The sequence below is a fragment of the Anopheles maculipalpis genome, chromosome 2RL (genome assembly GCF_943734695.1).
Source record: "Anopheles maculipalpis chromosome 2RL, idAnoMacuDA_375_x, whole genome shotgun sequence".
Taxonomy (NCBI): Eukaryota; Metazoa; Arthropoda; class Insecta; order Diptera; family Culicidae; genus Anopheles; species Anopheles maculipalpis.
Genome location: NC_064871.1, coordinates 91,609,497 through 91,674,855, shown reverse-complemented (window position 1 = coordinate 91,674,855; position 65,359 = coordinate 91,609,497). Strand labels below are relative to the sequence as shown.

Sequence of the window (65,359 nt, the reverse complement as noted above, 5' to 3'; positions counted from 1 at the left end):
TTGCACATTGTTTTAGCATTACGATTCATTGTTTTGATTGTGTGAATGTCTAGCGATAACAGAGGGTTCGCTTGAGCGTTCGATTGCGTGCTCGAGATCACGAAGTACATTGCTAAGATTGTTCGGGATTAAGATATCAACAAGCTAAATGGCGTTCGCTGCGTTTGCATGTTGCTTTTCGACACAAATTTCAATGTTCGTCAAGCAAGATATTTTAAAAATTACTTTGTTATGTTTGGAATTATTTATGGGAAGATATGCGGTGTTAGCCCTTCATTGTTTGGGGTGTCGGATAGAGCTATGTTAATATTGTTGGCGATCAAACTTCTAGAAAAAAACGAAAGAGACCAAAGTTAATAGTAATTGTGACTTCGTGCCGTGCGTAACCATCCGCACTAAAAAAACCCATAGGGCAAGAATTTGGCGTGCCACGTAGCTTGGTTGATAATAATTCTCATAAATTGTAGCGACTAATGGCGACGTAGTCGACGATGATGTTTTCTAACGGTTGTACAGCGCCCGGTCGGCATCTCAAAGCCAATCACCTGGCAGCGACTGTCTGGTGGATCGTTAGTGGTTCGCGCTAGTGTGACGCTGTTGACAAGCAGCGTGTACGTTTTTGAATCTCCCTGAGTAAAGCAGCAGCGAGGGAGTAGATAAAGGACTTTTATCCAATGACTAAGAAAATATGTACTACACACATGACACAGTAAGGCAAAGGGAGGTTTTTCGGAGTAATCGGCACGTCCTCGGACGGTACGATAAAGGCAAATGGATAAACTTTAATCTCTAATGACTTATTTAGCTTTAGAACAGAGCAGAAAACCGCAACAATTCGTAAACGGTTGTGGGGAATGCTTTGAGCAGCGAATTTTTAGAATTTCGTTGGGCTTAATCCGTAACTGCCATAACTGTGTGGTTTACTGTGGTCACGCATGTAAATCACGCGTAATGGAATGTCACTGGGGTGACAATAGGTTTTCTCTCAAGAGTTCTATTTTAAAAATGCCCCTTTTCCTTCCGCATGAACATGAGTTAAGCAAAGAGAAGACAAATTTTCGTTTTTGAAGTTCTACTTGATTAAAGTAATTCAAATAAGATAAAATTGTTAAAAAGTATATCTAGATCAGTGTGCACCGAGAGAAGCAAGTTTAATGTAGTTTTCTCTCTTCGTTATTTGAATGCATTTCGGAACACAGCTTAAAGATTAGTGTTTGCTGAAGAAGGGGACACAAATTGTAATTTTATGACCGTACCGAAAAGATTTATGTTTATTGTCTTGTTGTTAGAAAAATGTCTTTTGGGATGATGCTCCTTCTCCTTCGAATAGTTTTGTGGGTTTGGTAGAGTTCAATCCATGACCTAGCCAATGTGAAAGCACGACTTAATTTTTGTTTTAATGGCTGTTTGATAAGTTCAATAAAACTATTAAGATGGTTTGGCGTGTTAGGGCGTTGAAGATGGATTGTTGTGTTTTTAAAAGAGGTGGATTAGAGGGTAGTCTAAACAAATACAAGCCAACACTTTGTAAGCAGTGTGGTGCTCTATTTGATCAGTTTAATCCTATTTTCAACGCTATTTGATTCATTATTGAGTAGATAAATTGAGAAGTTGCCACTTTTCTGAGTGGATTCAAACAAAAGTGAGACAAATTGATGCAAAAAACCGATTGTTTTAATTGATCATAGTTGCTTTTATAAGGGTTTTTTTTTGCCACACATTCATCCTACGCAATCGACAACGCTTGTGCGTGATTTATTACGATCAAACTCCCGACGGTGGTTGATTGATGGCGCGAGTGCGTAAAACAATCGTCAAGCAACCAAACAATGAATAATAAATGAAATCAACGCGCCGTAATTCGATCCGTTAGGTCAATGATGATTCAAAAAAATTTAAACTGCTGATTGACATAGCTGTACCAAACGAGACAGAGAGAGCGTGCGTTGATCGTGCGTATGGGGCACGCATCAAATCAGTTTCCGAATCTAACGGAAAGGAGTTAAATTTATGATTCGCTATAATCTGCTTGAATTTCCTTCCCAATCATTGCAATTAGCAAATTTGCATACCGCATGGAATGTGGAAAAAAAAGCTTATCCCAAAAAGTGATCGCGAAATGGATGAGGCTCAATCCAAGGGTAAACAGTAAAGGTAATGAAATATGGTTGATGTCGACTGTTCGCAACTCACAACTCCGGAACAGATTTCTCACCCACGCTAGCGGTGGAAGTTCTCACGAAACGAATTGCTGATGAAGAGATTGGACAAACTTGATCGTTCGTCCCCGAAGATCGTAAATCGGTCTTAAAATGTTTATTATAATTTTGTGTTTTATTGAGTTATTAAAGCGTTGCTGGAGATGATGGGGATCGGTTGGAATGATTTAAACTCGCAGAAAAAAAAGATAATATTTAAGAAGATTACCCTGTTTTTTTTGTTCTCGCCTATTTTGCTTGGATAAAGCGTGGAGCTGGACGACATTATACAGCAGTTGGTAAATAAATAATGTAAGTAGTACAAATTATGGCTATTATAGCACAGTGACATGACCTCATCCTTGTACCAGATGACATCAATACTTACACTGTTTAGCGTATGACGTTTGGAACTTGAAGCGACATTTATTTAAGCGACAGACGAAAGGAAATGGCGATCTATCGTTGCGTCACAAACAGTGATCCTCAGTAGATCACAGCCAGGGTAGCAATTTCATTGGTCCTCGATCCAGTTAAATCATTTTATGTACGTTCTGTTTGGTGTTTTTGTTTATTTTTCTGGGAGTGATCACGCGTCTACGCAACCTAAATTGTGCGTAACAGACGCTTGAAGTTCAAGAATTTTGGAGCCATTTTAATGGCGACTGTCCAACTTTTTTTTTTCATTCCATCACACTTTAGTCGTAAAATGCAATTGAATGTCCGAATTTGCTGGAGGCAAAAGAGAGGGGAAGAGCAAGCGAAATAGTTACAGATATGACTAGTCTTTCAGATGGAGATGGCATTTTCTATCTAGCTAGATGAAGCCATTGACCGTCCATAACGGGCCGTGGTTTTAATGTGATCTTTTATGTGTTTTACGCCACGCGACGACCAAAATTAGTGCTCTAGGGTTCCGGTGCTTGGACACTTCTTTCTCGTTTTCGATGTTGATAAGATAATAAAAAACTATTAACGCAAAGTTTTGCGTTCGCATTGGAATCGGGGAACCAGAAAAGGGCCGCGATAGTGTTTGTTGTTTTTGCAGTTTGGTCACGTACGATCAATTTTGTGTTAGCACTATGGACTAGCGGTGCTAAAACACTTGTTTCTTACTGTGATGAGTGTGGTTTATTTTCGCTAGCTCATTACAGACTCGGAATAGTATGGTTTTACTACAAAGATCCGTCTGGTGGGTAAGTAAATTCACTTGTGTCAGTGGATGAGAAAGCAAAAGGAATAAGGAAACGCTGTTTACAACTCCTCATTGTGTGTTCGAATCTTGTTAAAATCATTTCTACCTTCTGCCCCAAACCTTAACACCCTTTTAGAAACCGGCCGTGACAATAACGGGCCCTCTGTGTCTCGCCGTTTTGGCCGAAAATTTACACCATCGATAAAATGCTTGGTCTCGTAAATTTGGGTGACAAACGGCGCCAATGCCACCACGCCAGTTCACGACAGGTTGTGTGTGCGGGGTGTGAGGACTATGTGGTAGAAGAAGAGGCAGAATAAAAGCTGTCCCTAGAGCATCAGTGAGTAAAGATAAGATTTACGCGCTTCCTAATTGGTTTAGTTTTCTTCACTACCGCAAGTCTAGGTCGGGTTTACCCGCGTTACACACGCTCGCGCGGCAGTCTAGTTTAAGGGCTGCCGTTGGATGTTGTTTTGGATGATTTGTCGATGTTCGTTAGTTTGAATTAAGTCATATCGCCTAAGCGTAAAGTGTCCCTTAAACATGTAGGTGGTTTTAAATTTATAATTTCCAAAAAAAAAAAAAAAATAACACAAACCGTAACCAAGAGTTGCTTTATGCTTTCCACGCTTGAAACGTAAATAAAGATTCAAACTATTCTGTAAGGTCCCCTTTTTTTGTCTCTCGTTCCACGCTTGGAATGTCACTTTAAAGATGGCAACCATTTTATACACCCTTCTGGAAGGCTTTTCTCTCGCCATCTTACCAGGGGAAAAACAAAGAAAAAAATGCAAAAATGCTAATAAAAATGTTCATATGTGATCCTATCGATCGTATCTCGAGGACTGTGTACTGTGGACAAAGTTTATCAGCAACACCGAATCTGTGTCGCGCGCGTTCGATCTTCTGGTGGATGTTTTGCCTTGTTGCGGCCCGTCGAACAAGCGACCGTAATTTATGATCTTCGCGGTTGTAGAACCATTTGTCAAACGATTATTAAATATTGCCAACCGAGGTGTTTTCTTCTTTCTCTCTGGTGTATTCTTCCTGTGGCTTAGATTTGTAGATTTGGAGGATATATGATTGGTGATGGTGCGAACATTATAGCGTAAGCATGTGAGAATTATGTGGTTTTTGAAATTGACAGTTTTATGTACCACCTTTTTTACATGCCTGGATGGGTTAAAATTTATGCAACGGACTGTGTAGTGCAGGGCTCCCCAAATATTTCTACCGCCATTGTTTGCCCGAGGGCGAGGATCGCTCTTTCTCTGTTAATAATTCGCATATTTTAATTCGACAAACATTTTCAAAACTCATCCATTTTTCATGCACATTTTTCGCCGAGGTTTTATTTGTTTGTGTTCTTTCTCTCATTCACCCCCAAGCGATCATTAAGATAACATTAATCATCGCAACAAGAACGCGAACCATGTCGCTGCACTCGTGCGCGCAAATTGATCGCATTGTGCTTCAAGTCTCGGCAACCACGATGGGACACGTGGTTGCAATTTGTGTCTCATTGCGCTTTGAATTAGCTCCAACAAGCATCAGGGGATACAAAAGAAACAAAAAAAAAATCGCCATGGTCACACTAGTCACCAAACGATTTTTTTATGACCACCGTTTACGATCCATTGTTGTTTTGCTGGGATGGAGAGATTCGAGAGCGCTTCCGACAACAGATCGATCGCCCCTAGCGACATCAAACAACGATGACTCTAGGCATCCTAAACCGCTTTGTCGGTATCTATTTGCAGCCCCGTTGGGTGCGTCCCAGCGTGTGTCCATGTGCTGCAGAATTGCACTCTAAATCGTGGTAATTGTTAACGGCGTCATCCGGTTCCGGGGACAAGTAAAGCAGTGAATAGAGAGAGGGAGAGAGAAAGGGCGGATTACGGCGATGAGTCGTTCCCCGTATTTTAAATGGGTGTTTAGGGGTCGGTTTTTATGGCGCACGGTGGGTGTCATTTTTATGGCCAGTAGCAGTTGCGTGATAGTTTTTCCTGCTGGATTAATTTTAAAGCTTGACCCTGGATGGTAAGGGTGAAGCAGAAGAATACGCTTTATCCTGACAAAGGTTTGGTGAAGGTATTTTTCGCACGAATTCATTCAATATTCATTACATTAATGACTGAGAGAATGGTCAATATGTGGTTACAGGGCGTAGCTTGTACTTTGCCCGATACAATACTCAGTGAATAATTATTTATTATTTATTTTATTTATATTTCAGTATTAGGGCTTACCGTCGTGTTGTCACCACTGCTTGTGAAGATTATGTTAAACATACAAAATATTAACAAGGCATTTAATCTCTGTTGTTTGCCTTATCACGGGCACTCAGTGAATTATTGTTTTTAGAAAAAATTGTATACATTTCACAGATTTTAAATTTAGTATCCAAATGTCACGTACCTACTCAAAAATATACTTTAAAACATATAACAAAACACACACAATTGAGACGGAAGATAACATACATGCCGTGTTGAAAGGACATTTGATAGTAAAGATAATCAATTGGGTTGACGCCTTCCTTCATGCCACCCAGTTGTTAGACATGCATGTTCAACTGAAGACTCATATTTAGGCCATGGTCAATCAGGAGCACCTGTCAGTGTTGAAGTGGTTCCTAATGCGAGAGCAACGGTGGACAATTCTGAAGCATCTAGCACGCGAGTACATCGCGTCTAGCTCGTGCCATGGCATGTCATACATCGTCCATCCCAAAGTTTCTATTGCGGAAAGGTAAGATCACCCATGTGTGCTAACAAGTTCTATTTGCTTTATTTCGTCGTCTTATCCTTTCCTTCCAGGGTCTGCTGGTCCTTTGTGGTGGTGCTCTCGCTAAGCGTCTGCATATCGGCGATCGTTATCGGCCATCAGAAATGGGTTGAAAAGCCGATGATCGTCAGCTTCTCGGCGAAACCGATCCCTGTGTGGAAGTTGCCGTTCCCAGCCATTACCATCTGCCCGCAGACAAGAATCGATGTGGAAAAGTTCAACATTACCAAGGTGTTTCTAGGGGCCCGGGCAAACAAAACACTCACGCCCGACGAGTGGCACAAGCTGCGCGTCCTAACACACGTCTGTTCGTCGGTAATGCGGTCGAAGAATGATTTTTATGGCACGAGCGGTGCGACCAGCGACGGAACATTGGTAGCCGATAATGAGCAGGTGGTGGAACAGCTGGTAAACATGTCCATACCGTACGATGAGCTGTTTGTGACGTGCATGTGGAGCTTCAACTTTCGACCGTGCGAAGCATTGTGGGCTAGGAAGGTGACGGAAAATGGAATTTGCTACAGCTTCAACATGCTGTCCAGTGCGGAACTGTACACGGCTGATCAAGAGTTTCGCGAGAGGGAAGTAAATCCGGATGTTAAGAAGCGAGGGCTTAGATCCTTCCATGCGTCCAGGATGCAAAGTACTGGGTGGACGATGGAGAATGGTTACACGTTTGGTGAGGATCTGCTGGCTTATCCGAGGCGCACGGCAAGCGGTGGGTTTAAGGGTGGTGCGATTGTGCTGATGAAAGCTCACCAGAAAAATCGTGAATACATCTGTTCGGTGGGTAGAGATTTGGCTAAGAATAGTCCTAAGTAGAGGAGGTAACGTTGAGTTCATGTTGTACATTTGTCAAGGGTGCTTTACAAGGGTATAAAATTACAATTCACCCACCGGACGAGTTCCCGCGGCTTAGCGAGTATCACATCCGTGTGCCGCCGATGCAAGCCGTCTCGATAATCGTGAAGCCCCGATTGCTAACCACTCAGAAGAATCTTCACCGATATCCGCACACGAAGTAAGTACCAGCCAAAGGAAGAAAAAATCTTTCCTTCTTCGTATAATTCTCTGCTTCCGTCCAACCTAGAAGACAATGCTTTTTCGCGGACGAACGCAAGCTGCGCTTTTTCCGGGTGTACAACGAACAGAACTGTGAGTTCGAGTGTCTCACCAACTATACGCTGGCAACGTGTGGTTGTGTCACGTTCGCTATGCCGCGGGAAAATACCACCCGCGTGTGTAGTGCGCATGAAAAGCGTTGCTACAAATCGGCCGTTACTCGGTTGATGGAGCTGGATGAGATGAGCCTGGATACGGGGCAGGAGATGTGTGATTGTTTACCAGCGTGCACAACGATTAAGTACGATGTGGAGCTATCTAACGATTGGCTAAATTTGGACGCAATGCTGGCGTCCATGATAAAGCGAGAGAATGGAATGAAGGGGTAAGTCTGTTGCTTGCGATTTATTTATTTCCCTTAAGGAGTTTCGATGCAAAAATCAGAAGAAATGAAACAAAAACTCAAGAAACTAGCTCTAAAGAGCATAGGGAATGAGTTGATGGTCATAATTTAGGGATGAAATGCTTGCAAGGATCCTTTAAGGAGGCTCAGGCAGTAGACGTTCCGCTACTTCAATGTCTAAAGGATCTTTTAAGAATCATCCTTGACTAAATCGGTCTTTAAAGCAGGCGTAGATCATATTGATTAGGCCCCCAAAAGAAGAGAAAACTGTGTGAGGATGAAAAAAAAGTTGATCATTTACTTGGCTACTTGCTGCTAGTAACCTATCCCCCTTTGTGCTCCTGTTTTTCAGAATGGAACCAATGCTACTGTACGTGTACTTCAAGGACAACAAGTACCTGTACATCGAGCGTGTAGAGTATATGAACTTTAACGGTGAACTGGCGAATTTCGGCGGAATACTAGCACTCCTGTCCGGGATGAGTCTCACAAGTCTGGCAGAAATACTGTACTACATCTTCGTTCGTCCGCTTGGACTATGGATTAAGGCACAGTACGTTAAGAGTAAAGTTAAAACCTCCGTGCCAGAGATGCAAGAAGCTACGAGAAGCGTATCGGTGCATTTGGTGCGTCCTTGGATCCCGTAAACAGGGACATCACAGTGGTTGTAGCACAGTGTTAACGATCGGCACGTGAGGTAAGACAAACAGTATGCGGCTGGCAGTTCTGTTCGATAACCAATCTTCGATTGAGTGCGCGTTTGTGTTAATGAATTTTAATGCACAATTTGTGGTGAATCCCATTCCCATTCAGGTGACTGAGTTGACGAATGACATTGGGCAGCGAACGGCGATTAAGCCCGCGATGCAGTTTCATTTCGCGTATGCTAATGCACGATCTGTGGTAACTGTAGTTCATGGTTGATCGCGAGTAAAAGTGCACGGCGTGTGTAGAATAGAAACGATTTCCTAGTCCGGAGAAAAGAGTTGGATCATGTGACGAAGAAAGGATGTTTTGTTATCTTTGTGTTGTTGTATAAACGATTCGCACGCCAAAACTTTCGTGCCTTTTACGGTTTTTGGCACGCGAAACACAAACAGACCGGGCGTGTGCGTCAAAGCGACCGCCTGCAAACGAACGTACACACCTGGATCGGATTACAAAAACACATTCTCGCCGGGCGGGGAAGTACCAGGACTTTTTACTACCGTCCGGTACTGCTTCAACTATCCCGGAAAAGCGCAGTGTTTGGAAATTGGTAAATTATGAAAACAACCCGCACGTGCCGAGCTGTTTGGTGTGAAGGAGGGTTTACCTTTTAAACCTATTTTGGAAACAACCCCTGGTTTGACGGTTCTTGTTGGTTGTTAACACACTATTCCGGCATACGGCACCGCGAGAATAGAATGGTGCCGGTGGTCAGTAATGTGGTCGTAAAAGCGGTTGCACAGCTTATTTCGTTTTGATGAAAACAGTCATGTGGGAATTTATTTTCCAGCCATAAATTAGCATCGCTGGATGGGAAGGAAGTAGATACTACGTAGCTGGTTATTTATTTGTTCGAGCAATGATGATGAATTATACACAGATCCGAAAATCACCCCGTGGTCGTGGTTTATTGTTGGCTATTATTTTATTTTGGCAAACTACAAGCCAAAGGGCTGGAAAGGTAAACAACAAAAAGAGCGAGAGACCTTTTGGTAGGGTGGTTTGGCACTAGAGTTAAGATATTCAGGTGATTAATTTAAAAGCCGTGGTAGTTAATGAGCGCTGCATATTATTTTCCAATCCATTAAAACTCATCAGCTTGCTTCACTTTTCATAGCTTTGGAATAGCGAAGTTTTGCTTAGAAAGAAAAACAAGCAGCGGCAGAAAAACAAATCATAAGAAGCTAAAAGTGTTTTAGAGTTTTTGGGCGCCTTTGAATGAATTCAAATTATACTACAATAATTGAAAATTCATATGAAATAAATAGAATAAACTACATAACTAACAAAACACGAACTATCAGATGAAAATACAGACCAAAAATAGAATATTAAGCTACCGAGTTTCGGTAATGTTTTTTAATTTAATTTTTAATTATTGGGTTTCTTCTTTTAACTACATTTTATATTTTTTGTAATTAATTATATTTTATTAATTTTATTAGTTTTTTAACAAGAAAGATTTACAATTATTTTATGTTATTTGTCTTTTCTTATTTTGTTTTTGAACATTCTTTTTAACGACGTTTTTTTGGTTAATGTGTTACTCTATTTCAAAATAGCTTCCTTTGTTTCATATAATTATTGCACTGAATGTTGGTTTAAAATTCGTTTATTTCTTACTTTATTTTACTTTTTTGCTATTTTTCCAAACTACTAGTAATTGTAATGTTTGCCAAATTATATTGTTAGGATATTTGTTTTACCAACCCATTGCAGCGTTGCCGATTAATTTCTTTATCGATTTTTTTCAATTTTTCTCTATTTTATTTATGTAAAGTATAACAAAGTATTCCTTTCTGATGTTCATGTTTTACTATTTAGTTGAGTAATTATTTCTCGAACGAATTCTTTTGTTGTTGTTTATCACTTAACATTGTTAGGTTATTTATTTTTATCTGTTTTTTCACCTTCTTATTGGTAGTTTTCAATTCTTACTTTCCTACCTATGTTTGCATGCTCTTTTTTCTCTCTCCGCCTGTATGCTATGCAAATTTATGCGCATTTGCAAACCTGGTGGCGATTTGTTTTCCCTTCTATGCTTCTGTTACTCGTCCGTAGGCAAACTATTTTCTGTTGCAAAAAGGATAGGAAATCGAAAACATATCAGTATGTGGAGCTAAACAAAAAAAAAAAAAAAACGCACACACACGCGCGCGCACTAGATAAGCTAATAATTTTACGGATTAACGCGCAACAACAAAAATTTGGTTCGGTTTTTATGTTTAGCAAAATAGATGGATTTTTTTTCTCAATGCAAAGATTGCAAAGATTAATGAATGCCGTTTATTTAAATGGTAATTTTAACGATAGTTTTTTTTCTGTGCAAACCAGATTTTGCATGCACGCTTTCTGTCACAAATGGATTGGCGGAGTTAGTGATTAAGATAGCCAAACGGTAGTGGAGTGTGTAGAGCCTATTTGGCGCATTAGGATACGAAGATTAGGCAGTGGGTGTGAGTGGGTGATTTTTGGGTGTTTTTTTTAAACAATCAATGATAAATATCGGATGCGATAAGCATCTTGACGACATTGATTAACGAGCCGCTGCGCGACGGTATGTTTTCGCGAATCTTTAACATTTTTGTCGATAAGATATCGGGGTCTAAGGCGCATAAGTCAATACGTCGGTAGTGTTAAACGAAAGTTTTGTCTGTCCGTGCGTTTGCCGTGCGCCGACCGGCGAATAATTATGTCACATTATTCAAATTTCCTCCAAGTCCAACCACCGGTGCGAAGCGTTCTACGGAACGCCGTAATCATCGTACGATCGTAAAATGGAGGTGGAGCTTAGGAGATCGTTTTTTCGTTAAAATTCTTGTGAAGAATATCGCTCGAAGTGGCTGCTGTTTGTGGTTTCCTTCCCTGATAAGCTTCTCGTACGGCGGCTAATGAAGGAACAGGGAAATGGTATAAAAATATGGATCTAAGATAAAACACCTCGCGAACGAGCTGCTCGATATCGATCGGTTCCATTCTATTGGACATTAGGCTTTTCTATGTCTTGCCTCCTGTACCCGATAAAGCTAGAATTAGTCAGTGGAGATGGTGGTTTATGGGTAGCTTTATTTTTTTTATCTTCTGTTGGTTCCTAATTTGCAACTTCCTTCTTGCGAGGGAGGACATAAGGTTTCGCTAAGGTAACAGCAGGATTGCTAGGAAGAACGTAAATTTTATTTTATGTTCAAACCCCACGTTTCGGACGGACGGCAAACAAGTGATCCACATCGTATCGTTTAACGACTGATTTAATCTTTGGCCCAGTTGGGAGGAGATTTGTATCGCATTAAACAGGGAAGTACGCAAAAGAGTCTCATCTCACTGACTGTGTGGGAAATCAAAAGGATTTTCGTTTGCCGAATATGCCGCCAGTATGTGTAGTACGTGTGTACGGTTGATAAATAGGCAAAACCCTGGTGCTGAGATCTAAGCAGCAGGGCTTTGGTGAACACGGGCGGAGCATAATATTTCCGTCACGTTTAATGAGTGTGGCGCTCCGGGTTGGGCGTGTTGATAATTTAAACGATTTTAACCCAACGTCCAAAAGATACGCGGACTTACGGGCTCCGCGGGGTAAGTTAGTCGGGCTAAATAGTAGGGGCATAAATTTAAATACAATTTAATGCGTTCCAACCTTAAAAGGGGCGACCGGTCGTCAAGGGTCCTCTTCGATTGCTAGACACCTTCGATCGATTAAACTAATAGCTGATTGTTTTAGCCATTTCCTTCGCGTCCATCGATGCGCTTTGCAGCGTTAGATAAAAGTTAAGTTATTGCACATTCTTTTCCAGAACAGACATTGCGTGAGAGCGACATTGTGCCGTTGCGTGCAGTGACATGCAGTGTTCCGGTGACAATCCCGCTGCGCCCCATCGCGTGGACAGATCGCAGAAATTACGATACAAATCCCTCTGTTTATTGGCGACACTAGGCGACACCCTTGATGGTGAGACCTCCGCCATGATAAGTGTCTAGTTTCAAGAACCGGCCCGCAAGATCACTTGACAAGTGTGTTTTACACGCGCAGTTCGGTTGCACTTGCTAGCTTCTGTGAGGGGATAAAAATTAATAAAAACCTAATAACTTCATCAACTTCATGGGCGACAAACTACCTACGAGGATTACACTGAATGTCTCGGTTTTTATTTATCTCAGTTCGATTTGTTCTAGTTGCTCTGCCCTATTACGCTTCACAAACAAAACTCTGCGATGAAGCTGTTAAAACTATTCGTGTCGAGACACAAGTTTCAGGGCCATGTCATATTGGAACTGAAGCGCCGTGGGTGGGTGGTGGACCTGTACGCTTTTGTGTGTACCATCATCATAATTCATCCGCTAAACGTATGATCGGATGCAGCCGCACCGTACCGGATTATTAAATCATTATACCCATGGGCCATGCGGCGCACCAAATCTGGTTACATTGTTACCCCCCAAAAACCCGAAAACGGTTCCAGCATTCTAGCGACGAAGGGTCATTGTCAACAAACTGTCGCACGTATAATGCCGCATTCTGCATTCTTTACAAGGCTTTGTGTTTTGTCTTTATTCTTTCCTCCTTTCCCGTGGGCATCCAAGAAGACACCCCCGACCAGCCGGCTGACATAATTTATGATTTGGCTTCACCGATCTGGGTTAGAAGGGATCATACATGCATCTAAGAGTGTGTGTGTATGTGTGGAATGCGGGAAACGATAACAGGTTCGGTTCGGGTTTGTTTGTAGAATTTCGTTGACCCATGCCGACCCGACGAAAGTCTGGGTTCCGGGAGTGGGTGAAGAATTATAGGCGAAGGATTAGGACGTCATGATGTTGTTGTCGGAGAGAAGGGCAGTTTGTTTACCGTATTGCTGATGCACTGCAAATCGTGTGCTTGCGGGGACAAAGCGATGAGGGATGCATTAAAAAACACGAACCCGGTTTGTTTGCTGAATTTGGCTTGGGTGCGTTTTTTGTAGGCAGGAGAAAAATAAATTTACAACATGTGTACTCGTGAGAGTATAAAACTTTGTTAGTTCAGGGAGCTATCTTGTGTTGTACAAATGTAAATGTTATAAACTTGCAAGCTACTAGCTACTGTTGCTGTTGGTAGCGAGGCAATGTGGATCACCAAGCATTTTAAGATCAGAACTGTACTGATCTTTCTGAGTGTAGAAGTCCGTTGCGAACTTTATTTTAAAGACACAAAATACGCTTACTTATAATTACTAGCAGATAAAATCAAAATAACAATAAAATGAAACATTTAACCATTAAAGTAAATGCAAATTTATTTGATTACGAGCATTCTTCCATAACCCTGTAAACGTCCCAATAACTACTAGTGCCACCTAGCTGTCAAAGCTTCGAACGATAGTGATACTACTCTCCGACAGGTGGCGCGCTTGAACGAGACAGTTCGTTAAAATCTTGTTTGAAGTTTATTTTAATTTTTAATTATTTTGCTATTTTTGAGTTCAATTTAAATAAAAACAATCAATCAAAGCAAGCAGTTTTAAAATCTTCGCTCTCATGGCATCGATACTTAAAATTACTCGCTCATGGCGATATTTTAATCGTAAATTTCACTGTAAAATTGAAGTAATTGTTTGCAGTAAACTAGCTTTCTGTAAAAGTAGAAGGAAAAATATTAATTTTCTTCCGATTTTTAGGACACCTATCCTTTGGATGCACCCTTACGTAACAAGCCGAAGGTAAGCCAACCGGCAGACTACGAAATGATGCCCGGAATGTCGCCCAAAGTATTTCGCGAGACGGAGTACGACCATGTAAGTCGAAAAAGCAATGGAGTGGACGAGTAAAATAGATTTTTAAAAAACCATTCAACCCCCTCAGGCCCTTGGACCCATACCGACAACGGGAAATGCGACCAAGAACTACCACTACAAGAATCCGGAATACTTTTCCTACCATAACTATTCGTATTACGACATTGGACGTGCGATAGGGTGTGCCTATCGGCAACAACCGAGCGCAGTGCCGAAACGCGGCAAATTGTTCCGTCTTCCGTGGCAAAAGGAGGAAGACATTCTGTACAATGCAGCGATTCCGGTGTCGTTTAGTTGCTTTCGCTTTCGTGAAGAGGAAAAGTTGGAACAGGGCGATGAGAAATCTCAGGAACAAACTGCAAAGAGTTAGAAAGGAAGGTAGGTAAGATTTGAGCATACAATTTGGTGTTTCTTAATCAATCAAATTAATACGTCTTTACAGCAAAAAAGGAAGGATAAATGCGCCAACCGGTGGTCAGCAGAAGGGAATTATTGTTGTGGTCTATTGTTTTTGCTATCGAAATTCTAAAACGACATGTGACACCGTTTTTTCTTGTTTTCCCCGCGTGTAAAAACGTGCAAGGTTGTGGGAATGGTTGACCACAAACGGCCAGGCGGACGTGAAAACGGCGGGCTGTCTCCATGCGAACAAGATTGAACGTGTATGTCGAAATGTTCAAAAATTTGCATGCTCTGTAGAAAACTGTTAGTGTTTCGGGCTAAGATAAATATCATTTGTGGTGCTAAAATTCCACCTGCTTCCTTCTGTTGCATCCGTCCTGGGATGCAATTAGCTACTCTGTTTACAGAGCGAGCGGTGGGTGAAACACGGTAGGTTATTTTAGGGTTCGGTTTGGGCTTATTGAAACAAAACGGTCGATTCATGACACATACGGCCAGATGGTGGTTTTGTGCCAGATACAATGAGCCATGACTCAATTGTCATATTTTGTATGAAGCTGGAAGCCCTCAGGTGGTGATAACTCATTTTGCGTTAAGTAGGTATGTTGTAGGTGGAACAACCGCAACGACAATTGAATCGGAATTAACATACCTTGAGTGTATAGGAATTGTTGTAATTACTGTCTGACCTAAATGTCATGTTTTTATTTAGATTTTTTTATCAAGCAAAGAGCAAAGAGATTCTTTATTGTTTTAGGTTTGATTTACGCTCAAACGATCGCTATCAACTGTCTGAAGATGGTCAACGATTAGAATTGTCTCGAATAGACAATAGTCTCGTGCAAAAATTATGTGTAGTCAAATAATTGTAAAGAAAATCCAATAGCTTGCTATGCATGTGTGAAATACTGAATGTAGCAAAAGCAAAAACGAAAAGCTGGTAAAATTCTTCCATGAAGACTTAAGGAAGAAAGTTATTTTGAAGAAATATGTAAGAGTTTTAGAGGAAAAATAAAGACAATCTTATAGGAGTGCGCCGGCCTCCAAGTATCAACGTCATACTCGAACTGAAAATAGGTAAAAATGAAAATAGAAATAAATAGCCAGTAAGTAAGAGAGAGTGCTGTCACTGGACTATCAAACTTACGGAAATTCTTCAATAGACTCCAATCCCGGTTTTCCCGTGTGAAGAATGGTTCTACAGTATATGTAAGCAGTACAAAATACAGTGTCGTATTGGTAAAAATTTAAAGAATTTCATATAGGTAAATGTATTGCATACACTCCAGTTTTTAAGTCTAATAAGTTACACAAAAGTCAAGAGGTTCATGTGCATTTGTCCTCACATTTCACTATCGTCGGTAGCAGCATATCTGAAAAGCGAGTTCCACCACCACCCACGGCAACAACCATCACCTTCACTCTCCGCACAGCTGATAAGAACCACCACCGTTGTTGTACATTTCCCACCAGCGAAAGAAAGCAAAAGACGTGTCTCAAACCGTCCGTCGCTGTGTGGACTATTGCATGCACCATCGAAAGTTGTGACAATAAATAAGTAAATATAATAAAAAAGCACACAGGAGCACGCTCTTTAGGTCTCTCGGAGGAAACGCATCGTCACCTGGCGTTTGTGTGTGCATTCCTCGGGGGGTTCATTCATCGTTTTTCCCGCTGCACCTCCGGTTACGGATGAATGCTCCAACCCACCCGCCCGATTGGAACCAACGCCCTTTTCTTGACGTTCGACGTGAAGGGTGAGATAAAAGTGTATATGCATACGTTTTCGGAACTATTTTAATAGCGTACTGGTGCTCTACCCGTCTTAGAGGAGAGCATTGTCTCGTGGAAGTCGTGCAAAACGCACACTTATCAAGCAAGACGTACACACTTAGAGACATACACATGCATTGTCTATCGTTTAGTCGGCACACACACACACACACTTAACTGCAGTCTCAGCTCGAGGTGGGGGTGGTATGTTTTGGGTGGGAAAAAAGCATCACCCATTCGCATCGGAAAAGCCATTCCTCGGTAGACATTCGAACGGGTTAGTGTTGGCGTTGCTGCTGCATTAGTGAAGCAACGTTTTGACGAGTGTGAAATCGATTCATCTTTCCGGTCGGTTGCCGTTTTTGGATGCAGAAGTACAGATTAAATGTGTTATCAGCGCTACAGCAACTTGGCGCTCCGTGTTCCGTTCAATCATTCAACCGCCCCAATCTGACAGCTTTAGGCGAGTAATTTGAACGGTGCGTGAGACGAGGAACATGTTCGCGAGCCGCAAACAAGAAATTTGATTAAAACGCACACAGCCCAAGTGATTGCAGTGCCGGTGGTGGATAAGGGTGTTTGGTGGAGTAATTCGGAATTCCATCGCAGAGGGAAAGGAGAAAGAAAATTCGTTCGCCCAACAACGAAAAAAAACATAATGTTGAGTGAAAAGTGTTGTAGCTGGTCGTGCGATGAATTGGGATGAATTGAGGGCAGTGCAATGCATGTATGGGCGCAATTTAGTTAACAGAAGTTGTCCAACGGTGTGCTAGAAAGCTAAACAACGCAACAGATTTCTTCAAGTGACATAATTTAAACTATTAATATGGTGAAACCGGCGGCACGGATAGTGATCAAGTTTTTAGAATTAGTAAGTTCTTAGTGGGGTTTCGCAGTGAGTAAGCGCTGATCGTTTCGTTTCGTTTTCCGTTGCTTCCAATTGCAGTTAGGTTGTGTGGCGTGCGTTATTACGAAGATTATCACCGACCATGAGTCACGGCGTGTGTTTGTGCGAAACCAGAAGCTATCGCGGTAAGTAAGTCCCATGCGCCGCAAGCACATCCTCTCTATTTTGTCACCGTCACAAGTATGGGGTGTACTTTAGGGTAATTTGCATAATTTAAATGGTGGAAAAACGAGAAGAGTACTAATGTAACGGTGGCTAATAGTGAACAGACGAGAGCTCCGGCGTACGCTTGTTAATTTCCTCAAGGACACTTTGAAGAGACTGCTCAGAGTTTCCTTTCCATCACTTTCATGATTGATGTAGTTAACGCATTGAACATTCTGAAATATAGAGTAAAGAGAAAAATAAAAACTGTCAATGATAATGCTTTGTAGATCCCATTAATACTGGATGAAATAAAAGCATTCTACTAAGGTTAAGAACTAAGATTTTGTAGCTTGCTATAGGTGCTCGGACATATAATTGGAAAGAAAATTTGGATATCAAAATACACTTGACAAAGCTCCTTATAGATTTAGACTTCACTCAAATTTTTCTTTTACTTACTTCCAGCGAATGGAGCCTGATACACAACATAACCTGGAGCAGTGGAGGAAATGCATTTACCAACATCGTCTACGGCGGATACACGATAGTCATCGCATTAATGCTAGTTACAAGGTCAGGCAGGAGCCAGCTCGATACACCTACGGAGAGGGCTTACAGAGAAGGGGAAGCTTTGGGGAAAACTGATGTTTAAAAGCATATTGGCCTTTTTGTTGCCATGGTTTGTTTTCTTTTTTCGTGTGTCTGTGGTTGTGTTGTTATTGTCCCCAAGGGTTTGTCTGTCCCCCACCCACTCGCGACAACGCACCGTCGAAAACAATTGCCGAATAAGACGGAACTCATGCAGAACATGTGGGAAATTGTGCCCCGTTGAGAGGAATGGTGGTCGGTTGTAGCTAAACATATATGCAGTTTGATAGGAAGTAATGTTGTACCCGATCTCAGTCCAAAACCTCGGTGAGATCACAGAATTCTCACAACAGGCTGTGTTGGGTGAGAAACCTCACGTAGCCGCTGCACATAAGCTCTTTCCCCCCATTACTTGTTCGTTCATTTTTTTTAGAGCTACACAACGGGTAGGCTTTGTCTTGATGTGTTGTTTGATAGTTCTAAGCATCTGGGATGACCTTCAGCATTTGCGCATGCGTGGCGTTAGGGTTTATCCCCACAGTTTTTGCTTCGCACGAACCATTATTCTTCACCAATGCCGTAACAGTTCAGCGAGAGCATGGTTGACTTTTCATTACCATGTAGCGCACAGAGACACACACTGTGGTGACATTTTTACCGCCGTTAAACAGCGCTAGGTCAGAGATCTGACGAGTTGTCCCTTTGAAGTCCCAACGTCTGGCGCAAGAAATCTCGGCAGATGGCGGTGCTAGAGGTTGCAGTAATTTTAGCATAATTCACATGTTCCTGCACCGAACAATGGTCTATCTGTTGCGGACGAATGTGATACATGCACCCCACGTACACACTCTTTACGTTCAAAAAGTGTTTGCATTTTACTGTGCGTCATCTAACCAAATCAAATGCAGGACGACGATTGGTCTAATCGTGTAAGTATGTTTTGCCCGTCATATCGTTTCAGATGCGTCGATGCCAAATCACGTCCGACCTTGTTCGAGAAGATTGTACTATCGCTGGGGACACTATTGTTTTTTGCAGCAGGTAAGACGCGATCTCTCTCGTTTGTACTTGATGCAATAAAAGCATAAACAATGGAATCCGTTTTCAAACACACGCTCATAGGTGGACTGGTGTTTGCGTCGATCGATCAAGTCCATCCGGATCTGCACGACAATGCCATCATACTGGGATGTTTGTCGTTCTTTGTGGCGATCCTGTTCGTTATCGACCTGGCCGATCCGTTGGCACGCATGACAGCGCACATGACGCAAACCGAAACATCGGCTCTCACGGCGCTGGATACACCTGATAGAGCTATGATGAAGAAAGATGTCTCCACCGATACCGAACCGACGGTATTCATTGTTTCCAAGGCGGATCCCAACAGTCAGCACAATCAGCATCAGCAATTGCATCACCAACAGCAACAGCTGCACCAGGATCTGGATCACCGGGATCACCGAGATCACCACGAACACCATGACTATCGAGATGGATCACCACTCAACCGAAGCGCAGAATCCATCGTAGAACGCAAGGTGTATCCTTCCGCACAGGTTCCAGTATTTGCACACGTTCGTGCGCCCGAGGAAAGCAGACGCATTGCTGGAAAAGAAATCAAATATCTCCCTCGGCAAGATTTCCGCGATCGGAGAAACTATCGCGATGCGGGACCGGCAAGCTACGCGACAAACCGTCCATCGACGAATCAACACAATGGTGGCCATCAACCGCGGCAACAACCCTCGAACGTCCCCGCTGGAAGCTACCATGACAATGATTCGTTTGTCGAAGATATTCAACCGTCACGCAGAAGCACCTACGTACCGGCGGACAAGTTTGATCAGGAAGCGATGCAGATGAGCAGTGCACCGTCGAATCACCATCGGATGAGACCACCACCACCGGCGAAGCCCCTAAATATTATTCGTACGAACTTTGGTTCAAACCATAGCTCACCGAGCGAGTCGCATCATAGCGCGGAGTGCCGATGTTCACAGCGTAGCACCAGCACGAGAAGGATGGAAGATTCTGGGCGAGATGAGTTTGATTCTCCACCCATTCGGCCCGGGTTTGTGGCTAACGCGGCCAAAAAGTGGGATGATCGGGCACGCAGCAAAAGTCAACCTATTGTCGGGTTGAATACTATGGTGTGAGAATCCGAAAATCTACAAATTACTTTAGGTGTCCCTTACCTTCAGAAGAAACCTTTACAAACTCTTGAAGTTAATTTCGAACGTTAGCAATAAAAATCAATAAAGAAAGGAACAGAGGTTTGATTTCCGAATTGATTATACGCTTTTTATTTGATTGAACATTTTCCTAGCTGTGCAAGGTAGCGTTTCTTTTCGTACGTTGATGGATTCTGTCTGCTATAACTACATATGCGATGCTGCTTCCAATTCTCGTTTTTTTTATAGGGTGAAGCTTGCCAATGAAGTGCAGCTAGAAGGCTGGCTTTAACGTGTTTTATAATTTTCAACAACACAACATATTCAATGCAAACGGGAAACGTAGATAAACAACAAGTAATTTTCTCGAACGGAGTATAGTTGAGGTCGCCAATCCGCACGAAGCACGGGGCGCCCCTTGTTAACGATGATGCTAAGACTAGGTCTGGTTTAGTTGGCACACTACGAAAGAGGCTTGGAAGTGAGTAACCGAAGGTTTGTGTTAAACACGCATCAAAAGCACAAGCTCTATCCTTTTCTACACTAGCACGGTCCGCAGGGCACGCAAGCATCGCTGCAAGGATCACCTGAAGAATGAATTCAAATAGTTTATTAGCTTTCGTTTTTGTATAATAACTTAGTGTATTGGGAAAATAGAATGCTCGATTGATCTCACCAATAGTTTGAGGAATTTAACACATACAATCGTGTTCAAATTCATTTACGTCGGAAACAAAACTGTTCCACATTATAGCAATGAGCTTTGCATGGTGCCTGGTAGCGACAGGGCGCCGGTGCATTACAGATCTTGTACGATGGAGGACAGTACCAATTGGTTTTGGCCATCTTCGGTCTTGGCGTTGGCTGACGTACCGCCGACCGGATGCGTTTCAACGGATCTAATGTGTGCACAATGAGGGTGAGTAATTCAACCGAACAATCCACTTAGTAGTTTGAACGATACTTACAGTACGGCACGCTGCAGGAAGGATCACACACTGGAGGATAACTAGGGTCGCAAACTGGAGGGCAACAAGGATCACAAACAGGACCACATACAGGTGGACAGCATGGGTCGCAAGGTCCACAAGGTCCGCAAGGAGCACAAGGGCCGCAAGGTCCACAAGGTCCACAAGGATCGCAAGGTCCACATGGGCCGCAAGGACCACATGGTCCACAGCAAGGATCACAGATTGGGCCGCAGCATGTTGGATCGATTGGGCAAGGATTGCATCCACCACCACCAGTCGGCAGGCAGCAAACCTTCGGGCGAACCGGATTACTCTTCTTACCCATCGTCACAAATCGATATCTACGGGCCCATTGGGATGGGCAGCAGGATGCTTCCGGTTTGGTGAGGCAGCATGGTTTTGCCTAAAAATGGTAACAATATGTTTCCTAATCAGACACATCGAGTAGAGATTCATCTTGAAGATAGTTTTACCTGACATTCAGAACGCGGACAATCATGCTGTAGGCCATTACGCTTAAGACACTCGCAGTTTGAGATCAGGATGCCACCTCGCAGTTCACGACTCTTGCATGGTTTTGGTGACTGTAAGCGGAGCAAGAGGAAAGAAAACACGTAAATACACATGAAAATTCGCAAGCCTCCGGCATGAGACGATGAATAGGCAAGACACAAGGGTGGAATGGCGTTCACGTAACGTAATTCAAACAATTCCTTTCGGAACTGGAAACTCTACACACGGCAATCGGTCATACCACCATTCGTACACCTTTGCATACTTACCCATCAACGGATTTTGCAACATTCTGGAGAGAAGGAGACCTCTGTTCCTTCTCCTGCTCGCTTCCTAGCACCGTTTTGGAGCACAGATCGGACCGACACTGGGCGGACAGCAGCCATTTTTGTAGAACGTTGTACCGGCCGGTACGCAGCAGTACTCCCGAGCTGGAGGTACTTGCACTACTTGCGGCTTTGGTTGGCAGACAAGTGTGGTGCAGATCTCCTTCGGTTCCACGATAACACGCGGGGTGCAGACCACCTTCGGATCTGGCACAATTCGCTTGTAGTAGATAATTCTTGGCTCCGGAATGGTACGCCGTTTGTAGATAATGCATGGTTCGCAGATGGTTTTGGGCTGGTAAATAAGCTTCGGTTCGACGATCGCTTTGGTTTGCGGAACGACGTGCTTGTCAATCACCGTACGCGAACAGTTGATCACCTTCTTCTGTGCGACTAGTCGGGGTGGTTGCTGCACCGTAATGAACCGTGGTCCACATCGTTGGGGAGGGCAGATGGTGGGACACTGCGGCATGCAGTTAAGGTCGTGGGCGGTGCGACAGGTCGGCTCGCAAGGATCACACGGTCCGCAAGGTCCGCAAGGGCCGCATGGGCCGCAAGGTCCACAAGGGCCACATGGTCCGCATGGCCCACACGGTCCGCATGGTCCACACGGTCCACATGGTCCACACGGTCCACATGGTCCACACGGATCGCAAGGACCACAGGGTCCGCACGGTCCACAAGGGCCCTGTGCATTTTTAAAGCAAGCAAACAATGGGAAATGTGCAAGCAGGAAAGAAACAAAAAATGGTGCAAATGTAATACAAGCTATACGCACTAATACGTGATAAATGGCAAAAGAAAAGCAAAAAAATGATCATACCCCACCGCTTCCCCACTCCTATGCAGCGCCTGGGGGGATGGATTTAAAATATTCTCCGCCGGCAACGATCGTACATTTCTTCGTACCGAATATCCGGAATATTCGGTTCCTTGCGACGCAGGTTCCACGTGTAGTGCACCGTATCGGTACTGTCAAAAACAATCAATGGACGCTTCCACCAACACAGATAGGAGGGGGAACGGGGGGTCGACTGTTGGACGGATGGTAGTAGTAGGATTTTTGTTTTAAAGAATTCAATATTATTCTCATGATGAAAGAAAGGAAAACCCGAACGTACGACACGCAATTCTCGGAATGGATCTAAGTGTTAGGGTTGTTTTCTAATGCCCTAGATATCGTTTACTGTTAGAGGGTGTTTGGTGGATACATGTCGAGTTACGAATCTAACAGAACTAACCAACAACCTAAATCTTGAGAAAAATAAACCTTTCTCGTCCTCACTCTACAGATCTGATCTATCTGATTGACGAGCACATAGCTTTCGCAGTTTGAAAAGATGGCTTCACAGACATATCAGATGCTACAATTTGGATCACAGTTATGAGCTTAAAAACAAATCTTGGATTTGAATGTTTAAAATCTATTCTTGTTAATCCCATGAATCGCTTTATCTTCTCCTTCAGACATGTTGTACTGGACATGGTATACTAAGGGTGAAAGTGGATGCGGCACAAATGATCATCACGGGAAGGGCTATGTTTGATCTATACATTACAGGTGCTCTTGCGGTTTTTATCGTACATGGAAACCACACAATAATTCACTCCTGACGTAAGAGGAAACTATTCAAATCAAACCCTATCCTTCAAACACCTCTTTTACGGTGGTCCTACAATTAGAAATTAAAATTCTTCCAAACAAAACAGATAACAATGGCGCAACTTTTGTCCTACACGAAATCATTCTTGAACTTATACGTCATTCTTGAAAATCCTAGCGAATCCGAGAACAGTATCCATGGCCTACTACACTACACTACTCGCTGTGGTGCGAAAGTTTTCTTCGCTCGAGGACAAGCCCCCAACTCCTATGCTACTTAGGTGCTTTAGGTCCTCTCTTAACCCCTCAGTAGTGTTCAAAAGGTATACGAACTTTTACTCCTGTCTCTCCCCCTATCTGGCTGTTCCCGTATAACTTCTTCCCCCCTTACCAGCTGAAATGTGAATGGCCTTCCACAGTTGCCATTGTTTTCGCTCATCATCGAAATAACGATACACGAAAAAAAAGCGACAGAATTCGTCGGTCGTGCAATAACTGGTGGAAGGCTTGGCGGCATTGATCCAAATTCAAAATACTATTTCCACACAGCGATGGTAGGTTGCCTTGTACTGGGCGCCAAGTTTGTGTGTTCGCAAAATAGTATTGATTGGTAACAACACACGTAACTCAAAACACACAAACGTTCATGGTTAATGCTCACTGCTCTTGCTCATCCCAGTTCTCGGAAATAGAACCTAATACCCTGAGGCAGCTCACTAAACCGCTGAACTTTACGAGAACTACGGATACGGTAGACAGTAGTGTCTACGGCCGAGTCTCTTTTCTTCCTAGCCCGGATATGATCGTATGTGTGTGATGGTTTCACATCGCAGTAAGGAAGGAAGGACATGGAACCATACCAGGTGGGGGATGAGATGTTTTAACCACACGCGATATTATTCTGCGCAATCCCTTAACATTTGAGGTTAGGTAGGTAAACTCAACAATGGACACCACAGACTACTATGATCATATCGAAAAAGAAAAAAATACGAAAAGGTGAGGCAAGGACGAAGCAAGCAAAGTGGAAAGGTGCAAACATCCTAGGACCCTTAGTAGTGATGGCGCAGGCAAAGGTAACAGAAATGATAACGGTGCTTGGTGCAACAGGATAGGGTACAGCGGTCACATTTGTGGCAGGAGGAGCAGTGGTGTCTTACGCAAGGATAGCAGGAGTAGCAGGGATCACAGGGACCACAGCACGGATCGCACATTTTCGGTGTTTTATTTTCGGTAGATTGACTTGTCGAATAAATCACTGCAAGAGGGATGAAGAATGGGAAACATTCTTGTATCAGGAAACGAGTTCTTAACACAATTACGCACTATTTGACAGAAACTAATCACCCTCCGGTATAGAGAGGCAGGCACCAACACTAAACTAGGCCAAGGCCGGACCTAGGAAGAGGAGGTACCCTAAAAATTCCCTTCAAGAATACGTACAAGATTCACGGCGTAGTTCGATGTTCAAATGATGTTCGCACAGAAAGGTTCACGAGTCAATCCGGATAGCTTCAGTGGTTTTTCTAGTTGTAAAAATTCTAGCAAAATATTTTCTATTCTTTTATAACACACTTGGAAATTTCGGAACTTTTTTTTTCTTAAATTTTCTTCCTTTAACAACTTCTCCGTTCGAAAGGTAAAACTATAATAACCGAGCTGGTGGCGATTGCACGGTTATATACTGTTATTTTGGTTGCTATGGGAATTTTTGCCCAGATGGAAGTCTACGTGAACGACGTACTACGATGTTTTTGGAGCACAACTTCACTCCTGGACCTACTACGCTCATGCATTTGTTTCGCACAATGTTTTGATGAAGAAAGATGTAGTTTTTCGTATATAAAGTAATTTTTATGCATAGAATGCTCAGAGATAATAAAATAATATAAGGAAACTTGCGTAGTATAAAGACAAATTTAAGGCGACTCCGTACTCAAGAAGAGGTATGCACTTCATTTTCTTTTGACAGAGAAATTTTTAATTTTCTTGTATTGGATAGTGGTAAGTGTATTGTATTGAAAAGAACTTTTAAAAATAATATTTCAATAAAATATTAATATTGCCCAACAGTAGGACTGGTTTTCCTTCTATGAGAGACAACAAATAATTTTACCTTCATTTTTATGTGGAAAATGTTTTTTTTCGTTTTAATGTGAAAGGAGGCAAATTAGTTATTCAATTTTCGCTAACCGTATGAATGCATTTGGAGGGTAAACAACATTTGAAAGAATGTAATCAACTTAATTACTTATAAAAAAGGACTCGTTTTTAAAAAATACAAATTAGAAAATTAACCAACGAATTCGTTTCAATAGTTCTCCGTACTGTTTAAAGCGCCACCTAGCAATGCATAGCTGCCTCAACGAAACGATATTCGCTGCTATAGACACCTAGCGGACTGTAGCTGACTTAATTCGATGAATTTGGATATCCTCATCTAGACGCAATTACCGGAAGTCGTGTAGAGTTTGTTGGCGTATGTCTGCATGCTAATGCAACTTTAAGTTACAGGGAGTATTTTCCAGTAAACAATAGTTCTTCTTTCTTGGCACTACCACATCTTTCCTTGACTTGATTTTATCCTTAGCTAGACATTCAGTCCTTCAATATCTGTTCCTACCTGCGTCTTAAGCACCTGCAGCCTGAAATTATTAGTTATGTGGTATATTAAATACAAATGTTTACATAATCAAATGTATCAAATGTGTCTTAAATGAAAATAGGAAACAAAAGACATTAACAAATAATAAAAAAATGTTCTCTTGCCTCAGACTCAAATGCTTTCGAAAAAACTGATGAATGCAACGATGAGCTAATTTCTGTGAACAGCGATCAATCATGTTGTTATCATCCAGTCAAATGGGGCTAAAATGCAACAAACCATTGAAAATGGAAACCAGAACTAAGCGCAACAGTACAGAAAAAAAATCAGGAATAAGGTACAATCTAGATATTTCTAATCTCTTCATTACTTTCGAGGTGTTTGATAACGCAGCGATTAATTTGAATTTGAAAAAAATATCGCTCTCATGGGCGTTTAGTTTAACAAATAAAAACACCACACACAATGGAATGATATCCGCTCGAAGAATGTTAATTTTTATCGAGTGAAACTACCTTAAGCTCATCATAAAAATATGAATAAAATGATTATTGTAAGATACTTTCGGAAACAATAGCCAACAACGCGTCGTAATCTCGCGTAGTAAGGTATTGCTGATAGTGAATCGGAGTGTAGGTGAGGAAAATATGAATAACGAGCTTTGTCCCCAACAGGCACATTCCTCATACAGCACAGACCGCTATCATTTGTTGTGAAGGAGAACAAATTAAATAAATAATGCATCAAAAAACAGTTTACCCCGGAATGTGTTACACCGACCGTACAGACCCTCCTTTTTGGACGGACTTCTTCCCATGCTTCCTGATTACCTCATCGGCACTGCATTTCCCAGTGAATGCTCTAGTTCCCTACGCCACATGGAGCGGCCGTATCTTCCCTGTAGCTTATCATACTAATTTACAAACTTAACTTTTCCACATCTGCATGTTTTCAATGCATCAAGCACCGCCCTGGTTGCTTCCCATTTCTTCCACACCTTTTACGATTACGGGTGCGGGATTTAAAGCACCCGAGTTATGGCGTTGCACACCCTTAACTTTGTGGGTCGTTGGGCTTCTGTGTATTGTTCGCGTTTTCATCTCCTCGTCGGTGCACCCAGCGGGATGAGAGCATGCAGAGAAGTTGCGTAAAATGGAAACAAATTCCATCCACAATTGTCGCGGCCGGCAATGGGCTGGGGTGGAATGACAAGAAAAAGAGCAAAAATCCTGAGCAAGAGATGTTTTGCCCGCGCTTTGCTTACATCAGGTCACAGCAAAGTTTAAAAGGGATACACCGGGTGGATTGTGTCCCATTAAATGGTAAACAAATGATAGTACTCGTGGGTACTGGTGGATGCTAATTTTGTCAGTATAACTATTATGACATCGCTGCCACTTGTGTTGTATAAATTAATTCTGCTGTATTTGTCTACGTTAAGATGACAGAGCATCTCTTCATTGATTTTAAAGAGAATTATGACAGGATAGTCAGTGTAAAACAAAACATTGAGCGATCTTGGAGCAAACTTTGCTTGCTACCAATCAGGGCTAGACTATCTTCTCTATAAATTTTGCGCTCGAGAGGGTCATCCGAGACTCAGAATCGTAGTTATCCAATCAATCAAGGTCCATTTTCATGGTACGGATGGACGAGGCTCGCCTTAGTAGCAGGAAAAAATCTTACAGGGTTAGAACATTTATAGTCCCAGTTCTCTTATATTCCCCTAAGAAATTTGAGGACCTGTCCAAAACTAACGAACTTCTCTTAGCTACATTCCTGGATGATGCAAGGGAGGATTATTGGTCCCTTTTCGGTGGAAGGACAATGGACATGGTGCTATCATAACGAGCTCTTTGATGCTAGGGACGACTCAGTAAAATCTATGTAGACCTTCATAGGCTCAAATGGAAAAGCAGTGATTGCTGTGATAAAAATCCACCAGAAAAACCAGGATGATTGGCATACGAAAAGTGCGATTTTGAGCGAATCACTGGTACCCGTTGCTGTTGTGAAGATCGGCGCCGATTCTTAAGATCACGTGATCCAATTTCAGGAGATGATCGGCTAAGAAAACCGCCCACTTTACGACAGGTATAATAGTTTTCTGCAAAGTGTGCCCTACCTTGGCGTAAATATTAAACAACAGACATGTTACCGTATGAATAATTGATGTGTCATTTTCCCAGACCCAGTCAGCCAGGATGAACCGATAAACCATCTAGCCGTGCTACCTTCACACCCATTGTATGGGCCACCTGCCTCGAGCGGATCGTCGGCATCGGTGTTACGTTAAATACACTTTTATGCATACACAGGCCCCATCTCATTAGCAAATATTTCACCTTTTGCCGGCATCCCGGTTCGGTAAAAGGTGGTTCAAACAAACATGAACGAACCGTCAGAAAAAAAAACGTCCCTCTAGTGAACGAGCCCCCGAACAAAGAAAATATGGTAACTAACAACCTTTCGTTTCCTTACCACTTGGCGCATCTTAATAGCTCTCGGAGACGCGATGCCTCCTCGCGTATATGAAATGTGCCGCCGGTCCTGCCCCCCGAGGCCCATGGCCTCGTAGCACGGAGAGGAACTATGTCAATTAATTAGCAAACCACGGGGAATAATTAATGATCGAAACGGTTACCACATTCGGGAGCATCCAGGCATAATGGAAGGGCTACCAAACATACCTTTCCTTTGGTGTGTGTGTGTGTACCTTTGATGTCCGTAGAGAGAAGCTGGCACTGTAACTGCCACTGTTTGGGAGGGAGCGTTAATGCTGTCCGCGTGCCGTACTTGTATCTCTTCATTTGTTTTGCACCGTTATTATGATTGCCTTCCTGTTTCGTGGCCGTTTTGTTTCACCGTGTGGGGTTTTTTTTTGGCCACCGTTTCTGACTGTCCTCCTCGGCACCTCGGAAGATGCTCCTTTGTTTTACCCGGCATATGCACTCCACACATATCACGATGTATGTTCGGAAGTTTTGTTGTTTTGTTGCGGCTTCGATGCTGTTTCATCGGCCATCACTCCCTTAGCGGCACATGTCTGAGGGCATGTTATTCGCGCAGACGGTTCGGTCGGAGTCCGAGAGAGCCTCGCATTCCTCCCGCAATGCCTTATCGTCTTTCTCAACGCAGTTATGCTTCAATGTTGTTAGCTTTTATGCTACAACGGTAGGAACTCCGGTAAGGAAAGATGGGAACAAAAATGGATAAAAATCGGATGATTAGTTATTTGATTGGTGGTGGAATTCGTTTGTGTTTGATGGGCATGTACCTTGGTTCGCAGCCGATAATCGGTGTGTTTTGTTACTGCTAAACTATGCGCGGCTGCTCCACCGACGAGGTATGATTTGTTTTAACACAATTTACGTAACGGATGGAAGATGAGTAAATTAGCTGGTAAAAAAGCTGGACCACAGTCATAGTTTTATGCAGCAGAATTAAAGCATGTTTAATAATCGTGAGCTACATGCTTAATATCGTCAATATTTCAACTGTTTCCCGATAAACTTTCAGTAATACATTGATTCACTATGTGCCTTTAATAGGTAATTACTGGCATACCTGGCCTTAACTGCACAATGTTTTTTCTCATTTTTTGTCAGTGTCCATGTTCGGTTTTGGTGTTTCTGTTTGAAGTCGTTTCTTGTTTGTGTTTTTGCTTACAGCTACAAGCTTCCGGCACCAATTATTATGCACCACCCAGCAAGCGGAGTGTAGGTTTTTGATTGAACGATTGAACTACTTCCTTTTGTTGCGCTTTCGCACCTTTTACATTTAACATGCCTTGCAATGCTTTCTGTTGTCCATCGTTCATCGGTTCACGATGCGGCGACCTGGAAATGTTTGAAACTGCATCAAGCATAACCCCTTCGGTGCTTAGTAGCAAACCCGCCACCAAGTCGAGTGCGAGTGCATCAATGCAGAGAGAGCGATTACTTAATCGCTTTTGTTTAATTGCGGTACTCTCGGTACCTCTAAAATCATCCAGTGCCGGTTAGAGACACCCGGCCCACGGTTGACGAAATGGAGCTTCATCACGCCCATCAGTCTCGTACGCTTGTTCGGGGCAGTTTTAATCGAGTCCATCAACAAGGAAATGATGCAACGTTGAAGTGTCTCGAGCACGGAACCACGGATGACCCAGTGGCCCCTCGGGTCTATGGTCAAATGTGGCCGAATGCAGCAGACGGGACGGGAATGGTCGAAATTGTATCAAATGCGCGTAACATGCGCATGAACATCCAAAACCCACAGTGCGAGCGTAACGTGCGGACCGCGCTTCGATCGGTACGATCGGAAAATTGCCACCTGATGCTACCGCGCGAGAAAGATTGTACGATGATGATGCTGCGGGAAATGTGCTTAGCGAACACAGCTGATGGTGATTGGGGTATAAGATTATGAGTCGTTCAAATTCGCTCGCTTGTACCGATTACTCGGCCAAATTAATCTTAGCGCTTATGAAAAACAAGACCAATACGGGTTGGCTTACGGGGAGTGATTTTTTTGTAGGAGATGTGAATTTTAAACACATAAAAAAAGATAAAAATACTAGCACGACTTCACAATGAGCTTACAAAAAATATCTTCAACCCCGCAATTTGTCTGCCGGAACGAGGAAAAGTTTATTGGCATCTGTTCGAGACAAGCCCAATCACCCACACTCAGTACGCGACGGTGCGTGAGGATCATGGTGGGATATTCTTGCACCTGAAGCGAACTAGCCAGAACGTATCTACATCAGATACCACGGTACCATAAGATGAAACCTTCGAGTGCCTTTGATGAGGTTATATACCAACTCAAAAATCATCTATGATTCAGAGCTTGTTTGGAAGATTTTTTTCCAATAAAACGGTTGCGGAACAAACCATCGAAGTATCTGCACAGTGCAACAGAGCGGGCCTGTTTCAAGTGAAACACGACTTACGATAAGAATTACGATAAGTTTCTTGATGTAAATTATTGGATAAGATCCCTCAATTTACAAGCCTCAAGGCTTGTAAGAATTTTGTTTTGGTTAGATTACTAGGATCAAATAAGAAATCAGTCTATTTCATTTGCTGTCTACGTTACATCCTCTAGTGCATCTGGATTAACGAACGTTTTTCAAATATTTCCGCCATCCAAATAAGAAAAAAAAAAACCATTATCGCTGATGAGACCCACTCCGATACGGATCGATCTAGTTGATGGCATAACAGAGAGTGGACACAAAGCTCGGAGAACACGCAAGGATGATGATGAGGATGATTAACTCTTTACGCGAAACAAACCAGCCCCCCCCCCCCCCCTTCCATGTTTTGGTGGGAACAAAAATTGCCAACTATGTATTACTTCATCACCAATTGCTGCTGTCCAAAACTCGTACAGCCGTCGTACGCTGGCTGTTGCGTATGAGTAACGTGCGCCGGGCTTGATCTGCTTGATTGTTGGCGCGGTGTGATCTGCACTGCTATCAGGAGATGGATCGTGCAGCAATCTCTCGTTATCGAACATTACTCACAATCAGCCTAGCTTATCGGTGAGGGTGTGATTTTTCCGATAGCTTTATCAGTTGGAATGATAATGGAAAAGCTGTTTCGTAGAGGGTGGTTGATTACTTAACGGATGTAGTTTGTGCGGAAAGAAGGCACCAATAGAGAGGGAGGTTTGGTTAAGGGATGGTAAGAATTCGGAAATAATTTGAAAATCGCTGAGCAAAACCTCATCATCCTGCGCCATGATGGTTTGGGCGATTTAATCGTATTATTACCTATTGTTGTGCAATGTGTATTTGTTCGATTTAGGGTTTAAAGAAGCTGTTTTTCTTATTCAATTCAATTTCCTATGTACTATGTCTTTATGTACTGAAAAAGTCTTATCTATTGCTTGAATTGCACAAATCTCCATTTGCAACTGATCGTAAAGCAAGGCTCAGATAGAGATGAAAGACTACGAAAATTGACTTTTAACCCTGCCGTGGCTGCCGAAGGACCGGTCTGCCCTGGGTGACAACATTTTTGTAGCATGCGTCTTTAAAAGTAAGACTTGAGCAAAATAGAAATGTTGGACGAATAAAATTCACATATTTCATCTCAATCAACTCTACAGAAACGGGAGAATAATTTCTTTTTAAATTGCATTTTAATAGTAGTTAATCTTTAAGCCGTTTGGCAAGAGTTGTGTGTTTTTGGTTTGAATTGGTGATAGATTGTTGTCTAATTGGATTTGCTCTACTACTTTTCTACCACATTCTTTTTTTTGTTTCCCCCCCTCCCCCCCCCCCCTTTCTTCTCTCCTTCATATGTGTATCCACTTTCTTTGTGTCCTTTAAAAACAAACAAATAAATCTCGCATAACAGCTACGCCGGAACAGCGCGTGTGTGCTGCTGCCCTTCAGATGACTGCCGCGCTCCACATTCGCGACCGCAGAAATCGTTTAAATTATATGGTCATGCAAAAGCTCTGCTGGTGGTGGTGCTGGTGGCCCACATTTCACTGAGCAAATCGGTCAAATGTGGAGCTAAATCTTGGGCGCGGCCGGTAAACCTGGAGGAAATCAAGTTCGCATTTTTTTGTGTGTTTCGTAGTTTTATCATCACCGGAACCATACCGAGAGCAAATAAACACGCCTAACGACAAACCGAAGATGCGCTCGGAACCTGATTACAAGATGAACATTAATCACCATTTCCATAATCACTGCTGGGGGCTTTTTTTTTTGGGGGGATGGAAAATAGGAATTACAATGTTTGTCTTCTGCTTGGAAAGTCAACAAACCATCACTAATGTTGTCCGATCGTAAGGTGTCGACCAAAACGAAAGGAAGTAGACGGTTTGTTTGTTGGAACAACCCGATGTAGGGAATCGTTTCGCTCTTAAAATTATCAAGAGTCATCAGGTGTGGTTCAGTTTTTGTTTTTCGGTGTCTGGTGGTGGTGAGAGAAAAGAAATGATAATTATTGCCCACCTGGTAAATGCTAATACGGGGGGGCTTTGCTGTTTTGTGCACGAGCGGGGGGAGTCCTCGTGCAACGGGTAGTGGTGACACGATCGGTACCGACATGGTGAGCAAAAGTAAGCAATTAGTGAAAAATTGATAGTGATTAGATAACGAAACTGCACACCATTAGGGCTGTAGCAGTGCTTTCACGACCACGGACGGATCGAAACTTGCTTGTGAGGTTTTTTGTGTGGATAAGTTTAACTTGCAGAGCATAGCAAAAAGGGAATAAATTAAAAGTTCACCAGTCGGCAGAATAACTAACGACAAAGCCCACGAAAGTGCGAGAAAGATGAGATGCAATCAAACGAGAAGGTAATGTGGCCATGGTGAACAAACGGTGAATCTCTGTGCCTGAGTATGAGGAAGCGCACATACGAGCTAACAAACAAACGAAAAAAAAAAACTTACAACGGTGCACAGTACTAGCAAATGACATAGTTTTTCGCGGTTGTCGTTTTGTGGTGGCAAAAAAACGACCACATTTTCCCCTCCCTGAGCGGCACTGGCGGCTTTGCGTCGGCGGTTGACCCGGTTCGTCCGGAACTGGTTACGAAAAGGCGGAAGATGATGGCCAATGACACACTGCCGACTGGTCCAACATAGTCTGATAAAATGACGAAACAGTAGAGGAGCGCAGCGCAGAGCAACAACTTAACGCCACTTGCCAAAGAAAATCGGAAAACTCGGGATCTCGGGAACTTGGGCTTGGGCATCGACTATGGAGGCGATTACCGTAGGCGAATCGTAGCGGTAAATGAGAAAGTGCCGGGCAAAGTACCTTTCCAGCGGGAGGTTTCTTACGAATCGCGTCTGGATGATGCTGGTTGGGCGGACGCGTCAAGACGCATTCCAGCGTGAACGTTCGGTTTGGGTCCGAGACCTTTCGGTCGATTTCGATCGGTCGGTCACATGCTGGTCAAACCGGTTCGTTTGTATGCAGTTTGCGGTGGGGTGTAAAAAAACACGTAAACAAACACGATCAGCTGAGCACCCGGAAAAAGGTCGGGAGAGTGCATGAGAGAATAAGACGTTCGATTAAGACGAAGTGGTCGTCAATCAGAGATTCTTCATTAGCATTTGGAGTATGGGATGTGGATGGAGGAACTACAGTGAAAAGCAGGGATAAAACGTCACTCTAATTAGACAGAACATTTTATGGAAAACAGAGTAATGGTACATGTTACATTTATTGCTCGTAGAATTTAGGAACTAAGAAGGGCCACATACACTAGTTTACAATTAGTAGTCTAAAAATCGCTGGAACCTAAGTGAGAGAGAGAGAGAGAGAGAGAGAGAAAGAGGGAGAGAAACTAATACTTTTCATGAAGATTCAGTGACGGAGACAAGAGATTCCTTGGGCAGGAAACGCTTAGCAGGAAGTATTTAGAATAAATCCTTGGGACCTTGGTGAGCTTCCAGTATTTTCAATTTTTAGTACAGGATCGAAAGTGTTATAGATCAGAACTCTTTCAAAGGCGTTATCCAGTCATCCTCTAGAACAACATCAAACACCAAACATCAAGTTGATCATCCCTGCACAACAGGGTGATATGTGCTGCTCAGGTTGATATCTCCGCTCTTGCTGACGTTTGAAGCCATCCGACCGAGCTATCATGCTCCCCCTTTAGGGTGGCTATTTTTTTTCCTTCTCTCCATCCGCGAGGCGCGATAGTTTTGGGGCGCTTAAGTCACTCAACGCTCTCTCGCTCTCATTTGGCGGCGGTGCGCAAACCGGCTCACCAGTGCGCCAGTAGGGGGATGATTCTCTGCAAACCCCTCGCCGACTGGAGCGCATCAAGAGCGTAGTTTTTCCAGCGGGTGTTTATTTCAACGAAAGCAACGTTACCGAGTGGACGTGTGGACCGTGTTTCCACGCCGACGACGAATAGAGTAGTGTTACCACGTCGTAAAAAAAGCGCCGTTTTTTTCGGTTACCGCGTGTTGTGTTTGTTTTACCCTTTTTTCCTTCACTCCATTACTTCGCCTTTCTATTGTTTATATTGTTTGTGCCGCGTTGTGTGTCTTGAGCACATGTGTGCGTGTGTTTGTGTGTGCGAATAAGTCGCATCAATGGTGTGTTTCTGGCCGGATTGATGATCCGATGATCATTGCTCGACGTGCGCCGATTACACCCGAGTGTTGTTGTGCCGGGGAAGCCGTTCAGAGTAGGAAGAAAATAGAAAAGGATCGCCACCGAGAAACGAACCGCTTTTTCCCATTTCCCGTGCGTGTGTAATGTGTGTGATCTTCGTTTTGTGTCGATCGGTATTTTACATTTGTGGGTTTTCCTAACTGAAGTGCAGCCCCGGGGTGGGCTTGTGTCGGGTTGATAATACGTTTGCTGCACGCGAACCCACACTATCGTTTGTCAAACTGTGTACGCGAACATAAAGGTTCAACCATTCTGGAGCTGAGTATTATTGTGTTTTAATTTTCCAAATTTCCATCGGCCGAAAAATTGCACGCGTGCGAAAGTCGTTTTCCCATGCGCGCAGACCGTTGTGTCCCGTTGACTTTCGTGCGTGATTTTTAATAGTGGTAAAATAATACTTCTTTTGTCAAAAAAAAATTACCGTACAACGACAGTGCAATTGTCGTTGTCCCCACAAATCGCTTTTCACGAAGCGGCTGTAGAAGAAAGTTTTTCACTTTGTTTGATAAGAAAGCGAGGCCTCTATTCAAGGCACCCAGCAATTTTTGGCGTACGTGTGTGTATGTGTGTCTCTCTGGGTGGCGATAAGTGGCGTTACTCGTTCGGTGGTGGATGGTGCCGGGCCCTCCAGATTCGCTGTGCGAAGAAGTGCGAAAAAGCTTGTGTGTGAAAACGGTAATTTTTGCTCCAAGACGTCGGCCCGGGTGAAAAGAAATTGAGAGGCGAAAATAGAGAGCAAAAACAAAACGCAAACGCCACCAAAACGAAAGGGCTAGGAAAGGGTTGACCTTTCATTCTACCGTTCGTCCCCACGTTGAAGGACGAACCGGGTTCAGAAGTGTACGTACGTACGTGTGTTTACTTTGCCTTCCGTCAACCGGCGAGAAGGTAAGGGAGGGCGCCAGTGGCGCGAAAAACCAAACACGTGTGAGCTTCTCCGGTGTGCCACGTGCGGTGAGCGAAAGGGTTCCGTTGGTGGCATCGCTATCCGGATGTGGATAGCGGCAGGTACAACCGTTCGGGTGATTCCGTGCTGAAATCGTGTGTTTTGGGAAGAAAATTTGCTAAGAAGAGTTATTTGACGGTGGTTTAAAACAATTTTCCCACAACTGTTATGCTGCAACAGTGTACGATAGGTGAGTGAATTGTTGTTTATGTTCTCAATAACAAAAAAAGATTTAAAAAATGTACTCCCAAAAAATGGTCGTTTGATGATCTCAGGATATTTAAATCAGGACATCCTAACCTCAACCAGAGGTGACATGAAAAATCGATCCTTAAACCCTGCTGTTCTTTAGTACTTGTGCTGGAATTCAATTGATTTTTGGGCGCATCCAGCAAGTTTTTTCTTTGCATAGTATAATAAAAACCCAAAGGCAAGGTATGACCGCTGTGGCTTGGGTTCAAAATTGAAAAATGTAAATTTATCGTCTCCATTATCATACTACCCTGTCTAACCCGTTTTATCCCTCTCCGCACGGCCCGCTGCACGGCCGGCGTTAAACATCCTCCAGCTCGCTTTCGCCCAAGGTAGTTCTTTAACGAACTGGTAGCACCCTGGCCCGAGCCAAAAGAGGACAAAGTAGTGTAAGATGCCCAAAAACCACCCTGTGGCGTGCGACGCGTCCCACGTGGATAATACCGTTCCGATCAGATTAAGTTGAACGATGCAAAGTTTATTCTATTCGTTACTTGCACAATGGATTTCCGGATTCCCTTTGCGAGATGCAGCTTTTGCGCTGCGTCATGCTTCGTCCCGGTTAAACTGTCCCACCCAAGTGGTGCTATTAAGGATGGAGCAAAAAGAAGGGCCTGGGCCGGGTTTTATATGCGACACAAACCCATTACGCTTCCTGCACGATGAAAGAAGTCACAATGACAATGGAGTTGGATCGTTCGAGCTCCTACGCTCCCTAGGTGTGCGGTTGATACGCTCGTAATATTTAATATCCGGATAGAAGGTACAGTACAATGTGTGTGCGTACGATAAGCGGGCTCAGAGTGTAGAAGAGATGCGCATATTGTGGCGCTCAACGAAGGAGCGAAGTACAATCTTTTGGATCGATTTATGTTAAAAGTTGTTTTTCATTTAGGAAGAGATAGAATCTGTGGGTCTTTTGAAATCAAGTCCAAAAGGAACTTTAAAAAAACCTGTGAATGCAGTTCTGTGTGCAAAATGGTTTATTATTAACACACAGTAACCTCGGGAGTCTGATTTTTGACTTCAAGAATGTGTAAGTAAATTTACCTGCGCGTCCAGCTGCCCCGTATGAGATTTGATGCTGAATTCGCTCGATTCGCTCATACTAGAATCGTATTAAATTTAACCCAATTCCTTTAAGACAACAAAAATCCCCTGCTTTCTTTCCAATACTCTCCAAGGAACAAAAAAATATGGTTACGAAAAAGAATGGTGTGCTGCCTTAGTGGAAGATTCCGGTAGCAAATTGAATTTATCAGAGCGCATACAGCTGAAGTGTGATGATCTCATGATACGTTGTGCAATTGTAACAAATCAATCAAGCCAACTCATCGTAGATCACTTATGCTGTGTGTGTGTATGCTACGCTTACCGAACCTTCGAATGATGGGTTTTTTTTCTTGTGCTTCAACCGCGGAATCTGTAACACTCCAGTTCACTCTTGCAGTGTGTTTTTGGTCCGGACAGAAAGAATCGAAGGAACGGACCAACAGCAAAATGCATCGACTCATTGCACTAGGAACGGAACATGTCCGAGTGTAGCACTGTGCTATCGCGTGTGTGGAGAAATGATGGGAACGTATTATTGCCGTTCTGCACATTTCATCCCATGCATGAGCGATTCCCGGTTGAAAGATTTTGTGCTTTACTTCAGCAGTTCTGAGCGATTGATGGAGGAATTCGCAACTGTGCTCGGTTCAGAAAGCGAGCAGAAGTAATCGCTAACAGAGCTGCGGGAGCCTCTGGATGAAGAGATCTTGTTTGAATTGTTTCGGATGATTGGAGTGTAGAGTATGGAAGAAGAAAAGAAAATAGAGATATCGCCGCGACGTCTAGTGCTTGCCTGTGTCTGGAGATGACCGATACGCTTGTTCTACGTGATTCGTATGCTATGATCCCCCTACTTTATGAGCGAAAGAAGAAGCGAGAAATCCGAAATGCATCGAATGTGTCGCATCCATTTGACCCGCATCTCCCGCCGAGTGCATTTAATTTAAGAGAACCAGTGGGGATCAAAGAGGGCCTATAAAAAAAGGGCCTAGCAAAAGGAGATGAAACAAATCTCGGCAAACGTATCGGCTGTTTATGTGGTTGCTGGTTGCCGAAGCCCTGGGTATCCAATCTATTCGTTTGATAGTTTTATTTCCCGTTTAGTGTGGCAGTGTAGAAAGTCAACAGTGTAGGTGCGGGCGAGAAATGCAGTCAAATAAGCGTGGAATTGGGGATTTCCGTTTTTCCCCGGTTGGGCGTACATTTTGAATTGGATTTTCGTTTTCGCTGCTGGTAGACGATTAGCGTATGCTGGACGATGGACCTTTGTTGGTTTGTGATAAAACTCTGTTCCTACTCAGCATGAAGTTACTGATGTATAAATAAAAATTCCAGTAATATTTAGCTGCAATCATCTATTGTTACTGGAAGTATAAAACAGAGTGCATTGAGAATGGAATTTCAAAAACCCGAAACATAATCGTAAGCATTCTTACTTTCCGTGAAATTTATGTAAAGTAAACAGCCGTTTGGCTGATGCTGCTATCTACCTTCTCTCGTTCTTTGCCACTATGTTTGCATCCATCGTGGCTGAGCTGTTGTGTCAGCTTGGTTAGGGAAAAAAGGGGGCAATATATCACAACCACACTGGATGTTGATATTGACGTTTAGGACGGCTGCCCAAACATTTGGTGCATGGGCAATAATAATACTACTACCGCTAGCCATTCACCAAAGCGTTCCGCCGTCCGATGGAACGGTGTACTGGAGTCAGATTTAGAGCTTATATGGTGCCCCGGTCAGAGCAAACGATCGATTGTATAAACAATGACAACTGAACCCGATCACATGTGCAGTTTCGGAGTAAGCATGGTTGCATTATTTTATGTGTCTTCCAGCGTGCATAGATTTCACAACACAGCGCACATGGCTGAAGGGTTGAATTTTCGAGGAATATCGCTCTGAAACCATGGTGGCTGCTTTCAGGAAAGGTTCTATTTTTATTGACCCGTTTCGGGTTGGAGTAGCATTATAAGAAACATATGTATCTGGGATGTTCGTGCGCAATCAAAACTGATAAATGTTTTGGCGGGACTGGACATGTCTGTTATAAGTGATGCAATCACACAGTAGTGTAAACAAAGGTGGAAATTAATATTCGAAATGGAAAACGAAAAATTATGCAAAACGTTTTGCAAGAGCATGTATTGAACGCGATCGATATTTTGTACGACCGGAAATGAACATCGGAAGTAGAGGCCCTCACGCCTAATCGAGTGGAACCCCTCAGTAGCCAGCCAGCCCGATGTCCTGTAGCTTATGCAGTTTTTTTCCAATCTCTCATACCCTATCGCAGCTCAATCACAGAACACGACACAACCTTTTCCATGTTTCCTACAGGCGGGAGTTTCCCCCCCGCCCCCATTGCAACATAGGAAATACATGCCACGGAAATGTACGCATACAGTCAGAGTCAGTATCCTGGCGCATCTGCAATCCGGAAAGTTCGCCTCACACCGCATCGCACACGGGACATTGTTGGTTGCTGCTTACTTTTCGTTTTTCGTGTAAATTTAAAGGTTCGGCAATTGTGTGTGCTTGTTTCCGTTGCTGGGCTTCCTTCAACAATAGTGTTCGGTTGATTAAACCGAAACATGCGTCTGAGTTTGGCGATACAACGGAAAGAGAGAAAATGGTAGGAAAACACACTAACAAATGGTAAATAAAATATCCCTAACTCAACATCTCATCGGCATCGAGTTTACGCGCACCACGGTAGTAGTTCATCTCGGTGTGTTGGAGGCCGTGCTTCTTTTTTTTTGCGGAAACAGAAATTTATGAAAGCGGATCCGAAACATGTGTTACTGCATATCGAATGTATGAAATTGTTCATGTTTTCTAAAGAGGATTAAAGTGAGAAAAAAAAAACGAACAAAACAGTCCAGTTCCATCATAGAAGAGTACCGAGTGATAGTGCGATATAAGATAGGAGGGTACGATAGTGCGTTTTCAATTTTTCTGGAAGGATGGACTAGGTTTAATAAAATGAAAAATAAATATAGAAAAGGAGACGATTTTTTAATAGACTCCGCTGTCGATACGGTGCGTATGAATTGAGCGTTTTTGAGTTACGTTGGGAGTTCATAATTTGAGTGTTAATACTTAGTAATTTAGCTACTATCGAAGATAACCTTAAGAGAGGTTATTTATCAAATTGTAGAGCATTATTCTAAAGGCAGTCTTATTCAGTATAGTTAATATAATAAGTTTTTCATATCTGAAGTCAAATTTCTCTTAAAGAACTTGCTCTAGATGTCAGTATTGGATAGTTCGTTCGTTCGTTCGTTTGGATAATTATATTGAATAACACAAATTCTTGGACGTCCTTCGCTGGAAAAAGCTTAAAGAGATGACAGATAAACCTATCTCCTTAGCGCAGACCCTCGATGATAACCAGGGTGCCTGAGAGCTAGCTTTCCGTATCTATCTATTAAGCCTTATTAGTTTGATCTGTACTTCAAAAAAGTTTGGTGAGCATTGTTTACTGTGATTTTATTGAACTTATGGAGCCGTGCCATCAGCTAAAAATGTCTTAAGAGTTGAGCTATTGTTAGAGATCTGGTAAAGGTAGATGCCGTACTTAGATTTTTTAAAGGAGAATTTCTGAGTCTTTTTGTCAATGATATTATTATTATTAGTGACTAATTATACTAAAGTACTATAACTCTGACAGATTGTGAACATCGTAAGGATTATGACTATTTTACAACGCAATGTACTTTATAATATTTCCTTACATCACCAAAGTCAATGTTTTTGTGAGTGCAAGTACACAAAAAAGACTCATATGCTACAAAGGAAATGTGTCAGAAGGCTCTTTTTGACACTCTTATATTCATGCAATGTCATCACAGCGGTTCACATTTTTTAGATCAGGTTTGACACCGATCTCGAAATGTGATGTGCTGTGATCTCTGCACCAAACGATTGTTTGCATAATTCACCATCCCATTATACTATCGCTATTCGGGCACATCTTGCACGTTACAGCGAAAAGCTGCAGATGATGCGTTTGAGTCAATAAAAAGATTTTGCTTTCACTCGATTGAGTTCTTCCGCCGGTGGAAGTGTTTGGCTATCGTATGGAAGAGATAGTTTTCTGTCTGCCCTTTGTCTGCATCCTGACACTACTTGTGTAGAATGTTACCGATAAAATGCTGCACCAACGAAATTTTCTATCAATAAATTCGGAAAATCTTCAAACGAGTGAGGGAAACATTGGTGTCCTTCAGCTTTGGAGTTCCTGATATGGTTTGCAATCAAGTTATGTTGCATATGCATGAATAGGTTCCGTGTGTGTGTGTATGTGTGTTATGAATTGAAGATGTTTTCCCATTAGACGACGGCACCAGTTGCACTGGAGCGGTACATCAGCTAACGAGGAAGCAGAAGAAGTTTTCGTTAGCAAATATGGCGTGTGGTGTGTGTCGATAAGGATGGTAGAAGCTGCGAACTAACGTTAGCTGGTCGAATTTCGTTCAAGTGAGACGACAAACAAACTATGAAGCGATGGTGTAGCATGTTCGGTTCGGGCGAAGTCTGGTGCACTTGGTGCAATCGATCATCGGTCGGTCTGAAGTGGATCGTAGTCGTAGTCTCGCGAGAATGATATTTGACATGCAAATAACTTAACACTGTTTCTAAATGAAGGAAGCTGTTCTACTATGTGGTGCTTCGCGTTGTATAATATTTGCATACAGTGCGTATGAAATGTAGTCACATCGCTTTATCCTCGACAATGTTCTTCGCAATTTGTTACATAGTGTCTACACGTATGACTGCTGTTTATCTATCCGCCTGTTGAGTGGTTTCCTCGCAGTATTAAGAGCCAGTTTTATTTATCTCTTTTATTTCAATTGATTAAAAGTAACAAGTATCTTGGATAAATCTCATTAACTGAAGTAGGTTAAGCTCGTTGGTTCAACGCCACAAAACCCCATTACGAATTGTTAACGTTTGCGGAGCACCCGATTATATCAACTTTGGCACACTATTTAAACTCGCACACCGGTACTTTTGGCAAGTGGTTAGCGTGGCACAGTTGGCGAAAAAAGTAAACCTTGTGCCATTGCTATGGCGGACATGTGCGGACGGTTTTTTTTATTTCTTCAATTTCCTGGATGCGGTCAGTCGGTTGAGTAACACATCACGTCGACGCACTCCTCCACCCAGTAGGTTTATTTAGGCGTCCCGTGCAGTGGTCCATTTTCCAGTCCACGATCTCGCGCCTTAGCCGAGGGGCTACTATCGTTTAGTGTAAGTTGCGTGAAAGTTGTTTGTGACTTTTCTAGCATCACACACACACACACGTTGCGTTTCACAAAAAAATGTATCAGTGCACCTCTAAATCGTGTGTCCGAGTTTTCGGTTGCATGGTTGGGCTTTTCGAGGAGCGAGCACCCGCTGTTCGTTGAGTAAACTAGGTCTTCTCCTGGTAGGTGCACTCCAGAGCATTCAGCATACGCTTCATGCTGCTGACCAAAGTTATGAGATTTTTTGCAAATAAAAAGTGGGGTCCCAAAAAAAAAAATTTGCGGTAGAAGTGGCCCATTACCCGCAGAGTTTACCTTTCGGCTAGTGGTGTCCTTTGTTATGGTCATTTGTAAATGGGTGCCGATGCTGACCATCTAAAATGGCAGTCGGAATTCGCACATTTATGCGTAAGAAAGCTAGTCCGTGACAAAAAGGGCGCAGATGTTTGCTCCTCTTTCTAGTGTCATTAAGATTAATGATAACATATAGTTTCAGGTACGTAGAGATGAAAATGCTCCGCTTTTTCCAATCATACCTTTACTGGGAATATATTCATGCAATGAGCTGGGAGTGTAGCAGTTCATGCCGTCGGTGCGTCACTGCGTGAAAGCTGTAAACAAAATTGATAACAATTTTGAACTAGTTCGTTTTAAGAAGAGCTCCTATAAAATTACTAAAATAGGACTTATCTGTATAACTCGAACGAGCTTAATCTGCTCCAATTAATATTGGGGCTTGAGAATGTAAAATAGTTGAAGCAAATTATATAAAACTTTGGTGAAGTATTTTAAGAGATGAAAATGAATTTCAGTATGTCTAACTAGAGAAAATATAAGGCACTCAGTAGAGCTTAGAACTAATAAAGAATCATTCTCAATAAATAGCAAGTAAAAAAGGAAGTAAAGCTAACGAAGGACCTTTAGATGAACTATTATGTGAAAACAAAGACTAGTCAAGTCAATGTCTATGTATGGAGTTAAATTTATGTAATTTATATCAATTTATAGCAGCACTACTAGACGATACGAATGGCAATAAATAACTACTTGTAAATTAAAAGTACAGACATATTTACATGAAAAATATGCATTACAATACACCCTTGCTTTACGTAAACTTTCATCATACTTCACATCTTATGAAGTTTACCATACCCTACCGAAATCAGTCCTTGTCCACAATCCTTTGGATCTTAATTTTTCGCTCGTGTGATAATTAATTAGTGCTCGAAATGGGCCAGTGCAAACTGTACCTATTGATCGTACCACTGCAACTTGTCCAATTAAAGATTTCGTGTGTTTTTCGGCAATCCGTTACCAAATTAGTCGACCTTGACGGTAAACAGTGTCCATTTGCTGGAAGTGAACCGGGACACGTTAAGAGACAGTGGTTTTTCTGACCACAATATCTCTTCAAACGATAACGGATCGCCCGGGTCAACGCCACCGTGCTAGCCGATCCAAGTAACGGATGCCACTGCTGGTCCCCCCCCTGTTATCGGTTATCATCTCCCCGAAATATGCGTACGTGCTTCCTGGCGCACCGCGTGCTTTTCCCGTAACAACCGTAGAAAGCGACCGCTGTACGATCGTGCGCCTCATTTACCGCGAATGGCGGTGATGATGTCGTGCGGGTTTGTGATGAGTGTGATTTTCTCCCTTTTATTAATATATTCACTTCCCCTTTGGATGATGGTGGTGCCGTTTTGCGGTGCCCGAGCCAAGTGTCACTTTCACGAAGTTCAGCCATGAGCGAAGAGGCTCATCCGGGAGAGGGACCTTACCGGGGCGAAGAAAGCAAACCCTCATCAGCAGAGGTGGAATTTAAATAAGACAATCAGATTCGACAAATGATCATTCAATCGAGCTACGATCATCCTCGGCATTTTGATTATGCACTAATGGTGTGTCTATTTTCTTTTGCATATTCCTGCCCGAGGGGATTCGATACAAAATGGAAAGCCGAAAACAGCTCAATCGATGTCGAGATTGATCGTGCCGGTGGTGTCGCTTGAGGGAAGAATCTCTAATGGTTGCGCCAAACTGGGGAAATGATTTCATTTCAAATCACACTCGTCGATTAGTTATGGAAGGATGCACGACAAGAGCGAAAACGGTGCGATTTTGAGGAAGTTGGGACCCAGCCCCGGAAAGGTGCGCCCTCGGTGGCCGGTGATCGCGCTGGCATACGAGTGGGAGTGTTGGTGCATATGCATTGAGCGTCACAATTGAATGCGTCGCGACACAGGTGGATCGGCCATCATCGAACACCCGGCATGTCCCCGGCTAGTTCCTGGATATTCGATGAGATGGAAAGTTTTCTCGGAACAATTTTCTCCATACCTTCCTTAGCCTTCCTTCTCACTAGCTCCAGGGGAAGGAGTGATGGAAAGAGGTGATTGATTTTGCATACCATTTCACCTGGCAAATGCGGGCGAGTGTGGGGCGGGTATGGGTTTTCCACCCATCCGAGAGAATTGTACCGGGCGCTTGACAACTCAACCGGCGCGCCGCGTGTCGGATCGATTGGATGACTTTCGGTTAAAATGCAATTTTGCAACGATTGCATCGGTAGGGCGGTAGGCGGATGAAGTTTCCATTCTCGTCGCATGTTACCTCCGCTGCAACCATTTTCAACTCTTCCCACCGCTTACAGCTTTGCCACGGACAGTGTTGAAGAATTTCCGTCGCCCATCGCAGGAAATTGGGAAACGTTTTCTGCAGTGCAGTAAATTTCGTCGCATTTTCGGCACTTAAATCACCGAACCGGACGGTGAGCGGGGATGTGAGACACGATGCGTGGGTTGGCATCCGCAAATTTATGTGTTTATTGAAATACGTTCAGCGGAAAAACCGGACGAGGTGTGAAATGAGTTTTGTAAGGCTTCCAGGCAGTTTGGTTTATTGATGGTGGATATTTTATGTGACCAAAAGGCGTGAGGGCCCCCTACAATTATGAGCAATGCATATGGGAGCCAAATGAATGAATAATAATAAATAAATGTACCGGTCATTGATTTGATATGGAGAATTGGTATTGATGTACAAGTCTATACGGATCCTAACATCGGTCGATTATTTTATTTATAGCTTAGAGGCAATAAAGACAGCATATCACTTCACTGGCACTAATACAAGTTGAAGAACTGGTGATCCAAACAAGTTTTTTGAAGGCTAAAATGTTGTGAGCATTCTATACCAACTGAAAATTTTAAAATCCCATTTTTTATCTCGAAAAAAATCTACAAAAAAATTATGCATCAGGTTCTATCATGTTCGGTGTTACGAAGAGTATAGTTTTTTAATAGTCGAGCCGTCTTGTAAGGTTAGTCTTCTTGGACGCTCTCCTATTCAAATTGAAATATTCATGGTCACTTAATTTATCCATGATTTAGTTTGCTGTACCTATTTATTACAAAAAATTATAATTTTATGTGAAAAATTTAGTTTCAATAACAATTTTTACCCTAAATATTTGTTTATTACTTATACCAAAACACAATACAAAATACTAAATACCGCGGTTTAATTAATCACACAAGTAATCTAGATTTATTAGCTATGATTTACCAAAAATGGGTTAGATTTGTGAATCAAACCTAGCGCACACAATAAATCGTATGCCATCCAAACCTATCGTGCCCTCCCATTCCGGAATCGCCATGCACTTTTCCCACGATGCATTTTCACGGAATGTAAAGCAAGGTAGTGAAGTAAGTCAGTGGCAAATATCATTCATTTTCGTGCATTCGGCCAATTCGGTAGAAATAGTAAATTGAGGGATGAACACGAATTGGTGCAACCTAGTATCGGTGTACCGAGCGAGCTTCACCAGCAAACTAGCATTTGCGGGTGGTCTCGCACCAGGACCGCCCAACCCACCCAAGGCTCACCTGAACCCCGTGTGAGCGGGCTTTTGCCGGGTTGCAATTTGCAAATTTGCATAATTCATTTATGTAAATCATCCGCCCGGGTGGATTGCCGGCGGACGGCGAAAGCGCAGTCAAATCTCGGTGAGTTTTTGCTTGCCGATTTCACTGCTCGGTCGCGAATCGAGAGGGAACTGGATGGCGAGGGATTACTGTATTTTTTGTTTTGCACGCATCCAACACTACTACTACAAGGCGCAAGTGAAGCCTAGTCAGTGGCGAAGTTTTCGGGCCCGGTTTCGAACGGCTGAAAGCTTAATTCAGATTCGCACAAGAAAAATAATAATCAAAGCCCCCCAATGGAGTGCTGCTGTTGTTGTGTGCCTTGCGGGAAGATGTGCAATTGTTGCTGTATTTGCGAGGATGGGCACACAATGGCACAGAAACTGATAAATATTGGTTCGCGGAGAAAGGTAGCGAAATTTGGTTTTCCGTTAAGCCTTTTTACTTTTCATTTCACGCTGGGGATTTGTTTCGGAGAATGTGCCAAGCCTCAACATGTTTCACCTTCACCTTCGCTAGCTTCATCCTTTGTTTTGCAATTAAATTTTCGGGGTCTTGCGAGAGGTCTTGGGATTTTGGGTTCAAATATGTACGGAGTGCAATTTGTGTGGTTGAGCAGAGCTATGATTCCCGGCGGTAAAAAAAACCGCTTTCTATTAAGATTTAAAGTAGACATCAACGTATGAAGCGGCATCGACTTCATACACGATAAGAACTAGAGCACATCTAAACACGATGTCCAAATGCCATTTACAAAAGTAAAAAACCAAATACACCAAAAATGTCATTTTGTTTGTCAAGTTGCACAAACTGACAGGGGCCTCCTGCCATCAATCAATCAAGTGGGCGATGCCTGTTGGGGGATTCCTTCACGTCGTCTCGGGTGGGCAAGCTATCGCTGTCACTGGACGTTCCGATGCTCGCGAGTAGCACTAGTGCCCCATCAATTGGCTCCAGTCGCAAAGACCTAGGGCGAATCATTTTCGGACATCCGGACAATGATTGATGCTTTCTAGGAGGTGACACAGGCCTCCGACTCTGATCTGCTTTCCTTAAGTTGGTGACCATTGTTTTCGTTCTTTTTTCCTGGTCTCTGAAGTGGTGGGGGAATTCGTCAACATTTAAGATGGTAAATAATGATTGGAAGATGAAGGGTCACGTTTTACGACCGTCACTAGTCATCCGCCGTTGATTGGATGGAGTTGTGTTGTGGTTCCAGGGTGCAACAATTATTATTATTGGGACCTGTAGAAGGAATTCGAGTTGTTGGTGTTGGCGTTTTGTACTTATGTGGCTGAGAAATTAAAGAATCAGCCCACTTTGGGAAGAAAACCTTGTGATCAGAGCAGTATTGACATCTTTCCAATTTTATAGTTAATGCCTTATAATTGTGAAACATCAACCCAAGTTGCTCCAATTTCTCACGGAACCGAAATGTACTCAGGGGTTTTCTCCCATCAAACCCCACTCAATACGGAACGATTGTGACCGAAATTATCGTCATTGACAGGCGTAGTTACACTTCCGAAAGACAAAACACAAAAAGGTTTCTCGAATCGTTGCTGAAACAATATGACAGTGTCAAAACAGAATCCAATCGGCCACTAATGGTGCTGGGAGTGGCACTTCCGGAACAGTGACGAAATCGTGGCAAAATTAAGCCTTAATGCTTTCCTGGGCTGGCAGTGAAAGAAAGTTACAAGCTCGAATCCAAGGCCAACACTGAACCGCGCCGGACGGTCGACAGCGGCCGTGACATTGATGAGGAAAAAGTGAGTCAAATTCGCTACGGAAAATGGGGAAACATATTTTATTCATTGACGCACCGTTGTAAATTTTCCCAGCTTAATGTGCATTCCGTTCGTTCGATGATCAGCGTTTTGTTTGGCTGAGTGTAATTTCCCAACCCTCTGCTTAAACCGGCCCCGGGATGAAGTGGATTGTTTATTATTGTTTGACTTTGGTCAGTGAAGGCCAGCAGTAGTTTTGGGGGCTTACTGTGTGCGCCAGTTTTGATAATTTGGCTCACTCAACGCTCACGGTTGTGGTTGGCAAGTTCATGCAGTTCATTTTTGAGGCCCCAATGCATTTTGTCGTACAGTTCGTTGGCCAGCTAGCGCGTTTCAGTTGGCTGGGAAAGCGTTGACATTGATTCCGTTGTCTATGGTCTATGTTTGTTTCGTTTTGTGTGTTAAATTGGCTCTCATTACGGTCAGATTCGCTACCACGCGTGTCTGTAGTAGTAGCAGTTGTTGTTAGTCATTCACGATCTTGCACTAACTGTCACTTTTGCTTGTTTTTTCCCGTTTTACAGCACGTTCGTGCTGTCGCAGCAGAGCCCTGGTAGCATGAGTCGCTCGTGTGTAGCATCGGAAATTGACACCGGAGTGACCTTGCACGGGCGGGAGAACTACAGCGCGTGGACTGCAACTGCATACCGGCGTGCTTGTAGTAGGTGGCGATAGAAGGAAAGAAACATCATCATCAGCCGTAGAGCAGCAGCAGTAAATAAAGCTTTTTGACGTTACGAACGTTAAACGAGAAGAGGAGTGTAAATTTGAAAGGTAAGTGAAGTCTTTTATCCAATTAGCCAATAATTGATAACTTCGTTTGTCCATGGAGGATCCTGGTCTATCGTAAGTCCAGCACCAAAGACCGATAGAATCCTTCCTGATCTCAAGCAGTACAAAGAAAGCCCAAACTGAGGTACCAGAAAACACAGGAACACAATTCTTGATGTGAAGCGCAGGGTATTAACCCCAGACGCATGTACGCGCAGCATGCCCCACACTCTACGCGAAAGTCAAACACAATTGATCAAAAGATTTCTCTTCGGCTTTAACTGCACCACATGAAAATTGCGTTCCAAGGAACGTATGTTTACTGCTCCGATGAAACATTACTTTTATGTGGGCTTAAACATTTGATCGTACGGTCCCGCTAATGATGTGTATACATCGGATTTGACCGCCAGTCTTTCCAGTAGCATTAATCGTACCAAACATAAAGCAGAAGAGAATTAAACCTCCCGATTTTTTTTGATGGGGTGAACACGCGTACGAACACGATCGGGAAGAGGAGAAAAGAAAATACAACTCCCAACAACTCCCATCGGTAGCTGAAAAAGCTCCACCCGGGTATCATTACCCTCCATGACAGCTTGATTTGATTTGGTGAGAAAGAATGGGATTCTTGCGGTTAGAAATCATGCAAATGATTGCGATTCTTCCCCAAACTGTACTTTCCAGCGCAACCAAACGCTATGCAGATGGAGCCTCGCTAGCTTCTGCTGCTGGTACGCCGATTGGAAGTCATAAAGCGTAGAACTCTAGGCGGCACAAGCACTCGAAAGCAGTGTTATGGCAATTAGGCAGATGAGCTGCTAACTTCCCACCAGACATTCCGGACTATACTGGCATGCATGGGGATGAGAGTACTAGCAAAGCCGATATAACGGACCTCGGCACGGTACCCGCGGTTCTTAGGTGTTCTACAGATAGCGTATACGTTACGTGTGCGCTAACTTGATTAAAATCTTGCGCGCTTTTACACGCAAGATTTACCATACTTTTGCCAGATGTACTGTTTTCTTATGCCGTTTTCCTTTCGTGGTTATTTTGTTATTCTGGCTTAATGACTTACTCCGTCGGTTCTGCAAAAGTTCAGTGACACCAGACACTATGAGTGCAAATTTTCCGAACGGTTGTTGAGTATCTTGATAGCCATACTTCCAAACCCAAGCGAGAGAGGCTGCCGATAAGGAACTCGCTTCATCGGGACAATTAACGGCTCTTCGAACTTCGAATGGTATCTCGTAGTGAGTTGTGACTTTTGGACTTTGGGCGATCTCGCCAGTCGAATATCAACCGGTACTTCTTTCGGTGCGGCGCGCTTAAAAACCTGCCCGTTAGTGATGGCTTACTCGCTGGAACCTGCCAAGCGTAACGGCAAGGAGAAACAACAAAACCAAAAACCGCACCACACTGCCTCTCATGTATCATGGTGAGTTGGCTTTCTAGGTTATGACGGTGTGGGGTGTTGAGCTTCGGCGGCTTCCGAAACACCTTCCTTCGTCGGCAAAAAAAGGGCTGTACCGATGATGGATGCTTCTGCTAGTTGAGGCTCCGACGACGGGATGTGGATTGTTAGGGTGCGTGCACAAGCACAAGAGAACTCTAACTGGAACAATTATCACTTGGCGTCGGCAGAGTACGGAGATCGGGTGATCTCTTGGCTTGCATCAGTTTGGGCGCTTGGGACGTGCTGAGCTGCATACGTCTTAAAGGCATTGCGTTTTTATTAACCATTTGCACTTGCTGCTTGTCTTGTAGCGCCCTCCCGCACGGTGTGTGGCCACGGAAGCGTACAAAATCGATGCGTACGGAATTGGCCCAATTATTTGCGTCCGATTGCGCCGTACGTATGCGTACAATATTCATCTTATTAACACCGAACGTTTTTGCAAAGCTGGGCAGGAGGATCTTCAAGATCTTGCTAGCTGACCTTCTTCTTACGGACGATTCCATGTGTGGTGCTGAACATGTTGATGGTTAAAGAGCGTAGAAACTCATCACAAAATAAGCATCTTTCATCGCGGGCCCGAAAATAAAAGAAGCTCAGATTCACTGGACGACCACGAAGGGCTTGACCGTGGAGAGAAAGTTCCCCACATGGGCTCGAAGTCAGCTGCTTTCGTATTGAGATTTTCTCTCGCTCTTGGAAGGTTTCGCTTCCTACCAGGGCTTTCTACCGAGTACCGGGCCAATAACGCCTTGGCCCACGGTGGTAAGCGGTCTGTCAACTGTGAAGTTTAACGTCTACGTGACCCTTCGATGGAATAATTAATCCGAAGCCTATTAGCTAGAGGTTTGTTGTTGTGGTGGCTGGCGGCTTTCACCCGGCGTTCGTGTGTTATGTCCGGTACGTGTCCGGTGAGGGTGCTTGTGGATGCATTTTTTCCCTCCCCATTAACTGATCTACCTTGATCTTGGTGCGGTTCTTAGTGCTCTTATGGATATGGATCATTTTCTGTAGAACGTGTCGTAAGCTTAATATGTTGTTTATTGTTGCAATGTACGATAGCGACCGCTCGCCTAATGACATGTTTAATTATGCAATATAATTTAACAGCTCAGAAAACCTGGCCACGGCAGAAATGTTGTCACGTAATTGATGTAAAAGTAAAAAGAATTTGAGTTTCGGCTTTTGTAATTCATTCCGAAACGTGACTTATGACTGAACGTGCTTCAGAAATGAAACTTGCTGCACAGTACTGGAAATGAATGTCACTTTCCGGACACTTTTCACCTGCAAAGCATTCTTCCCCAGGCTGGCGTCGGGCAATCGGTTGAGATAAAGATTCATGTTTCTTTTAATGAACTGCAGAGCAGCGTGCTGCACGTGAAGCAGTGGATCGCGGCATGAGAAAAAGGGGCCACCCCAAAATTTTCTCTCGCGCAATAAATTTAAACCTATGAAATGGGTAACGCACTTTCGTTTTTTTTTTGTCAAAAGTAAATTTGAAAATGATAAACTATCGTGGACCGGGGTGGCCGTAGCGACTTAGATTAATGATTTAAATTTCCTATCACACCGTGCTTAGTTTTCCCTCCACAGGCTGTATCATCTTTGGAAGGTTTAAATTTCACCCGGCATAAAAACCTCGGCTCGGAAAAGTCATCATCATACGGTCGGAGGAGTTGGAAACGGGGGAATGGAAATCATTTTCATAACGAAAATCGGTTGCGTAAAGATCAATCGACGCGCGCCCGCGGTCATCAAATTAAACAAATAATAATTTTTTGGCGCAAGATGCGTCAGCCGGCGCTACCTCGTTTGATTCGATGGGCCAGCTCTTTCGCGGCTTCTTTTTCCCCACTCGTCGCGAGAATGATGGATATGAGGAAAACTGGCCCTGAACAGAATTAAAAAATGTAACAGACAAATCGTTTCCTCATCAGGTTTTTTTGTATCCAACAATATTTCATGCCAATCGTTCGCGTTTCGGACACCCTTTAAATGGTTATGAAAAATCGTTAAACGAAGTAGGAAATGAGCTTTTTTTAGCACAAAGAGGAGATATTATGAGTTACTTTTTTCGTTACAGAATCCGTTTCGAGGTGATATTTAAAACTGTTGTCGATTTTGAGTAAAAAAAAAAAACGAAAAAGCTTTGCACCTTCAATCAATCAAAGTCATTGTCCGGTATTCAGAGAAGGTAATAGAAAATTGCAATACACATTTCGGGCTTAATTACTATATCAATCAAAACTACCACCCTTAACGCCTACATCCTCGGGCAATTTTGTATGTTTTCCTGCTAAACATTCACCACTGCAGGCATTTAAGGACTATTCGAACTATTTACATGGGCTTTTCATTGTTGCTCGGAGGCCTTATCAAGTCTATTATCGTTGGAGACGGCCCTTTGCTGAAAGGCGGCTTTTCAACGCACTCAATCGATCAATCAATTAAGTACCGGGTAAAAATGTTACCATCCTCCTGCACGCCTCCGTACTCTTTCCAACTGCAGCAATTGCATCGGTGGAAAATCGATGTGCAGTCGTCGTCATCGTGTTTGATTGCAGCATTGCAATCGGTTGTTCGGAGCGTGAGGAGTAATTAATTAACGAAATATTATTTTCTCTTTCCGCTCACTCACTGACCAGGCTGGGGCCATGTTTGATTGTTTTGCGATTTAATTAAGAGTTTTTTTTGGGTTAATTTTTTGTATTCTTAACCGAGCTCGTTAGTATTCGAGCGAAGTAAAAATAGCTCTAAAAATAGCCAACGACGGCTGACGTCAATGTCGCTTCACGATACGTTTGCATACGATAAACTTCCATCAAATGGAGTGATGTGCGGAAGGATGTTTGGGGCCTGGAAAAGTGTTTGCACTTTTGCACTAGCTCCACTTCGATGGGGCAGAGAAGAAAGAAGGGAAAGGCGCAAATGCTTACATCAACGAGGTCAGTGATAGGGAAATTGAAAGCAAAATGCGCAGAGAATCGACCAGATAGTGGAGTAACAAGCGAAGTAGGGATAAAAAAAAAACAGATTGCAGTGTAAATATGCGAATGCTGTTTTTTTTTTGCAATGGCCAAAAGTGGAAACATGGCGCTCGTGAAACAATCTCAGGCATCTTTTAGCCCGTCCAACCAATCGAGCACAGAGTGGCATCGAACGGAGGCCGTCCACTGGGAAGGCAGGAACAAAAAATTTGCGAACGAAAGTTTAAAAGCTCTAGGCGCTAGGAAACAAAAGTTGACCCGAGTAGGTAGGGGGTTTGGTATGCGAAAATTAATTGATTAAACTTGATTACCCATGGTTAAGTTTGAAAGGGGGTTTGTGCGAAGTGTTGTGCGAATAGTGTATCAAATAGCTGCACAATGGAGAAAACTCAATGCAAAATCGGGTGGGATGTAACGTGCCAACAAGTTAAGAAATAATTTAATTTCCTGTGGATATTGCTAGCCAGATGCTACGGGATTCGTTTATCGTTCGTACGACACTTATTTTAGTCGACTAACTCGATTTCCACATCAAAGAAGTATTGTAAAACAATATTGTCAACTCTTTCTGGGGGGTTTTTCCGAAGTAAACTAGCTCCTTTGACATGGTTGCCGTAAGACTGCAATGCCTCAACTGTGCTAGCTAATGTTGCTTCAAATTAGTTTTTTTATGTGGTCCATACATAAAAAACATAAAGAATGCCTTTACTGAAGCGGCACAGAAAACATTTAAATATGTACTATTGTGTTTGGAAACAAGCAAAACAAACTTGTACAAAAATAGCTGCAGTTTTCGGTTAGTTACAAAATCCATTAGCCACCAGCAAGCAGGTTCCATTTAAATGGATGATTGACGTACAAATCCTTTTTCTTCTATCAACGCAGCTCACCCAGCTAAAAAAAACGATAAGAAATAAAAGGAACCCGTAAAAAAGAAACAAATTGAAGTAAAATATGATACTCATTTCCTTCTCGTCTGGGCATATCATATCAGCAATGCTTTCCCTTCGTTAAATTTGTCAAAATTTCAATCATATAGCCTCATTCCGCCAATGCAAGCTGTCTGTCTGGTAGCCATTGGAGCAACGAACCAATACATTTCGGGTGAAATCCCAAACTCTGCTCTGCGCCTCCGACTAAAACCTGTATTTTTTTATTAATTACCATACGCAGACAAGAAACAGATACCGCTTAAGCTAAGCAGCACAAAACATATCATCATTTGCATCGCTTATTTAGGCGAGGGATTTTGTTTGGCGATACAGAGCGAAGTGCAAAGCGAAAGCAAAATAAAATGAGTTTTTTTTCCGCGGGACAGAGACATAATTATAATACCATTAGGTGGGCTAATTTTCTCAAATTACTCCATCAATCTCGCACTCCATCGGTTTTGTGAATTGGGAGCTTTGGCTTGTAAGAGTCGGGAATGGAAACAGCAGTTTGGGATGGGTTTAAAATAATAAATGGAACACAGCAAGTCGTCATGCCAAATCGGCCGCCCTTCCTTTGGTGCTTGAATCATTCTTGTGAGATTGCGAATTTCTTGGAAATATTGTGGATAGCTTGCTAGCCACAGCCCACGAAAATCCGGATGAAATTAATGATGGTTCATTAGTTTAGATAAATTGATGTTAGTATTATAATCGGTAAACGTGTAAAAACAGGATTTAGTTCTAATGCGCGCCGAATGGACGGAGGAATCTTAATAGCTGATTGCTTTGTGGTCCCCAATATTCGTACAAGGCGAACAATTATGCCATTCTTGCACCGCTAATCAATCATTGATGCAGGATGCCGTAAAAGAGACCTCCAAAAAAACGAGGTAAATAGAATACATCCTTCTGATTGATTGTTGTAAACAACGGTAATCGGGCATGGTGTGTATGCACAGCGATTAGAAAACTCTGATTACCTCAACATGACGGCTAGATTGGAGCTCCTTCCTCGAGCAGATAGCGCGAACCACCATCGCCACGATCGATTAATCGATGGCACGATAAAGTCTTCGATTGGCCCAATTGCAATTCGATAAGGGTGCGTGCAAGAAGGGAAGCCCACCAATAAACAATAGTAATTTAGTAACGGTGTGTAGCTGGGTGTCTGTGCGCGTGTGTGGGGTTGAGGATTTACTTAAAAGAAGCCGCAGTGCTAGATTGAGTCAAGCTATATCTGGAGGTAAGGGCTTTCTTCTAGATATGGATGGAAGGGTCAGCTCCTAAGGTATACGGTCCAATTCGCAATGATGATGATGAGCACGTTGTAAATCCCTCATGGATTGACGGACCCTCGTCGAAGGGTTTATGTTGGCGATGATAGAGGGCGGTTTTGGAGTTTGCACTTACCTACCGGAGACACCGTTACACCGGTTGCATTGACGCGTACTGACCGCATTGCGCATCGCCATTTGTGATGCGTTCGGAAGATGATAAATGGAGAGAGAGAAAGAGGGAACCAGTCACACACACGCACACACACACACTCACAAAATGAACAGTTTCAAAGTTGGGGTTGAGTTTTTTTTTATATTTTATTCCTTCTTTACGAGCTCTACCGTTGGAGCTGTAGGCGGCGTAGCAGCTGTAGGGAAAAAAGGTAAAATCTGTAATAAGTACAGCTTTACTGTAAGCATGCGGTCGATTCTTCCGTGGAGAGAGAGAGGATCTGTGTTTGTGTCTGTGTATGTTATTTTACCCTTTTCCATCGGCGGAGGGGTTAAATAATAACAATAATAATCTCATCAGCACTTCCGATCGAGGGCGATCATCAACAACGCTAATCAGTGCGTGGTTTTCGGTTTCCAATGTGGTTGGATTTATTTTATTGGATATTTTTTTATTTCTGCAGCAAATGCAATATGAGAAGCGTGTTTTGGTTGGATTTTGGAAATCCCTAGAGTTGGAAGAGAACCTAGACACCAAGATGGAGGTTATTTTTTTTTTAAGTTTTTGAAGTTGCTAAGGTGTTGAGCTAGGTTTAGTTGTGCTTCACTTTAATTTTATATATCGAGGAGCATTCAATAATTCAATGTCCATAAATATTATATTTTTCATTCTCATACTCAGAGCCTTGCATACTTTGACAATTTAATTCCTGGAGTTATGTGTAGCGATTTTGACCTTAGCATTTCTTTTCCGGCGATATGTTTGGTGACAATTTGAACGATTTTATTTTAATTTCAAAAATTGAGAATCTTTTGCTTTCTTTCGCATTTAAAATTGTAACAACAGCAACACGAAAAAGTAATACTTTGATAGAACCCATTTACTTCCTGCTTGCTTTTTATCTGTAAACACTGCATACACACACCGGCACCCATTTGAATCTCCCACCATACTATTGTTTAATTTGTGTCATCATTGCTGAGCAATTAAATTTCCAACATTATCGTACAATCTCGCACACATCCGCGTGCCAACGTCATATCTGCTCGAATGACACACTCGCATGATAGCGATTGAGAGTCGTTCGATAGAAGCTATCGGTGGAAGGAAATTCGATAGCATTCGGCCGGCCCCCCCACATCGCGGTGAACGGTTCGGGGGATGAGAGGAAGGCCCCGGGGACGCCCATGCTCCAGTGACCGTACCGTGTACCGTACGCGGAGAAGATTCGTACTGTAGCGCTATCTCGTGTGCGGCTCTAAAGTCACAACGAGGTCACTCCGATGAGTCAGTTCAAGTGCGTTGAAGTGCATGCACGAGGTCCGCACAGGGGTGTTCGATGTAGCTCAGGTGTAGTGCAAAGATTCGAAGGGCTTCAAAACGGCCGGATTAGAGAAGGATTCGTTCCGGCCGCCAGTGCATGAACGGTTGATGTGATTTTTATGAAAATTAGCGTGCGAGTGCGTTAAGCTTTTCTGCTGCCAGGTTTAGCCTAGCTGGGTCGCTACAGAGGGTGGGAAAGTGCTGTGGAGTTTTGTCGCGTTTTTCGGCATATCGTGTACCGTGAGTGTGTGTTTGTGCCATTTGTGAAAGTAATATGTCAGCATTTTGAAACAAATTTAACTCTTACGAACATTTGAGTGAGCGTTTTCAGTATTGGAATGCAGTTAAAATACAGGCGTCGATTAAAATGAGGACCCAGAGCTATCAATCGGTTTATTATCACGCCATACCACACACAAAAAAATATCGCTACTGGTAGCCTTGTGATAAGCCATTGAAATGCCATTCACCAGTAAAGAGGGGGAAAAAAGCTCTCCCTGCCTAAGAGGTTTAGCGTTTGCCGAGATGTTTGTGTGTTTCTAAGCGCAAAAGATAGTACGTGATCGACACGAGGCATATTTTATTGGCAAATTTCAACACCCTCAAACGCGCTGCTCGTCAGCTAGTTGTTTATTTTTCGCGACGTGAAACATACCAAAAGGGAAAAAGTACCATCTCTGTGTGTGTAGTGGTCCGGTTTTCTAACCTGCCTCACGTGTAAGAAGTGGCGTTAATATGCAAACAACCAGCTTACCCTCCGATGTGTTATGGCCAGACGTTAATGGAGGAGATTTGATTAGTTCGCTGTTGTGTTGCGCGCGTACGTGATGGAACGTTTAAAAATGAGTTTGATTAATTGCTGATTAGTGCTTAAATTAAATTAGTCTCACTTGGAGGTGTTTACATTTTTGATCCTACAGTGCAAACAGTATACAATTTGGAAGAGGGCACATTGTACCGCAGGAGCCTGGTGGAAATCTTGCTAACATGAAATGGTTTAACACGTTGCAACACTACAGCCACCGTATTATTGTAATTTTGTTTGATGTACGTTGCTCCAGCGTCGACATGAGGTTCCTTTTTCGTCGCTAAATTACTCAATCTTTGTAACGTTTCAGCAGCGTACACCATATGGGCTGAGTCGGCGACACGCCATCTCGCATTATTATGCGTTTATTTAATTTACGAAAGGGAAAAAACATGCGCGTGACCATATGAATGGTTGGCTACGTTGCCATGTGCTTCATTACGGTTGTTTAGTAAGTTCACCAAGTTTCGTTCACCCTTGTGCCCTTAGAACGCTTTTAACTGGCAGCCTGAGAGCCAGCTGATGTGCAGCCTTTAACTTTCCGTTCTAATAATCACGAGAGTCATATGAACATGACGACACGCAAACAAGGGGCAACCGAGAGAGAGAGAGAAAGGCAAAAACAGTTGATTTTAAATGCAGTTTTTATGTACAAATAACACACGCCAGCTGTTTTAAAAGCTTTCCACCGGTACGCAACCCATTGACAGGATGATTAGCATATTTTCACTTTTGATTGCATAGAATGTACTAGGTATGGCGGTGTCTACCACCTGCCAGGGACGCAAAATGGTGGTGCAATCAGTACAATTTGTAGTATTCTATTTTCTTCTCATGGCGCAGTCCATAAATGTTGTGAAGGTGATTATTAAAACAAGCGATTTAATGTTGCCAAATGCGTTCTAACGTTTGGCACGTTGGTCAGAAAAATTTTTGCAATAGTTCATGAGATGTTAGTGAGCTTTCTGGACCCTTGGACTCTGGAATGGAAATGGGATTAAGGAAATAAGAGAAATGGTAGTGTATTACGTAGCAGTTTGATCATTCAAATTTTCCCGTTCAAAACCGGGAAGACATTCCAAAATTTTTAACTTTCGATATGTAAGCCTTTAGATCTATCGGACAGCTGTCAGCGATATCAGATTTCAAATTGACAGTTGACGAAACAAAAACCCTGCTTGTGCTGAGCCCTTTTGATAGATGAAAAGGGTCACAGCATATCTTTTGTAATCAATAATCCCTGCAAGTGGGAATGCAGCGAACGTTCCCAATTAATGACGGATAATGAATGATTTCGAACAAAAAAAACAAACTTCCCTGCATCTATAGTATTTAGTGAAAGCATCTAAAAAGTGAAATGAAAGCTTAAAACGGGACTGTGAGACTGTTGACTGCAGCGTAAAATCGTTCCAATTTGACAGGAACAGCCAGTAAAGTGTGCAAGATTTGTTTTCGGTTTGAATTTTCCCTTTTTTTATTCGGTGTATATGCATGCTGTTTGGGTGGAGATAACGATATCGAAAGTGTAGCGTGTAGTGTAGAGGTGGTTTGGGTGCAATAGGGTGCGTGCACGGGGTGAGCCGGAGTGTTTCATGAGTCTTGGCAATGGGACGAATGTGCGTGGAAGGCGTGATCGTTCGAACAACGTTCAGAAATCGACGGGAGGAGACCCACTGCGGATAATTCAAAACAAGCTGGAAATGTCGCCACGCAATTGGTAAGATGGTGGTTTGGGAAGAGAATATGTGTTTTATTTTCATGCGGAACTCTATTGGACGCTTGTTGCAATGGGAGCTGTGTGATGGATCTGGTGTTAATCCTAAATCCTACTTTTACCGGCTGTGGCAGACAAGTCTTCAATGTTACCTCCGTTACATGTCCAGATGCGAAATGAGTTTATCTTGGAGTAGGAAAATTTAAGTAGAAAAACGAGATATTCCAGTTTGGATTATATAGGTTCTTGCGTGTTGTGTCAAATAGCTCTTAAGCTTGTGGATATTCGATACAAGAGCTCGTTAGTCGTAATAAGGTTTGATTTTTGAAGGGAAATGGTTTCTTTTCCCAAGACTGATCGCTGATAGAAGATATAACCTATCTATCTTTTTGTATCGTTGGAACATGAAATTCTTGGAACACCCCGCTAAAGGATAATAGCTCTGCTTGTAGACAAAACAGTCTACCAGCAACATGAGTCCACATGTTCATAAAATGCGTTTGCTTTCTACCTTGCTTCCGAGCAAACACTTCCTATAAATCATTCGCCGTGTCATCGCCCGGTTTGTATTTGCATATCTAACGAATATACGCTTCCGTTCCTGATCGCAAAGAAGAGTGCCTTCGGAACGCGATTTAAAATCGCGTCCGCGTCCTCACCAGACGCCAGACAAAAGTGTACGCCTCTCGGGGTACGCGAAGCACCAACAACACGAAAGATGAATTTTATCGCGTGATTGCGAGTCATTCTTTCTTCGCCCTTTAGTTCGGAAGAGTGTGACAATTGGGGAGGTTGTACCCAATGCTCGCGTCTCGCGTCACGTCTCCGGCATCTTACCTACAGCGATGTTTCGGGATATTGGAAGAGCGTTTGTGTAGCGATCCACATAAGGAAGCTTCCGGTTTGAGAAAAAAAACGCAAACGCCTGGCGACAATTGTGTCAACACACACACACACACAAGCATACAGAGCGCACCAAATGGTGGATACGGAATGAATTCAATAGAATAATCGGATCTTGGAGTTTTCGTCGAGTTAACTTTGGGAAGTTTGTAGAAGTGGCTGTATGTGTGTGACCCTTTCGGGTCTTGGCGGTTTGATTAATGTTTTCACACGTGAGGAGGTTGATTATAGCGGTCGGTATAAGGTCTGACAGTCGTACTAGGTCACGGAACTGGATATATTTATTTCTTGTTTTGTACATAGCGGAAGCGCAACCTTTCTTGCGGGTTAGATCAAATCATCCAATTTGTATTCTTCCGACGGTTGCGTGTTGTAAGGTTTGTACGATGACAGTTGAAAAGTGGTTGAAAGAGTGCGTACACCGGTTATACTGTCTACACAATCTCCTCTGCCTACTCAAATATCATGTTAAAAATGTGTTATATCCACTCCGATTAAGCATTGAGCAGGATAGGCAGCATTAAAGCTTGGTTAATTGGAGTCAATTAATCTCTTTCGAAGCACCGCCTCACACGACACCAAGCTCGGCTATCTTGAGGAAGGTTTAATTTCCTCCTATTCGTACGTACCGATTCCGGTCCAGTTGCAGCCAATTATTGGAATGTGTTAATGATACGTGACGGTCACAATAATTATGATAATGTTTAGCCCTTCTCTCTCTTCTTTAACCCTGGGAAATCACGCCCCAAGTCTTTTAACAATCGTGTGAGTGTGTGGGATGCAATGCTGGGAAGATACGCATCATATTTATTCAGCCTGATGTTGGTGGTCCCGATCCCCATCACATCTCCTAAGCGCACACGAACGATGCAACATGAGATATGCCAACCAGAGTCGAGACTCCTTCAACAGACAACGGGCAGCTTGTCTTTCAATCCGAGCAAGAGAACTTCGTCAACATGAAGTAATGGCATTGTATTCTCATGCTGACTCGAGCTAATTTACACCTCGTTTAGCTTAGGTGTGACGTTGAAGTTGGCCACCCATTCAAGGGCTGACGAGGGCGTTAAGTAGCTGCAATCAAGCTGCCAGGGGGCAAGGGCTTCTTCGCACCACCACTGATAATCATCGTACGCTGGTCCTATCTTCACCATTAGCTCAGCAAATGCTGCGTAGAAAAGGTTCTTACCAGGGTTTGGGTGCTTCGGAGTGACAGTACAGAGTTGTGCAGATTGTAGGCAAATTTGTACACGCGTTGTATCATCGCGATATGAGGTTTTGCGTAACATGCATAGCACCAGCGACACGCATGAATTTAACTAGCTGCCAGCGTACTGTTGATTTATGGGTCATTCGTAATTTAGTTATCATAATTGGACACTTGGTTTTGGTGGGTTTGAATGGGTTGGAATAGACACGTGACGCAGGATGCTGGGTTTGTGCATACGTGGATGATCTTGAAGTTAATTTCACCTAATAATTAAATTCTTGAATTGGCGAGGTTCTAAAGGAACTGTTGAAAGTCATCAGCATTCACAGCTCAGCTCAATAATACCAACAAAAGTTTTCTCTCAAAATTATAGGGATCATGTACATAATGGTGGGCCACTTTTATTTTCAGCTATAGACGAAGAAAAACGGTACATAAATGTGCAAAACAGTGGTTAAATTTTGCTCCAATTCTGGTACGAATTCTATCGAAGGTCTATAATTTTGCCTCTTTCCCGTGTATTTATTCCAGTAATAGGATGTCTTCTTTCGGCCTCATTCTCAAGATTTTTTAAAAATGATTTTATTTCGCAATTCCAGATTCTTGCTTTTTCAAGTAGAGCTCAGCTCAGCGGTGGAATTGAGTTTTTTATGTTCATTGTAATGCTCGAAGTAATAGCAGTTATTAGCAAATTAACGAAAAAGAGCTGACCCCGGGGTTTCCATCAACAGAAAGCATCTTACACAGCTGAGCCTTCGGGCTTACGAAATGATGACGGTATGATGCGAATTCGATAGCAGCCCCGGAGCCACACGGCGGAAGAGTTGTCCGTCCGGCTGTATCGAATTCTCATTAGATAGAGATCAGTTTTCTGATGAAGTTGGCTGTGTATGTTATTTTTTTCTCTCCGCCCAAAGACTCGCAAGCGACCCCTCGAAGAAGTCTATGCCGCCTTCAAGCGGTAAATTGTGCCTTTAATGGTACGGTGTGCTTATCAGCCCACACGCCTCGTCGTCAGTGCTCGGGCAAAACTATCTCGAACGTACTCGTTTGTTATGTAAGGCTTAAATTACGAGCATTCCCGGAGAACTGCCCGAGTTCGGAGAAGGAATTATGGAAAATGATACGATTTTTGAATTGTGGCTCCAGCTCTGATACCTGACAGATGGCTATCGCTATTGCAAACAACTCAAAGCACTTTGGGAATGATTGCTCAGGTTTGGCAAAGCTTTGTGAGAACACAGGAAGCATATTCTAAAGACTGGCAAATAAGTCCAATTTATTGATGCCCGAAGCTGTTAAATTTCGTCTATTTATGGCAGCACGCACGGGTTCGTTCAATTTCTCCTTTTTGAGGTAGATGATGCTGCAGCTGTGAAATAAATCATAATGAGCCGCCTTTAAGTAGTGTGATGATGTGTACTGGTAAAAGCGAAACTTTGGCAAATGGAAGAAGCTTTTCAGTTAAAGGGGTATTAAATTTGATCAATTCAAACAGTGCACACAGTGCTTCTAATTAAGTTCCGAAAAACAGCAGGCACGTACCGGTTGTGATCGGTTTCCTGTACACATTGTTTCTATCCGGCAGGAGACGGTTGCGAAAACAAACGGTACGCGTTTGGTTCATTCAATTAATTAATCGTTTGTTTTACGAAAAATACACTTTTCCTGACTGGCCAGCTGTCCTGAGGCGCTAATCGTCTCACCGTTCGCTAGCTATTTTTTGGAGGGATGGTTTTGGCTCATTAGCGTAACGGAGCATTCGGACATTAGGGGTTGGCTGGTCTGTAGCTGCTCTACACCCGCGGGCCAGTTTGGGTGAACCGGTGTATGTACTCCTTTCGACAGCAGGCAGGCAGGCTGGCTGGCAGGCTGTACAGTGTTGTGTAATAGACTTCGTATAGAGATGTATCTCGTCGGGGCATTAAAAATCACACCTCATGCGCGTAACGCACGCAAATGCAAGCTCCGGTGCACGGTGTATGGTGAGTGTGATTTTGGAGGGAAGTTTATTACGCTATCGGATGGTTTGGCTAATCCCGTGCATTGGTTTCCCTGCTCAGGTTCCTCCGGACGTCAATGGCGCAACCAGTGATGAGGAAGTTGTCCTTTTTTCTACATTGTCTTGCGTTTTTATTGACGTCTTTGGTTTCCATTGTATGCTGGAGCAACCATAAACCACCTCCACCTTGCTAAGCTTTACTAACGTGTGACGACGGGGTGTGGCGTCATCTATTAATGATGACCGGAGCTCGTTGTGCGGATTCGCGCGAAGATTTGAGGGAAGCTGTTTGAACTTTTTGACTGCCAGCTATTATCTAACATTTGCCGCGGGGTCCTCCAAACCGTTGGAGGTTTGGTGGCTCGTCAGTTTTTCGGCAAAGCGGGGCTAAACTTTAGGCGACCGGTAATGCTGGCAATGCTAATACCGGCCTGATGCCGTGGGAAATACTTTATAACTTTTGTCTTTTACGGGGTGCTTTCGTTTTCACTTGTGGAGCACGTAAATCCCTCCATTGATCGTTACGGTAGAGGAAGTTTTTTTTTGTGTGTTCCTCTCGTTTGGTACATTTAGAATTAACAAACCACCTGTTGGAATAGGTAGGATAGCTGGGGCGCAATACATACCGGACTCACACATCGGTGTCAAAGGTATGCTTCCCATGAATTCGCACGTCGCATGTAATAAGTGGTGAGTTTAACATTCCAGATCTTAAATGTATTCATGGAAAGTCGGCCAGTTGCGCAGTTTCGGCGTAGAGTCTAAGTTGAATAATCACCCGAGTCATCAGGTTGGACCAGGTTTGGGACGCAATTGAATTTTAGTTTTGCAGTTTTGCTGCTCTGGATTAATGGTGCTCGATGATGGGCTTGAATTGCGTTGGACTCACTTTTGTGGCGCACACATTTCGAGTCTATTGTGTTGGTTGGTTTAGCACAGCCAAATTTGTTCCACATTGTGATTCTATTGTGGGAAAATGTTCGTTTTGTTCGCGGCGAAACCATAACTATTACAACAAATGGTGGTATCAAAAGAATTGTACCATTGAGCATCGATTTAGCCATTGTGACCGCGGAAGTACGGAAGAACATAAACTTCCAGCACAATCCAGATTAAAGGTTGTGACGAAAAGCCTTCAATTTGTGGCGATGCAGTAACTCACGTTGTTGTCCAGAATACTGATCAATTATCGATTCAACTAGCAATGCGAGTTGACAACAGACATTATTTACATGCGGATGAGGAAAAAAGACATGACATGAAAAATCTATCCATTGATTTAATTGTCCAATGTGAGCCA

General features: G+C 43.1%; 5 protein-coding genes across 7 annotated transcripts in view; 4 read left to right on the top strand and 1 right to left on the bottom strand.

Moving 5' to 3' along the window:
* Nucleotides 1–6,031: 6,031 nt before the first annotated feature.
* On the top strand, nucleotides 6,032–8,292 carry LOC126568109 (pickpocket protein 28-like). The gene is made up of 5 exons (XM_050224526.1): nucleotides 6,032–6,144; nucleotides 6,213–6,966; nucleotides 7,041–7,201; nucleotides 7,271–7,627; nucleotides 7,998–8,292. The coding sequence occupies exons 1-5, from the start codon at nucleotides 6,032–6,034 to the stop codon at nucleotides 8,290–8,292; spliced, it is 1,680 nt and encodes a 559-aa protein (XP_050080483.1).
* Nucleotides 8,293–13,864: 5,572 nt separating this feature from the next.
* LOC126567633 (uncharacterized) lies at nucleotides 13,865–14,491 on the top strand. Its single transcript, XM_050223852.1, has 3 exons — nucleotides 13,865–13,933; nucleotides 14,005–14,121; nucleotides 14,189–14,491. Exons 1-3 carry the CDS (start codon nucleotides 13,865–13,867, stop codon nucleotides 14,489–14,491), a joined length of 489 nt encoding a protein of 162 aa, XP_050079809.1.
* A 2,611-nt stretch (nucleotides 14,492–17,102) lies between these two features.
* Nucleotides 17,103–20,101, top strand: LOC126568204 (uncharacterized). The gene is made up of 5 exons (XM_050224646.1): nucleotides 17,103–17,167; nucleotides 17,243–17,328; nucleotides 17,816–17,923; nucleotides 18,900–18,979; nucleotides 19,061–20,101. The coding sequence occupies exons 1-5, from the start codon at nucleotides 17,123–17,125 to the stop codon at nucleotides 20,092–20,094; spliced, it is 1,353 nt and encodes a 450-aa protein (XP_050080603.1). The 5' UTR covers nucleotides 17,103–17,122; the 3' UTR covers nucleotides 20,095–20,101.
* A 504-nt stretch (nucleotides 20,102–20,605) lies between these two features.
* LOC126568445 (keratin-associated protein 16-1-like) lies at nucleotides 20,606–24,736 on the bottom strand. Of its 2 annotated transcripts, none has more exons than XM_050224922.1 (4): nucleotides 24,683–24,736; nucleotides 21,554–21,664; nucleotides 21,078–21,483; nucleotides 20,606–20,696 (listed from the first exon to the last, which is right to left on the bottom strand). In XM_050224922.1, exons 1-4 carry the CDS (start codon nucleotides 24,734–24,736, stop codon nucleotides 20,653–20,655), a joined length of 615 nt encoding a protein of 204 aa, XP_050080879.1. In that variant the 3' UTR covers nucleotides 20,606–20,652. The 2 variants fall into 2 exon arrangements, with proteins under 2 accessions (XP_050080879.1, XP_050080878.1); XM_050224921.1 differs by lacking the exon at nucleotides 20,606–20,696 and adding an exon at nucleotides 20,803–21,008.
* A 35,079-nt stretch (nucleotides 24,737–59,815) lies between these two features.
* Nucleotides 59,816–65,359, top strand: part of LOC126567741 (myosin-IIIb-like) — a 24,699-nt gene continuing 19,155 nt past the window's right edge. For both annotated transcript variants that reach the window (XM_050224014.1, XM_050224013.1), the window contains exon 1: nucleotides 59,816–59,947. In XM_050224014.1, coding sequence (XP_050079971.1) covers nucleotides 59,823–59,947 — 125 coding nt within the window. In that variant the 5' untranslated portion in view covers nucleotides 59,816–59,822. The remainder of the gene's footprint in view (nucleotides 59,948–65,359) is intronic.

What these genes read in the sequence shown, in the direction of transcription:
- LOC126567633 (XM_050223852.1), top strand. Translation starts at nt 13,865, where the DNA reads ATGGCATCGATACTTAAAATTACTCGCTCATGGCGATATTTTAATCGT. An exon ending in AATTTCACTGTAAAATTGAA is followed by an intron (nt 13,934 to 14,004) that starts GTAATTGTTTGC and finishes TCCGATTTTTAG; the next exon opens with GACACCTATCCTTTGGATGC. An exon ending in GCGAGACGGAGTACGACCAT is followed by an intron (nt 14,122 to 14,188) that starts GTAAGTCGAAAA and finishes CAACCCCCTCAG; the next exon opens with GCCCTTGGACCCATACCGAC.
- LOC126568204 (XM_050224646.1), top strand. Translation starts at nt 17,123, where the DNA reads ATGGTGAAACCGGCGGCACGGATAGTGATCAAGTTTTTAGAATTA. An exon ending in TGATCAAGTTTTTAGAATTA is followed by an intron (nt 17,168 to 17,242) that starts GTAAGTTCTTAG and finishes TTCCAATTGCAG; the next exon opens with TTAGGTTGTGTGGCGTGCGT. An exon ending in ACTATTGTTTTTTGCAGCAG is followed by an intron (nt 18,980 to 19,060) that starts GTAAGACGCGAT and finishes ACACGCTCATAG; the next exon opens with GTGGACTGGTGTTTGCGTCG.
- LOC126568445 (XM_050224921.1), bottom strand. Translation starts at nt 24,736, where the DNA reads ATGTGCGATCCGTGCTGTGGTCCCTGTGATCCCTGCTACTCCTGCTAT. An exon ending in GCTACTCCTGCTATCCTTGC is followed by an intron (nt 21,665 to 24,682) that starts GTAAGACACCAC and finishes CTCCGCTTACAG; the next exon opens with TCACCAAAACCATGCAAGAG. An exon ending in GTCCGCGTTCTGAATGTCAG is followed by an intron (nt 21,484 to 21,553) that starts GTAAAACTATCT and finishes TACCATTTTTAG; the next exon opens with GCAAAACCATGCTGCCTCAC.
- LOC126568109 (XM_050224526.1), top strand. Translation starts at nt 6,032, where the DNA reads ATGCGAGAGCAACGGTGGACAATTCTGAAGCATCTAGCACGCGAGTAC. An exon ending in AAAGTTTCTATTGCGGAAAG is followed by an intron (nt 6,145 to 6,212) that starts GTAAGATCACCC and finishes CTTTCCTTCCAG; the next exon opens with GGTCTGCTGGTCCTTTGTGG. An exon ending in CGAGAGAATGGAATGAAGGG is followed by an intron (nt 7,628 to 7,997) that starts GTAAGTCTGTTG and finishes CCTGTTTTTCAG; the next exon opens with AATGGAACCAATGCTACTGT.